The sequence below is a fragment of the Zophobas morio genome, unplaced genomic scaffold, assembly GCF_036711695.1.
Source record: "Zophobas morio isolate AGI-343-1 ecotype UQ-CSIRO unplaced genomic scaffold, CSIRO_AGI_Zmor_V1 ptg000049l, whole genome shotgun sequence".
Lineage (NCBI taxonomy): Eukaryota > Metazoa > Arthropoda > Insecta > Coleoptera > Tenebrionidae > Zophobas > Zophobas morio.
Window position 1 is genome coordinate 3,119,163 of NW_026972154.1, and position 70,120 is coordinate 3,189,282.

General features: G+C 35.1%; 5 protein-coding genes across 5 annotated transcripts in view; 2 read left to right on the top strand and 3 right to left on the bottom strand.

Moving 5' to 3' along the window:
* Positions 1–2,555, bottom strand: part of LOC135142576 (uncharacterized) — a 3,012-nt gene extending 457 nt beyond the window's left edge. Inside the window, exons 1-5 of the mRNA XM_064074297.1 lie at positions 2,467–2,555; positions 1,884–2,161; positions 1,008–1,385; positions 148–852; positions 1–99 (exon numbers count right to left, since the gene is read on the bottom strand). The exon at positions 1–99 is cut by the window's left edge and continues 108 nt beyond it. Coding sequence (XP_063930367.1) covers positions 1–99; positions 148–852; positions 1,008–1,385; positions 1,884–2,161; positions 2,467–2,555 — 1,549 coding nt within the window. The remainder of the gene's footprint in view (positions 100–147; positions 853–1,007; positions 1,386–1,883; positions 2,162–2,466) is intronic.
* Positions 2,556–4,214: 1,659 nt separating this feature from the next.
* LOC135142689 (uncharacterized) lies at positions 4,215–7,266 on the bottom strand. The gene is made up of 6 exons (XM_064074440.1): positions 7,123–7,266; positions 5,042–5,526; positions 4,890–4,986; positions 4,737–4,844; positions 4,440–4,595; positions 4,215–4,384 (listed from the first exon to the last, which is right to left on the bottom strand). Exons 1-6 carry the CDS (start codon positions 7,147–7,149, stop codon positions 4,313–4,315), a joined length of 945 nt encoding a protein of 314 aa, XP_063930510.1. The 5' UTR covers positions 7,150–7,266; the 3' UTR covers positions 4,215–4,312.
* A 2,600-nt stretch (positions 7,267–9,866) lies between these two features.
* Positions 9,867–11,058, bottom strand: LOC135142577 (ras guanine nucleotide exchange factor P-like). Its single transcript, XM_064074298.1, has 3 exons — positions 10,996–11,058; positions 10,455–10,903; positions 9,867–9,927 (listed from the first exon to the last, which is right to left on the bottom strand). Exons 1-3 carry the CDS (start codon positions 11,056–11,058, stop codon positions 9,867–9,869), a joined length of 573 nt encoding a protein of 190 aa, XP_063930368.1.
* Positions 11,059–18,013: 6,955 nt separating this feature from the next.
* Positions 18,014–19,206, top strand: LOC135142578 (ras guanine nucleotide exchange factor P-like). Its single transcript, XM_064074299.1, has 3 exons — positions 18,014–18,076; positions 18,169–18,617; positions 19,146–19,206. The coding sequence occupies exons 1-3, from the start codon at positions 18,014–18,016 to the stop codon at positions 19,204–19,206; spliced, it is 573 nt and encodes a 190-aa protein (XP_063930369.1).
* Positions 19,207–46,014: 26,808 nt separating this feature from the next.
* Positions 46,015–47,215, top strand: LOC135142579 (uncharacterized; the record flags this gene model as incomplete). The annotated part of the gene is made up of 1 exon (XM_064074300.1): positions 46,015–47,215. A coding segment is annotated over exon 1 (1,201 nt), but the record flags the coding sequence as incomplete, so codon positions are not given.
* Positions 47,216–70,120: the final 22,905 nt, after the last annotated feature.

Genomic DNA, 70,120 nt, shown 5'->3' on the forward strand with positions numbered 1-70,120 from the left:
AGGTCAGACTAATGGGCCGATAATTACAGAGATTGAACTTATCTCCCTTCTTAAAGATAGGTCTCACGATTGCTGTTTTCCAATCAAAAAGCAAGATGCCTGAAGTAAATGATTATTTCATTAAGAGACTCAGAGGTAGAGAAAGACATTCGGCATAGTGGGCCAAAACGGAAGCAGTAATTGCGTCCGGCCCAGGGGATTTAGAAGGTTTTAGTTTCTTCAACTTACTACAAATGACATCTTCAGGGAACTCAATACTATCGAGGGAGACTTTCGGCTTGGGTATTATTGCACTTGGTAATGTATTGTCAGTTTCAAGAGTGTAAGTTTTAGAAAATGTGTCTGCGAAAATATTTGCAACAGTAGCACAGTCATCGGTGATTTTGTCGTCGTCGTCTCTTAATTGAAGAGTCGACACGGGCCCAGAATGTTTGTTACGAATATGTCTGTAAAAACGCTTAGTGTCTGTTGAGTCGGCAAGTTGCTTTTCGTATGCGATACGAGCTTCTCTAATTATGACTGAAAGATTATTGGAAAAATTACGATGTGCTTTGTAGTCGTTTTGATTTCCTGATCTCTTAAATGCTCGCCATAGAGCTCGTTTAGTTCTTACCATTTTTAGAATTTTTTTACCAATCCATGGTTTAGTTGAGGATCTTTTGATGCTACTACTAGAGGAGTGTTTACACACGAGGTTGAGCACTGTGGTCTTAAATAATTCCCAGTTTTCTGCGACCGAGGAGGTAACGAACAACGACGGCCAGTGAACATCGGTTAAGGCCTTATTCACAGATCTGCAGTCAATAACAGCTGTGGTGTGGTGACTGTTCTTTCCTTCGAAAGCGTGCAAATCTGGAAATTAGCCTTGAGGGTGGAGTGATCTGACTTTCTGACAGGATCAAGGTATTCCAAATGGGCCAAAGAGTTGTCGTCACTAGTGATAATTAAGTCCAATGTCGAAGGGTTTTGATTTATCCTATACCGGGTGGGTTGCGTTACCAACTGACTTAAGTGACTATTCAATAGCAGGTCGACTAATAATTGAGAAGATGGAGAACAAGACTGAGAGGCTTTTAGGGGCCACTTTATATCAGGCATATCGAAGTCACCAAAAATAAAAAGATGTTGATAAATGTCAGTTATCTCTGAGATGCACTGGAAAAGGGAGTGGTCATCTTCGATGATGGACGTAGGTGGCCGGTAAATGCAACCTAACAGAAACGTCAACCTCGTGTTTGTTATCTTCAGAAATATGGAGTCAATGTTACCCGTGTCGTCTGTAATGGGAATAAGTGCAAAGTTCGCGCAGATGTGATCAAAGATATAAACACAAACACCTCCACCTTTGTTGTTGTGACGATCTTTTCTAAAAACTGCGTATCCATCTAAGGAAATCGGCGGGTCAGTCACTAAAGGGGTTAACCAGGTTTCTGAAATTAGTACAAATGATGGTTTACAGTTCACTGACTAGGGTGCATAATTCAAAGTAGTGACGCAAGGTTAGTGTAAATAATAGGATGAGTAAAATAGTGTGCATTAGCAGACGCCATTTTTATTAAAAAGATTATACAATAGTGGAAAGCCAGTACATTTACTTGGAGGAATGACTTAAGTCATCCTCCATGCCATGCTCACGAGTGACTGAAGTTAATTCAATTAAATTAAAGTTATCTGGGTTGCAAGCTTTCTTAATTTTTCTATGTATTTTTCGACATCTGTTTTTCATACTTTTTTGATTCACAATCGGGTAAACGTCATACAATAAATTCATAACTCCTTGAATATCATTTGTGTATTCACGTACAGCAAATCAAGAGTTGGAGTCAAACTGTCGCAGGATTCACTCGTTTTTTTTTTTTTTTTCTAAGGATTATTTACTATACTGGAGGTATCACCAGAGAGATCTAGAGGTGAAATTTTGGGAGAACTGACGTCGTCGTCAATCTGCCTTTTTCTAGGGGACTCTTCAATGCTTACTGCGGGATTAGGGTCCTGATTTGGTGAAGTAACATTAGGACATTCGTTAGCATAATGACCAGTCGCTTTGCATTTGTAGCAAACGTCATCATATGTCAAAAAAACACGGTAATTCGTATCATCATATTTTAACACTAGAGAATCAGGAAGAATAATGCTGTCGTCAGGTTGAACATACATGTATCTGCGAAAACTGAGCATATGCGCACATTGTTCGCTCTCGTAAAAGACATAGGTGACACAGGGACAAGTCCGAGGGATTTAATTCTGTTCTCAAAAATAATATGAGGAATAGATGGGTAGACGTGTGATAAAATTAATCGGCGAGCTGGGTTTAATAAACGACGTATACCGACGTCAACGTCTTTAACTTTAATAGAGGGACCGTGACAAGGTCATCAACCAAAGACTTCGAAGTAAGGTAAATACAAATACGATTTTTTGAGATGCTAGATGCAAGCAAGATATTTTTGGGTGTCACAACATTACCTATTGCAACAATGTAATCCTGCATATTCAAATTCATATTCAGCGGTGATAACTGCCGTTTGTTCTTTAGTAGGGAAATTATTAGCCATCATGAACAGTGGCTACAACTAAATAATGTGTACCCCCCAAAGGGCCACGCCAGCGCGTTGGTCGTTCGCCTCCTGCCTATCGAAAGAAAATTTTATCGCCAATGGACAAAAAGAGCACTGATAAGCAAATATTCGAATGTGACAAATAAATCAAATCGTAAATCCTTAGGAATATAGCAACCAGCGGACTATTCCTGGTAAAAACCGGAACAAACAATGCTCTCACAAACCGATCATTTGTATGTCTTCCGGATATCTCCGTTGTTGTTGAAAACTCTCCCACTGAGGTCTCCCCCGATTAAAATGTTTCCTATGCTTCTATTTATTCCGCTTTGTAGTAGTTGAAAGAATTAAATTTTTTCTTCTTTTTTTTTGCGTTGTCATTTGGTGCGTTATGCTATTATCATAGTGTTGGTGTTCTTTGCGTCCCAATTCGCTTATATAATAAATAGTTTTTCGTTATATTTCTCTTCGTTTTGCTGTTTTTCCTTTTATCTCGGTTTACTATTAACCCTACAGCCACTAACCTCCATTCTGTTGTTTCTACTCCTGACCACTACATCGATTATCCGTTTATCAGTTCCATTATGACTTTGCCTTTCTTTTTGGTTAGTCCCAGTTTATATTACATTATTTTCCATAATTTTCCCATTTCAGATTTTGAAACTTGAAGTGTTTTCCTTCTGTGCTTTCCCTGGCAGATCTTTGGTATACAGTTGTTTTTCTTCCATATGCTTCCGCATTCTACGTCCATCCACAGAGTTGTACCTTTGAGTATTTATTTGTTTGTTTTGGTATCTCTATTTTTTTATTTACCTCGTCTTAAGTTTTATACAGTGGAAAACGGTGAACAGAAATTACTGCGGGAAGAAATAATATCAAATAAGGCTGGTTTAAAAAATATTCGAAGCCTGAATCTCTCAGGTTCAAATTTTTCCAGATCAGGATAAGATTCTGGATCATGCTGAAATCCAACAACCGGAATTATTACAGAAAAAATTTTGTCAACAATTAACCCGATGTCTTCAAAATTGTAAATACCCTCACATCTTCTTTCCTTTTCTTTAATAAGAAAGAGATATCTTAAGAAACCAAAGCAAAGGTATATGAGGCGACACACATTTACGAAAGTGAATCAAACCTATGACGAACAGCTCAATCGTAATATTACAGTGTGCCAAATGAAGATCTTAACAAAAATTGCGGGAAAGACGAAAACGGATAAAGTGAAAGTGAAATGATTTGAAAAAAGATCTAAAAGTGGACAGTGTTATACAAACAATTTAGACAAATCAACTAATATGGTTCGGGCATGTAATAAGAATGATCGAAAACAAGAGAGTAAAAATGGTACGGGAAATGGTGACAAGAGAAAAGAGAAGAAGAGGAAGAGCGAGAAGAATCGTGGAATGATGAAATAAATGGCAAGAAGGAAAAAGAAATGAAGATAAATCATAAACTCTACACCCACGGTCAATGCTGTCAAATCAAATGTCAACTAACTGTCAACCCGACTGAATTTAAAATGATAGTGGTGAAACAATCCATGCTCTAAAGTATATTCCTACTTAGTCTTTGGAAATAATTACCAAATCCGCTTCAATTAAACTTTTATTGTACGCCCATTACGTATCGATAACTGCTCAGAAAAATAGTTACCGTAATACAAACAATTATTTAACAAAGTTTTAGACAACTATAACTACAAATAAGTTGAAAGTTAGTTAGTCTCAAAAATTCGAGATAAAAACGCCCATTCAAATAATGCCCGACTTTGATTTATGCAATCTCTCCATCACGGAAATCGTGGAGAAAAAAGTTTTTGCTATCTGTAATCAAATAATTTAGTTTTCGCCAGTATTTTCATTCACGTGATATACTCACCTGGACTCCCATTTCGTAATTAACGGAAATATTTTCAGAGAATTTAATCTTAATCGGTTTCGACAAAGATATCAGCAGCATCAAATACATTTTCTTGTTGGATTCGTCCCAGTCGTACCACTCCACTTCAACTAAAGCGTTGAAAATTTCAGTCTTCTACAAAAATTGTTAAATATCAAAAATCAAATTTTGACACTAGCCAGAGAAACGTTGCAGTGAATTAAAATGAAACAAATTAATCTGTTTTTAACGTCAAAAATGTTTAAACCTTCTGACTAATGTATTTTCTGTTCTTACATAATCTTCAATTGCTTGACCAACACCTGCCGTCCCCAAGAGTGCAGTAAACGACATAATCGTGATGGCGCAGATACGAAAGTACTGATCCCTTAGCGAACCCTCAAACTAATTTGGTTTTCACTTAAAAAATAAAAGACTCTGTGACTTTACCCAAAAGTAAAAGACGACGATGCTCATCATCAACGCAGAACCCACAATTTTCAGAGGCAAAATTATAAACTGCGTCAGTTTTGCTGCCTCCCAGATACTGTTGAAAATTGTTAGATTTTCATCAGAAAATGCTCATTTTTGACGCTACTTACATCTCGCTGGATAAAAACGAATTTAGCAAACGTTTCAGATTTCTAGTGATTTCCTTCTGGTTTGTTGCTATTGTAGCGTTAGTTTTTTTTATTTGTTGCAGACACTTCTGCACTTGAAGATTGATAACTTGAAATGAGTACAATATGTTGAAGCAAGCTATAGTCGCGCTCACGTACGTTAAGGGAATAGCTAAACACCTGTAAAGAAATTTAAAAAAATTGCTCCATTTTGGCAGGTACATGTTTGCTAGTTTGAAAAGAAAGAGAAAATCATCGTCGTCTTTGGTTGGAATCATTAACGAAATTGCCACTAGTACGGAAGTCATCGTAGTCCAGACCACATAAATGAAGGAGTAGAAGGCACTTTTTTTTGCTCTTTTTGGAACGGATTTCATGATGTTTTGCGAAGTGTTTTGCTCCACGCTTTCTGCTATCGATTCTACTGTCTCAGTTACCAAAGGTTGTGCTAATAGACAGGTTAGTACCTATAATCATATAAATCACGTTGTAAATAGGCAAAGTTTTGGACGTTTTACATATAGTCCGATGAAATAAGTAGTTATATAGTGGGGGTTCTAGACCAGGTCAAATGAGGTCAAACTGGTCCAGCTCCCCCATTACTTTTCATCGAGCGGTCATTGACCTTTCATTTGTTGTCGAGCTTGTCGGTGCACGTGACTGACCTTGCCAGCTGGTCCAGCTCCCCCATTACTTTTCATCGGGCGATCATTGACCTAGTCGTTGCTCGACCTTGGTCGTTTATTGCCCTCGTTCATCTCGAGATCTATCCCCTCTTTTCGTTTAGGTCGGGGAGGGATCTCGGACGCAATCTCGCATCCCCACTTCCGTTTTATACTTGTATAAAAGTCGATGGATTCGTGTGTAAGAATTAATTAGTTTTTTGAATTCAATTATTTAACACTTAGAAATGTCATCTTTCATTTCTACCTTGAATAAAGAGTCTCACTTGCAAGCTTTTGTGAGTGCGAAAACTTTAGAAGAAAATAAAAAATTTTTAACAAAAAATTTTAGTAAACTGTCTACAAAGTACGGTGACAAGATATTTGTGCAACTTGAAGAGTCTAGAACGATACTTCCACAGAGATTTACCGAAAAATTCACCGACTCAGTGATCAGCGATCTGAACCAGAAGATCGTGAACGGCTTGAAATTGTACTTGGTAAATAGAGGTCCGATCGGTCGAACCATCAATATCGAATTTATCGAAGAATGAAGAAGGCATTGGTTCATGTGGAAAACAAATCAAGTGCAGTTAGACTGCTTCGTCGTAGATTAGAATTACATTTAAAACGAATTAGTTATTTAAAAGAAGCAATTAAAATGTATGAAATAAGAACTAAATTGAATAATCTTAAGCTGTAATAGAAATTATAATAAATATTATTTAATTCGTTCGGTGTATTATTTTCCCCAGTCTCATGTAAAAAATATTTGATTGCAAACTGTCATGAATAACAGACGTGTTTGTTTCGACAAAGTTCCGGTTATTTTCTTAATAAATGATAAAGAAAGCCGAATTAATACTTGGTTATACGATGTTAAAAGATTTCAAATGAATGTGGAACGTTTCGAATTGCAAATAAAGCCCTTAATCGAAAAAATGATGGAGAAGAAGCGAAAATTTAGAGAAACAATCGAAAAATTGGATTCAGAATTGAAAATTATTCAGCAAAGAAAATCAGTTAAATAACTGTGCACATTGCGGTTAAACCACTGCGTCGTAAATTAGATTTAAATTTAAAACTTATTAGTTTCTTAAAATGTATAAAATACGAACTAGTTTGTATAATCTTAAGCTGTAATTGAAATTATAATAAATATTGTTTATTTCGTTTGGTGTATTATTTTCCCCAGTCTCATCTAAAATTATTTAATTGGGAATAACAGCAACGAATAAAAGCCGTGTTTGCTCCGACAAAACTCCTGTTATTTTCTTAATAAATAAATGTTCATCAGCAACTTTCTGCCGATTTAAGCTTATTTGTCAGTGATTATTAGAATAAAATCTCAAATGTCAGAAGGCGAGTGTGTTGTTAAAAATTAAAAAAATTGTTACTTACGACATTGAAAACAGGCAATAAAATCATCCGTTCTCCCTCGAAAACATTCAAATACACGCACACTTCACAGAAGCCACCATTTAGTTCAACAAAACCACCTTTTTCCCAAATCTTTTCACGGTAAAATTCATAAACCGAAACACGCCGCCCGTCATTATTACAACACAGAATGAAATAACGCGATGCTGTTTCAGCAAATTCTTACGGAACTGGACGCTCTTATCTTCAATAGACAGGGACGTATTCGGAAATATTAAAAAAAAAGAATTATCGCTTGAGGGTGCCAAAGGGCAGAAAGTTTGTTAAAAAAATAAAAATGCATCCCTATAAACTAATGACACATTTGTGTAAAAATAAATGTGGGTTGGAGGTGCAATAATTGTTTAAATATAAAAAAAAAATGTTTTACTCGAAGACGGTAAGAGATACGAGGTTCGTGCAAAGAACAAAAAAGTTCCTAAAATACGAAACACATGCACCTGTGTCGACGGTTTTTAGTTTGAGTTTAGCATTTCGGAGAAAAGGGCAAAAGTTTGTGGTGACCAAACGGAATTAGTTAAAAATTTGTTTTTTGTGTCAAAATATTTTTGGATGAATAATCAATAGGTCCATGTAATTAAATATGTGAAAATTTGAGTTTGGGGCGCAACAATTTTTGTCAAAAAAGGTTGTCAAAATTCGAAAAAAAGTTTTCCTTGAGCAGTAGGAAAGTAAATTAGAAGTTTTGGTGAAAAAAAAAATTTAAAAAATTCAAAGAATCCAAAGAAAAATTAAAACAAAAAAAATCTCAAAAAAAAAATCCAAATTTTGAAAAGTTTGTTTTTCCACAAAATCAAATGCATATTCATGAAGTACTATCTAATCGTGTGTAAAAATGATTATGACTCATAGGTGTATCTACCGTTTAAATAGAAAAAATTTTTGTTACTCGAAAATGGTAAGAGATAGGAGGTTCGTGTATAGAGCAAAAAAGATTGACAAAAACAAATAATATCGACAGCCGTCGACGGTTTTTCGCTAACTTTTGACATGACTGTGAAAAGGGCAAAAGTTTGTGGCGCCCAAACGGTAAAACTTAAAAAATATATTTTTGTACCAAAATATTTCTGAGTGAACAGTCTATAGGTCCACTTAGCAAAATAAATATTTTTTGCTACCGTTTAGTAGTAATAACGAAAAAACGTCATAGTTCGTAAGCGGTAAGAGGTAGCATGTCGGCTCAGGGGAACGGGGAAATGCTAAAAAAATTAAGGCATATGTTGAACAAAAAAAATTTTGAAAAAAGTTGAAAATAAGGGAGAAAAGGGCAAAAGTTTCTAGTGTCCAAATGGTAAGAAATAGAATATCGGTTGCATACAGCAAAACCTTCTTCTGGAACGAACGCATAAGTTTGTTCAAAAAAATCGATTCTGTCCACGTCAACCTTGATACAGGAGCCATTTTTAGTTTTTTCGAGGTCGCTACGTAAAACTTTTTTCAGGTCGAAAAAAAGACCATCGAAAAAGGATTCGAATAAGCCCAACATGCAACACTTAAAAAAAAAAAAAAAAAAAAAAAAAAAGCGAAATAGGTTATTCTTTATATTTATTGTTATATGACTACTACCATCACAACTAAATATACTAAGACAGTAAAAAAAAAAATTCCAGTTAACCGAAAACCGCTTTTTGTTGAATTTTATATGAAAACAACAAAAGATCATTAAAAAAAAAAAAACGAAAACCTATAAACAGCCATCAAAAATCAATAAAAAAAAGAAAAACATCAAAAACAAATAAAAAACCAAAAAACTATCAAAAACCAACAAAAAACCATCAAAAAGCACTATTAAAAAAAAGATATATATATATATATATATTGATACTTCTACTACTTCTAAATTTGTATATGTTAGCCTATGCTGTGGTGGTGGATCATGATGAGTCATATCGTGCTGCTGGACAAATAATTTAAAACGTATTAAATAACTTGTTGTTGTATTAAATCGTAGTTGCTAAATCTTTCTGAATTAGTGAAACTCTTGCATTTTCGATAAGAGAAAAACAACTGAATCGTCAACTTGAAATAAAAATTAGAGAGGGAAAAAGAGTAAAAGAAGGGATTAATTTCGTATATAAATTCAAGACTATATGAAAGATGTGATTATAACTGATTAACTAGTATCAAGAGAATTAACCAATAGATATCTAGGGACATGGGTAAGGTTATATTTTTATTACAGTATGTAAATTTCATATATTTTTTTTTGTTTTGTTTAGAGGATTTTATAGTTTGCCCATACGATAGGAGCCATCGAATGCTAGAGGGGAGACTCCAGAGGCATATATTTAGGTGTCATAGGGAGGCTTGGGAAAGGGAGCGACAGCTCCGCGAAGCTGCACTTCCCAAAGCATCACCACCGATACCATCTCAACCATCAAAATGGTTCAATTCTGAACCCCCAAAAGTAACATCACTCGAAAATTGGGACGACGACGCCAGTGGGACGTACGTTCCATCGTTGAAGGATGACTTGATGCTCGACAAGACATCAATAAATTTTTATAACGCTGTGTTCGGCAAAAATAAACAAAAATAATTTTTTGTTTTTGTCTGTCTCTACTCGTTAATTTGTACCACCCTACCAGAACTTACCATCTCTACAAGCTACCTCTCTAAATACTAACAGCGATACCATTCCCAAGGAGAACATGGACTTTTGTTTAAGAAATGCTCGTGTATGGTTTGTCACAATATTCCTGATATTATCGATACATCGATCCCACTACAGTATAAACAAGAATTTGTCTTAAGAAACAAAAGCCGCTGCAAGTCACCTAATTACACCATTATTGACGATTATAGTGGTTCCAAAAATTTTAGCGAAAATGCTACAGGATATTGTTTGGCAAAACCATTGATTTGGATATATACTGCCCAACATGCAACACTTAAAAAAAAAAAAAAACAAGCGAAATAAAATACTTATATTATTTATTGATATATAAATATTACTATTACAATACAAGCACCACTATCACTACTAATTCTACTACTAAAACATTTCAACACTTTTAACGCTACTAACACTACTACTGACACTATGAGATTATATACATTTTATTTTTACATATAGTTTCTTTAATTTGTCGGATTTTTGAATACTTTTTTTCATTTCGTTTTCTGCACCCCGCAATTCACTTTGTTCTTCCACTAACTGTCTTTGGAGAGTTGCAATTTGATTTGCTAATTTTTTAATGTTTTTTTTGCACTTTTTTTGTTTTTGCACTAGTTCCCTTTGTCGCGTATTATGTCTGTCCTGCGCTGCCCTACACTTCCACTTAAAATTATACAATAATGTAGATGCATTGTCTTCGTCTTCGAATTCATCACCCGAATCATCAGGTGCAGCAGGATGAGGTGTATCAGGGGCAGGTGTTGGTTGAGACGTCGGTGGTGATGGTGATTTGCGGACCGGTTGTTGCTGCTCCTCCTGCTGCTGTTGCTGCTGCTCCTGCTCCTGCTCCTGCTGCTCTTGCTGCTCTCTCTGCCTCTGTTCGTCTTCCTCCGTAACTCCGTAAACATTACGAAGGAAAGACAAGCTTTTTCCGTGCGCCTCTAACCCCTCAAACAGTGAGGGCGTCATAGAGACGCACGGCTCCTCCAGCCCTGATATATCTAGCTGGGAAGGTGTCTGGGAGTCTTCCACAGCGGAAGTGGAGGCGTCCTCACTTTTTGTTTTTAGTTTTTCAATTTCTTCCTCAGGTAGATCTGCAAGTCTACGCAGTTTGGGCAAAGGCGGCTGAAAATAAAATAAATACTTATAAACATTTCTACATTTTATGAATATAAAAACATTTTTTTTTTTAAATTAATCAAAAATAAAAAACCTACCTGTATCACTACATCCTGGAGGATGTTAATTTTTGGTTTCTTGAGACTCAAGGAATACTTCATTTTTTTTTTTTTTTTTTCAACAATTAGCACTTAACACTAACAGACACAGAATTAAGACAAACAATTACGAGTTCCTATGCAAAATATATAGGAAAAATAATGCAGAATATGCAGAAAATAAATGGCGAAGAAGGGTGAAATGTCAAATCAGCAGTTTTACATGTCCATATATGGTCATTTAAAGATTGATTGCAATGAAGTAGGAGGGTGAAATGTCAAATCAGCAGTTTTTTCATGTCCATATATGGTCATTTAATAATTTATTGCAATTCAGCAATTCTTCAAACTATTTCCGTGTGAATTGCAATTCAGCAATTTTTTGATATTTGGTATATAAAAGTAACTTTTGTAAGCATGTGAGTACAGTTCACACATCAGATATGTTCTCATTAAAAAACACAAGTTTCATTTCTCGCAATCTTGATATATCTTCACTGAATGAAGAAAAACGTCGTATCATTCAAACAGTTGAAAGTTTGTTACATCAAAAAATTTCGGTCGTCCAGAACTTTCATGGCTGGGGGATGTGCAGCGTTTCTCTTAGGTCGGACGTCTTCTTATACAGACATCGATATTTACGTCGAAGCAGATGAAAATACACAAAAATGGGCTAAGGATAACTGCGCAGACAATCACATGTCTAAATATGACTATCTTTATCAGTCCAAGTGGCCCTGCTGCTATTTGAAGTTTGATGGATTTATATTTAATATTATTTTTGTTGAACCTCGTCTTCAATTTTCGTTGGAAGCCAGAATTCTATGTATCCTTAAATCGTTCGACTTAACCGCGTGCAAAGTGGCAATACACTTTTCAAGTGGAATAAATCCTGTTCTTGTAGAATGGAAATTAACTGACCTGAACTTCGATAATGTCAAGAAAAAGGATCGCATCATTAAGTATAAGAAAAGAATTGAGAAAAATGAAAAGGAACAACGATTCGATCCCAACAGTTTGTCTATGTTGGCCTATACCGTCGTGGTAGATCATGATGACTCATATCGTGCTGCTGGACAAATACTTTGAAAGATATTTATATAACTTAATATTGTTATGCTGAATCATTGTAGTGTTGATTCCGTTAGATAAATATGTAAGAGGATATTAAATAAAACTCACAAACGTAACTAATTGTTTTATTGAACCAATATGTTTATACATTTTCAAACATTTATTGAACTATTGCATTTGCTACAGTGAGTGAAACAAATTAGTACTAAATAAAGAAACACACACACGCACAATTATTTTTGTGTGTCTTGACATGTTTCCGTTTGCCGCCTTCGAAACGATGATATATTTTTTTTAATATTTTCTGAATACGTCTCTGGCAGCGTGCGAGATCCAATGCATCGCAAGCTTTTTCGCTCTCCGTCATCTAACACCTTATTGTAATAATTTCGAAGGAATGCGGACATGTTTACGTTATTGTGGATTAATTCTGGGCGTAATTCAACGATTTCGAAACGAAATTGATATATGGCAACGATTTCATTATTTTGTACATTAATTACTGCATGTTTTTTTTTTATATATATATATATAAAATCTGGTGTGGATACAAAAGTTGAATATCCGAATTTAATTGGGTCGTATTTATTTATGTTAATTTTCAATCCCAAAATTTCATACAACGCCCAACCGGAATCCTTTTCTGCAAATTTCTCTAATTTTTTCATGATTTTATCAATGACGTTTTCTTCGTACCATTCTTTTAAATTTGTGTTTTGATCAATGTGTTATTTTTTGTTGAAAATGTTTTAATGTCTGTTTCACTAGAGTGCGGTTGAATAAAATTTGCCGAAAAAATTACATTTACCTTAAGCATTGAGTTTTTCACTTCTTTTTTAATTCTAAACATAAAGCATTTAAAAGATTGTTGAAAAAAAAACTGAAGAGGATCTTTAACATGGTGGTTACTTATAAATCCTGTACGAATTCGTTGTTGAAAGCAGGATTCGACATCTTGCCATGTTACATTAGTCACCGATTTAAATTTGTTGGTTTTAATATAGCCTTCACCAGTTTTTATAGATAATAATTGTTTTTTCTTATTTAAAAGCTTTAGGTGATAAAATTTCAAATACGTCAAGCTTGTTCCTAAGGAATTTGCGTTTTCCAATATATTTTCTCAGGGGATTTTACATTTGAGTGCTTTTCTAATTATTATTATACTGTTATAACTAAAAAAATGTTTAGTTTCTTTGATTGTTTTGATTTTACTTAAGTATTCATGAATTAGCTTAAGAGAGTTTTTACATATAACCCTCACTGATTCTTGTGATTTCATTTTTTGTCGTGAAACTTGCTCACCACAGCAGAAAAAAAAAAAAAAGAACACTACTATGACCCGTGGAGTATATTGTATTGAATTGTAGCGTTGATGCTCTTAGATTAACATGTTGAAGTAAGTATATTAAATAAAACAATCTAGTAGCTAGTTGTTTTATCGAATCATACATTTGTTGTAGATTAACATGGTGAAGGATATTAAATAAAACAATCAAAAGTAGCTAATTGTTTTATTGAATCATACATTTGTTGGAGTATTTTATTTGCTAAAATAACTGAAACAAATTAATCCTAAATAAAGGAACACACAAAATACGATTACAAAAATAATTGCTCCTATCGAAGTAAATATCCATAGGGGAAGTTCAGCCTCCCAGAGTTTTCGCTCCCTCTCCCAGGCATCCCGATGACAGTTGAAAATATGTTTTCTCAACCTCTTCTCTAACAGCCTGTGGCTAGGATCATAAGGACAAATGATAAATTTTTCTACACAGAAAAAAAAAAAGTTTTTAAAACTTTACATACTACAACAAAAATGTATAAGCTTACCCATTTCTGCTGTTAAGTATTAACTTATGTACTTGCAAGAAACTTATTAATTCGTTCTTGTGTGTGTGTGATCTTTAATTTATACACCATATTAATCCCCACCCTTGCTTTTTTCCTTCCATTTTTGTTAAGGCTTTCTTAAAAAAATCACAGTACATAATTTTTGCATTACAACAGGGAAGAAAAAATCAATTGAAGAAAAACTACAGTCAATATGATCATTGTAATCTGAGAGATGTAAAATTGTACCTTAATGATACCATGTATCCCTACAAAAACATGAATGTTGATTTCACAAATAATCGGTATGCAATTGTCTATGATATGTTTAAAGAATTCCAGACATCGTTCTTATCCAAACAAACCAGCGAACTTCGATAAGGATGAAATGAAAAATACATCCCTGCACAAGATGTCGTCAGAGTGATGTAAATAATTTCATCTGTTATTGTATTATGTTTGGGGGTAAATAAAACTACATATAACCCATTTTTGTGTATTTTATTCATGGTTACCAGAAATTACATGTAAAGTTTTCTTATAATCATCTAACTTAATCGAGGGCCATTTTGTTGAATCCGGTCCCTCTGTCCATCCTAATGGTATTTCAGGATTGGCTTCTCCTTTGACAATGTTCTTTTTGATCCAGTTGAAAATTCTTCGGTGCTCCTGATTTTGAGAAGGTTGAAATGCGAAAGAATCGTAATTTATTATTTCTAAAGACTCATAGAAAGTACTGAGCGCTTTATGGTTTGCCAAATACGCAGCCCGACACATAAATTCATCCACGCACTGGTCGATCCTTCGATAATTTTTCCGGATATTCTCAACAGGATAGAATATATCTCCAAGATTCTGCCAGCGATTATCACTCAATAATTTATAAATAAAACATTTATACGTTAGAGTATTGTCCAAATAGTTGGTGGTCATCAAAAACTCCAAAGCAGCATAATTTAAATTTTCAATTTGGTCTCTTTCGCATACACGTAGAAATGCATCAATGTAACCATCGACACATTGCTTTCTTTGTAGCAGAATACAAATGTCAAGTGTATAAAAGTCACTTTCACTTTCGGCAATCCATTTAAACACTTCGTCCGGTACAATAAAATCTTTTTTATCGATGAGATGAAGGAATAAATTTAATTTCGTTCGATCACTCGCAGCGGCTTTAAGATATGTTTTGTACACGCTTTCGGATGCACAAAATGCTTGTAAATCAACAAATTGTCTCAAGTCAGACATTGTTGTAATCATAAAATAACCAACATCAGTGAAATTTAATTGCTTATATATGACAATTCCCACTTTTTTTAAATTACGTGCGAAATATGATATCCCCAAGGTTTCGTATCCGTTGCGAATCTTATGACAATTCTTTTGTCATCATTGGGGCTGAGAACTACTTTTTCTTGTTTTACTGTGTAAACAGTATGATGTTTGGACTTGATGAGTCTTTGGGATTTTTCGTAACTTCGATTATTAAATAAACAATCTTTGTAATTTTCAAACGTTATTGTTTTAAGTGATGCTTTTGTACTACCTTTGGATTTCTTAACTAATTTTTTATTGAAATCATAACTTGCAGTTCTAGATGCGTACATTTTAGATCTGAGACCCACAAATTCTAGCATAATCTTACCGTTATTTTCATCTTTCTTATTTTTAAGTTCTATATCATAAATATTATATAAATCATAGTCAGAAGTATCAAATCTATGTGAATCATTCATTAATTCACATATAAACAAAAAACTAGTCAACGGGTCATAGTAGTGTTCTTTTTTTTTTTTTCTGCTGTGGTGAGCAAGTTTCACGACAAAAAATGAAATCACAAGAATCAGTGAGGGTTATATGTAAAAACTCTCTTAAGCTAATTCATGAATACTTAAGTAAAATCAAAACAATCAAAGAAACTAAACATTTTTTTAGTTATAACAGTATAATAATAATTAGAAAAGCACTCAAATGTAAAATCCCCTGAGAAAATATATTGGAAAACGCAAATTCCTTAGGAACAAGCTTGACGTATTTGAAATTTTATCACCTAAAGCTTTTAAATAAGAAAAAACAATTATTATCTATAAAAACTGGTGAAGGCTATATTAAAACCAACAAATTTAAATCGGTGACTAATGTAACATGGCAAGATGTCGAATCCTGCTTTCAACAACGAATTCGTACAGGATTTATAAGTAACCACCATGTTAAAGATCCTCTTCAGTTTTTTTTTCAACAATCTTTTAAATGCTTTATGTTTAGAATTAAAAAAGAAGTGAAAAACTCAATGCTTAAGGTAAATGTAATTTTTTCGGCAAATTTTATTCAACCGCACTCTAGTGAAACAGACATTAAAACATTTTCAACAAAAAATAACACATTGATCAAAACACAAATTTAAAAGAATGGTACGAAGAAAACGTCATTGATAAAATCATGAAAAAATTAGAGAAATTTGCAGAAAAGGATTCCGGTTGGGCGTTGTATGAAATTTTGGGATTGAAAATTAACATAAATAAATACGACCCAATTAAATTCGGATATTCAACTTTTGTATCCACACCAGATTTTATATATATATATATAAAAAAAAACATGCAGTAATTAATGTACAAAATAATGAAATCGTTGCCATATATCAATTTCGTTTCGAAATCGTTGAATTACGCCCAGAATTAATCCACAATAACGTAAACATGTCCGCATTCCTTCGAAATTATTACAATAAGGTGTTAGATGACGGAGAGCGAAAAAGCTTGCGATGCATTGGATCTCGCACGCTGCCAGAGACGTATTCAGAAAATATTAAAAAAAATATATCATCGTTTCGAAGGCGGCAAACGGAAACATGTCAAGACACACAAAAATAATTGTGCGTGTGTGTGTTTCTTTATTTAGTACTAATTTGTTTCACTCACTGTAGCAAATGCAATAGTTCAATAAATGTTTGAAAATGTATAAACATATTGGTTCAATAAAACAATTAGTTACGTTTGTGAGTTTTATTTAATATCCTCTTACATATTTATCTAACGGAATCAACACTACAATGATTCAGCATAACAATATTAAGTTATATAAATATCTTTCAAAGTATTTGTCCAGCAGCACGATATGAGTCATCATGATCTACCACGACGGTATAGGCCAACATAGACAAACTGTTGGGATCGAATCGTTGTTCCTTTTCATTTTTCTCAATTCTTTTCTTATACTTAATGATGCGATCCTTTTTCTTGACATTATCGAAGTTCAGGTCAGTTAATTTCCATTCTACAAGAACAGGATTTATTCCACTTGAAAAGTGTATTGCCACTTTGCACGCGGTTAAGTCGAACGATTTAAGGATACATAGAATTCTGGCTTCCAACGAAAATTGAAGACGAGGTTCAACAAAAATAATATTAAATATAAATCCATCAAACTTCAAATAGCAGCAGGGCCACTTGGACTGATAAAGATAGTCATATTTAGACATGTGATTGTCTGCGCAGTTATCCTTAGCCCATTTTTGTGTATTTTCATCTGCTTCGACGTAAATATCGATGTCTGTATAAGAAGACGTCCGACCTAAGAGAAACGCTGCACATCCCCCAGCCATGAAAGTTCTGGACGACCGAAATTTTTGATGTAACAAACTTTCAACTGTTTGAATGATACGACGTTTTTCTTCATTCAGTGAAGATATATCAAGATTGCGAGAAATGAAACTTGTGTTTTTTAATGAGAACATATCTGATGTGTGAACTGTACTCACATGCTTACAAAAGTTACTTTTATATACCAAATATCAAAAAATTGCTGAATTGCAATTCACACGGAAATAGTTTGAAGAATTGCTGAATTGCAATAAATTATTAAATGACCATATATGGACATGAAAAAACTGCTGATTTGACATTTCACCCTCCTACTTCATTGCAATCAATCTTTAAATGACCATATATGGACATGTAAAACTGCTGATTTGACATTTCACCCTTCTTCGCCATTTATTTTCTGCATATTCTGCATTATTTTTCCTATATATTTTGCATAGGAACTCGTAATTGTTTGTCTTAATTCTGTGTCTGTTAGTGTTAAGTGCTAATTGTTGAAAAAAAAAAAAAAAATGAAGTATTCCTTGAGTCTCAAGAAACCAAAAATTAACATCCTCCAGGATGTAGTGATACAGGTAGGTTTTTTATTTTTGATTAATTTAAAAAAAAAAATGTTTTTATATTCATAAAATGTAGAAATGTTTATAAGTATTTATTTTATTTTCAGCCGCCTTTGCCCAAACTGCGTAGACTTGCAGATCTACCTGAGGAAGAAATTGAAAAACTAAAAACAAAAAGTGAGGACGCCTCCACTTCCGCTGTGGAAGACTCCCAGACACCTTCCCAGCTAGATATATCAGGGCTGGAGGAGCCGTGCGTCTCTATGACGCCCTCACTGTTTGAGGGGTTAGAGGCGCACGGAAAAAGCTTGTCTTTCCTTCGTAATGTTTACGGAGTTACGGAGGAAGACGAACAGAGGCAGAGAGAGCAGCAAGAGCAGCAGGAGCAGGAGCAGGAGCAGCAGCAACAGCAGCAGGAGGAGCAGCAACAACCGGTCCGCAAATCACCATCACCACCGACGTCTCAACCAACACCTGCCCCTGATACACCTCATCCTGCTGCACCTGATGATTCGGGTGATGAATTCGAAGACGAAGACAATGCATCTACATTATTGTATAATTTTAAGTGGAAGTGTAGGGCAGCGCAGGACAGACATAATACGCGACAAAGGGAACTAGTGCAAAAACAAAAAAAGTGCAAAAAAAACATTAAAAAATTAGCAAATCAAATTGCAACTCTCCAAAGACAGTTAGTGGAAGAACAAAGTGAATTGCGAGGTGCAGAAAACGAAATGAAAAAAAGTATTCAAAAATCCGACAAATTAAAGAAACTATATGTAAAAATAAAATGTATATAATCTCATAGTGTCAGTAGTAGTGTTAGTAGCGTTAAAAGTGTTGAAATGTTTTAGTAGTAGAATTAGTAGTGATAGTGGTGCTTGTATTGTAATAGTAATATTTATATATCAATAAATAATATAAGTATTTTATTTCGCTTGTTTTTTTTTTTTTTTTAAGTGTTGCATGTTGGGCAGTATATATCCAAATCAATGGTTTTGCCAAACAATATCCTGTAGCATTTTCGCTAAAATTTTTGGAACCACTATAATCGTCAATAATGGTGTAATTAGGTGACTTGCAGCGGCTTTTGTTTCTTAAGACAAATTCTTGTTTATACTGTAGTGGGATCGATGTATCGATAATATCAGGAATATTGTGACAAACCATACACGAGCATTTCTTAAACAAAAGTCCATGTTCTCCTTGGGAATGGTATCGCTGTTAGTATTTAGAGAGGTAGCTTGTAGAGATGGTAAGTTCTGGTAGGGTGGTACAAATTAACGAGTAGAGACAGACAAAAACAAAAAATTATTTTTGTTTATTTTTGCCGAACACAGCGTTATAAAAATTTATTGATGTCTTGTCGAGCATCAAGTCATCCTTCAACGATGGAACGTACGTCCCACTGGCGTCGTCGTCCCAATTTTCGAGTGATGTTACTTTTGGGGGTTCAGAATTGAACCATTTTGATGGTTGAGATGGTATCGGTGGTGATGCTTTGGGAAGTGCAGCTTCGCGGAGCTGTCGCTCCCTTTCCCAAGCCTCCCTATGACACCTAAATATATGCCTCTGGAGTCTCCCCTCTAGCATTCGATGGCTCCTATCGTATGGGCAAACTATAAAATCCTCTAAACAAAACAAAAAAAAATATATGAAATTTACATACTGTAATAAAAATATAACCTTACCCATGTCCCTAGATATCTATTGGTTAATTCTCTTGATACTAGTTAATCAGTTATAATCACATCTTTCATATAGTCTTGAATTTATATACGAAATTAATCCCTTCTTTTACTCTTTTTCCCTCTCTAATTTTTATTTCAAGTTGACGATTCAGTTGTTTTTCTCTTATCGAAAATGCAAGAGTTTCACTAATTCAGAAAGATTTAGCAACTACGATTTAATACAACAACAAGTTATTTAATACGTTTTAAATTATTTGTCCAGCAGCACGATATGACTCATCATGATCCACCACCACAGCATAGGCTAACATATACAAATTTAGAAGTAGTAGAAGTATCAATATATATATATATATATATCTTTTTTTTAATAGTGCTTTTTGATGGTTTTTTGTTGGTTTTTGATAGTTTTTTGGTTTTTTATTTGTTTTTGATGTTTTTCTTTTTTTTATTGATTTTTGATGGCTGTTTATAGGTTTTCGTTTTTTTTTTTTTAATGATCTTTTGTTGTTTTCATATAAAATTCAACAAAAAGCGGTTTTCGGTTAACTGGAATTTTTTTTTTTACTGTCTTAGTATATTTAGTTGTGATGGTAGTAGTCATATAACAATAAATATAAAGAATAACCTATTTCGCTTTTTTTTTTTTTTTTTTTTTTTTTTTTAAGTGTTGCATGTTGGGCTTATTCGAATCCTTTTTCGATGGTCTTTTTTTCGACCTGAAAAAAGTTTTACGTAGCGACCTCGAAAAAACTAAAAATGGCTCCTGTATCAAGGTTGACGTGGACAGAATCGATTTTTTTGAACAAACTTATGCGTTCGTTCCAGAAGAAGGTTTTGCTGTATGCAACCGATATTCTATTTCTTACCATTTGGACACTAGAAACTTTTGCCCTTTTCTCCCTTATTTTCAACTTTTTTCAAAATTTTTTTTGTTCAACATATGCCTTAATTTTTTTAGCATTTCCCCGTTCCCCTGAGCCGACATGCTACCTCTTACCGCTTACGAACTATGACGTTTTTTCGTTATTACTACTAAACGGTAGCAAAAAATATTTATTTTGCTAAGTGGACCTATAGACTGTTCACTCAGAAATATTTTGGTACAAAAATATATTTTTTAAGTTTTACCGTTTGGGCGCCACAAACTTTTGCCCTTTTCACAGTCATGTCAAAAGTTAGCGAAAAACCGTCGACGGCTGTCGATATTATTTGTTTTTGTCAATCTTTTTTGCTCTATACACGAACCTCCTATCTCTTACCATTTTCGAGTAACAAAAATTTTTTCTATTTAAACGGTAGATACACCTATGAGTCATAATCATTTTTACACACGATTAGATAGTACTTCATGAATATGCATTTGATTTTGTGGAAAAACAAACTTTTCAAAATTTGGATTTTTTTTTGAGATTTTTTTTGTTTTAATTTTTCTTTGGATTCTTTGAATTTTTTAAATTTTTTTTTTCACCAAAACTTCTAATTTACTTTCCTACTGCTCAAGGAAAACTTTTTTTCGAATTTTGACAACCTTTTTTGACAAAAATTGTTGCGCCCCAAACTCAAATTTTCACATATTTAATTACATGGACCTATTGATTATTCATCCAAAAATATTTTGACACAAAAAACAAATTTTTAACTAATTCCGTTTGGTCACCACAAACTTTTGTCCTTTTCTCCGAAATGCTAAACTCAAACTAAAAACCGTCGACACAGGTGCATGTGTTTCGTATTTTAGGAACTTTTTTGTTCTTTGCACGAACCTCGTATCTCTTACCGTCTTCGAGTAAAACATTTTTTTTTTATATTTAAACAATTATTGCACCTCCAACCCACATTTATTTTTACACAAATGTGTCATTAGTTTATAGGGATGCATTTTTATTTTTTTAACAAACTTTCTGCCCTTTGGCACCCTCAAGCGATAATTCTTTTTTTTTAATATTTCCGAATACGTCCCTGTCTATTGAAGATAAGAGCGTCCAGTTCCGTAAGAATTTGCTGAAACAGCATCGCGTTATTTCATTCTGTGTTGTAATAATGACGGGCGGCGTGTTTCGGTTTATGAATTTTACCGTGAAAAGATTTGGGAAAAAGGTGGTTTTGTTGAACTAAATGGTGGCTTCTGTGAAGTGTGCGTGTATTTGAATGTTTTCGAGGGAGAACGGATGATTTTATTGCCTGTTTTCAATGTCGTAAGTAACAATTTTTTTAATTTTTAACAACACACTCGCCTTCTGACATTTGAGATTTTATTCTAATAATCACTGACAAATAAGCTTAAATCGGCAGAAAGTTGCTGATGAACATTTATTTATTAAGAAAATAACAGGAGTTTTGTCGGAGCAAACACGGCTTTTATTCGTTGCTGTTATTCCCAATTAAATAATTTTAGATGAGACTGGGGAAAATAATACACCAAACGAAATAAACAATATTTATTATAATTTCAATTACAGCTTAAGATTATACAAACTAGTTCGTATTTTATACATTTTAAGAAACTAATAAGTTTTAAATTTAAATCTAATTTACGACGCAGTGGTTTAACCGCAATGTGCACAGTTATTTAACTGATTTTCTTTGCTGAATAATTTTCAATTCTGAATCCAATTTTTCGATTGTTTCTCTAAATTTTCGCTTCTTCTCCATCATTTTTTCGATTAAGGGCTTTATTTGCAATTCGAAACGTTCCACATTCATTTGAAATCTTTTAACATCGTATAACCAAGTATTAATTCGGCTTTCTTTATCATTTATTAAGAAAATAACCGGAACTTTGTCGAAACAAACACGTCTGTTATTCATGACAGTTTGCAATCAAATATTTTTTACATGAGACTGGGGAAAATAATACACCGAACGAATTAAATAATATTTATTATAATTTCTATTACAGCTTAAGATTATTCAATTTAGTTCTTATTTCATACATTTTAATTGCTTCTTTTAAATAACTAATTCGTTTTAAATGTAATTCTAATCTACGACGAAGCAGTCTAACTGCACTTGATTTGTTTTCCACATGAACCAATGCCTTCTTCATTCTTCGATAAATTCGATATTGATGGTTCGACCGATCGGACCTCTATTTACCAAGTACAATTTCAAGCCGTTCACGATCTTCTGGTTCAGATCGCTGATCACTGAGTCGGTGAATTTTTCGGTAAATCTCTGTGGAAGTATCGTTCTAGACTCTTCAAGTTGCACAAATATCTTGTCACCGTACTTTGTAGACAGTTTACTAAAATTTTTTGTTAAAAATTTTTTATTTTCTTCTAAAGTTTTCGCACTCACAAAAGCTTGCAAGTGAGACTCTTTATTCAAGGTAGAAATGAAAGATGACATTTCTAAGTGTTAAATAATTGAATTCAAAAAACTAATTAATTCTTACACACGAATCCATCGACTTTTATACAAGTATAAAACGGAAGTGGGGATGCGAGATTGCGTCCGAGATCCCTCCCCGACCTAAACGAAAAGAGGGGATAGATCTCGAGATGAACGAGGGCAATAAACGACCAAGGTCGAGCAACGACTAGGTCAATGATCGCCCGATGAAAAGTAATGGGGGAGCTGGACCAGCTGGCAAGGTCAGTCACGTGCACCGACAAGCTCGACAACAAATGAAAGGTCAATGACCGCTCGATGAAAAGTAATGGGGGAGCTGGACCAGTTTGACCTCATTTGACCTGGTCTAGAACCCCCACTATATAACTACTATTCTGGCGTTCGTAGATACAAGAAAACTGTTAAAATTCTTCAGAAACGTCACTTTTGAAGTGTTTTCTTGTACTTTTAAGCCACTCAGATACCCTACGGGCTCGGAAAGTGCAACGAAACCATCAAATTTTAGCTAGAAACTGTATTTTTGTCGATTTTTATTGAATTTGAACTATATTTCAACGTTTTTTGATGGTTCTGAGCCACCAAACACACTTAAAGCATGCAGAATCGACTCAGAATAGAAAAAGGAGACGTTTAGGTCAATTTTATGCATTCTGGCGTTCGTAGATACAAGAAAACTCTTAAAATTCTTCAGAAACGTCATTTTTGAAGTGTTTTCTTGTACTTTTAAGCCACTCAGATACCCTACGGGCTCGGAAAGTGCAACGAAACCATCAAATTTTAGCTAGAAACTGTATTTTTGTCGATTTTTATTGAATTTGAACTATATTTCAACGTTTTTTGATGGTTCTGAGCCACCAAACACACTTAAAGCATGCAGAATCGACTCAGAATAGGAAAAGGAGACGTTTAGGTCAAGTTTATGCATTCTGGCGTTCGTAGATACAAGAAAACTGTTAAAATTCTTCAGAAACGTCAATTTTGAAGTGTTTTCTTGTACTTTTAGGCCACTCAGATACCCTACGGGCTCGGAAAGTGCAACGAAACCATCAAATTTTAGCTAGAAACTGTATTTTTGTCGATTTTTATTGAATTTGAACTATATTTCAACGTTTTTTGATGGTTCTGAGCCACCAAACACACTTAAAGCATGCAGAATCGACTCAGAATAGGAAAAGGAGACGTTTAGGTCAATTTTATGCATTCTGGCGTTCGTAGATACAAGAAAACTGTTAAAATTCTTCAGAAACGTCGCTTTTGAAGTGTTTTCTTGTACTTTTAAGCCACTCAGATACCCTACGGGCTCGGAAAGTGCAACGAAACCATCAAATTTTAGCTAGAAACTGTATTTTTGTCGATTTTTATTGAATTTGAACTATATTTCAACGTTTTTTGATGGTTCTGAGCCACCAAACACACTTAAAGCATGCAGAATCGACTCAGAATAGGAAAAGGAGACGTTTAGGTCAATTTTATGCATTCTGGCGTTCGTAGATACAAGAAAACTGTTAAAATTCTTCAGAAACGTCACTTTTGAAGTGTTTTCTTGTACTTTTAAGCCACTCAGATACCCTACGGGCTCGGAAAGTGCAACGAAACCATCAAATTTTAGCTAGAAACTGTATTTTTTCGACAAACTGTTAAAATTCTTCAGAAACGTCACTTTTGAAGTGTTTTCTTGTACTTTTAAGCCACTCAGATACCCAACGGGCTCGGAAAGTGCAACGAAACCATCAAATTTTAGCTAGCAACTGTATTTTTGTCGATTTTTAGTGAATTTGAACTATATTTCAACGTTTTTTGATGGTTCTGAGCCACCAAACACGCTTAAAGCATGCAGAATCGACTCAGAATAGGAAAAGGAGATGTTTAGGTCAATTTTATGCATTCTGGCGTTCGTAGATACAAGAAAACTGTTAAAATTCTTCAGAAACGTCACTTTTGAAGTGTTTTCTTGTACTTTTAAGCCACTCAGATACCCTACGGGCTCGGAAAGTGCAACGAAACCATCAAATTTTATCTAGAAACTGTATTTTTGTCGATTTTTATTAAATTTGAACTATATTTCAACGTTTTTTGATGGTTCTGAGCCATCAAACACACTTAAAGCATGCAGAATCGACTCAGAATAGGAAAAGGAGACGTTTAGGTCAATTTTATGCATTCTGGCGTTCGTAGATACAAGAAAACTGTTAAAATTCTTCAGAAACGTCACTTTTGAAGTGTTTTCTTGTACTTTTAAGCCACTCAGATACCCTACGGGCTCGGAAAGTGCAACGAAACCATCAAATTTTAGCTAGAAACTGTATTTTTGTCGATTTTTATTGAATTTGAACTATATTTCAACGTTTTTTGATGGTTCTGAGCCACCAAACACACTTAAAGCATGCAGAATCGACTCAGAATAGAAAAAGGAGACGTTTAGGTCAATTTTATGCATTCTGGCGTTCGTAGATACAAGAAAACTCTTAAAATTCTTCAGAAACGTCATTTTTGAAGTGTTTTCTTGTACTTTTAAGCCACTCAGATACCCTACGGGCTCGGAAAGTGCAACGAAACCATCAAATTTTAGCTAGAAACTGTATTTTTGTCGATTTTTATTGAATTTGAACTATATTTCAACGTTTTTTGATGGTTCTGAGCCACCAAACACACTTAAAGCATGCAGAATCGACTCAGAATAGGAAAAGGAGACGTTTAGGTCAAGTTTATGCATTCTGGCGTTCGTAGATACAAGAAAACTGTTAAAATTCTTCAGAAACGTCAATTTTGAAGTGTTTTCTTGTACTTTTAAGCCAATCAGATACCCTACGGGCTCGGAAAGTGCAACGAAACCATCAAATTTTAGCTAGAAACTGTATTTTTGTCGATTTTTATTGAATTTGAACTATATTTCAACGTTTTTTGATGGTTCTGAGCCACCAAACACACTTAAAGCATGCAGAATCGACTCAGAATAGGAAAAGGAGACGTTTAGGTCAATTTTATGCATTCTGGCGTTCGTAGATACAAGAAAACTGTTAAAATTCTTCAGAAACGTCGCTTTTGAAGTGTTTTCTTGTACTTTTAAGCCACTCAGATACCCTACGGGCTCGGAAAGTGCAACGAAACCATCAAATTTTAGCTAGAAACTGTATTTTTGTCGATTTTTATTGAATTTGAACTATATTTCAACGTTTTTTGATGGTTCTGAGCCACCAAACACACTTAAAGCATGCAGAATCGACTCAGAATAGGAAAAGGAGACGTTTAGGTTGATTTTATGCATTCTGGCGTTCGTAGATACAAGAAAACTGTTAAAATTCTTCAGAAACGTCACTTTTGAAGTGTTTTCTTGTACTTTTAAGCCACTCAGATACCCTACGGGCTCGGAAAGTGCAACGAAACCATCAAATTTTAGCTAGAAACTGTATTTTTGTCGATTTTTATTGAATTTGAACTATATTTCAACGTTTTTTGATGGTTCTGAGCCACCAAACACACTTAAAGCATGCAGAATCGACTCAGAATAGGAAAAGGAGACGTTTAGGTCAATTTTATGCATTCTGGCGTTCGTAGATACAAGAAAACTGTTAAAATTCTTCAGAAACGTCACTTTTGAAGTGTTTTCTTGTACTTTTAAGCCACTCAGATACCCTACGGGCTCGGAAAGTGCAACGAAACCATCAAATTTTAGCTAGAAACTGTATTTTTGTCGATTTTTATTGAATTTGAACTATATTTCAACGTTTTTTGATGGTTCTGAGCCACCAAACACACTTAAAGCATGCAGAATCGACTCAGAATAGGAAAAGGAGACGTTTAGGTCAATTTTATGCATTCTGGCGTTCGTAGATACAAGAAAACTGTTAAAATTCTTCAGAAACGTCACTTTTGAAGTGTTTTCTTGTACTTTTAAGCCACTCAGATACCCTACGGGCTCGGAAAGTGCAACGAAACCATCAAATTTTAGCTAGAAACTGTATTTTTGTCGATTTTTATTGAATTTGAACTATATTTCAACGTTTTTTGATGGTTCTGAGCCACCAAACACACTTAAAGCATGCAGAATCGACTCAGAATAGGAAAAGGAGACGTTTAGGTCAATTTTATGCATTCTGGCGTTCGTAGATACAAGAAAACTGTTAAAATTCTTCAGAAACGTCACTTTTGAAGTGTTTTCTTGTACTTTTAAGCCACTCAGATACCCTACGGGCTCGGAAAGTGCAACGAAACCATCAAATTTTAGCTAGAAACTGTATTTTTGTCGACAAACTGTTAAAATTCTTCAGAAACGTCACTTTTGAAGTGTTTTCTTGTACTTTTAAGCCACTCAGATACCCAACGGGCTCGGAAAGTGCAACGAAACCATCAAATTTTAGCTAGCAACTGTATTTTTGTCGATTTTTAGTGAATTTGAACTATATTTCAACGTTTTTTGATGGTTCTGAGCCACAAAACACGCTTAAAGCATGCAGAATCGACTCAGAATAGGAAAAGGAGATGTTTAGGTCAATTTTATGCATTCTGGCGTTCGTAGATACAAGAAAACTGTTAAAATTCTTCAGAAACGTCACTTTTGAAGTGTTTTCTTGTACTTTTAAGCCACTCAGATACCCTACGGGCTCGGAAAGTGCAACGAAACCATCAAATTTTAGCTAGAAACTGTATTTTTGTCGATTTTTATTAAATTTGAACTATATTTCAACGTTTTTTGATGGTTCTGAGCCATCAAACACACTTAAAGCATGCAGAATCGACTCAGAATAGGAAAAGGAGACGTTTAGGTCAATTTTATGCATTCTGGCGTTCGTAGATACAAGAAAACTGTTAAAATTCTTCAGAAACGTCACTTTTGAAGTGTTTTCTTGTACTTTTAAGCCACTCAGATACCCTACGGGCTCGGAAAGTGCAACGAAACCATCAAATTTTAGCTAGAAACTGTATTTTTGTCGATTTTTATTGAATTTGAACTATATTTCAACGTTTTTTGATGGTTCTGAGCCACCAAACACACTTAAAGCATGCAGAATCGACTCAGAATAGAAAAAGGAGACGTTTAGGTCAATTTTATGCATTCTGGCGTTCGTAGATACAAGAAAACTCTTAAAATTCTTCAGAAACGTCATTTTTGAAGTGTTTTCTTGTACTTTTAAGCCACTCAGATACCCTACGGGCTCGGAAAGTGCAACGAAACCATCAAATTTTAGCTAGAAACTGTATTTTTGTCGATTTTTATTGAATTTGAACTATATTTCAACGTTTTTTGATGGTTCTGAGCCACCAAACACACTTAAAGCATGCAGAATCGACTCAGAATAGGAAAAGGAGACGTTTAGGTCAAGTTTATGCATTCTGGCGTTCGTAGATACAAGAAAACTGTTAAAATTCTTCAGAAACGTCAATTTTGAAGTGTTTTCTTGTACTTTTAAGCCACTCAGATACCCTACGGGCTCGGAAAGTGCAACGAAACCATCAAATTTTAGCTAGAAACTGTATTTTTGTCGATTTTTATTGAATTTGAACTATATTTCAACGTTTTTTGATGGTTCTGAGCCACCAAACACACTTAAAGCATGCAGAATCGACTCAGAATAGGAAAAGGAGACGTTTAGGTCAATTTTATGCATTCTGGCGTTCGTAGATACAAGAAAACTGTTAAAATTCTTCAGAAACGTCTCTTTTGAAGTGTTTTCTTGTACTTTTAAGCCACTCAGATACCCTACGGGCTCGGAAAGTGCAACGAAACCATCAAATTTTAGCTAGAATCTGTATTTTTGTCGATTTTTATTGAATTTGAACTATATTTCAACGTTTTTTGATGGTTCTGAGCCACCAAACACACTTAAAGCATGCAGAATCGACTCAGAATAGGAAAAGGAGACGTTTAGGTCAATTTTATGCATTCTGGCGTTCGTAGATACAAGAAAACTGTTAAAATTCTTCAGAAACGTCACTTTTGAAGTGTTTTCTTGTACATTTAAGCCACTCAGATACCCTACGGGCTCGGAAAGTGCAACGAAACCATAAAATTTTAGCTAGAAACTGTATTTTTGTCGATTTTTATTGAATTTGAACTATATTTCAACGTTTTTTGATGGTTCTGAGCCACCAAACACACTTAAAGCATGCAGAATAGACTCAGAATAGGAAAAGGAGACGTTTAGGTCAATTTTATGCATTCTGGTGTTCGTAGATACAAGAAAACTGTTAAAATTCTTCAGAAACATCACTTTTGAAGTGTTTTCTTGTGCTTTTAAGCCACTCAGATACCCTACGGGCTCGGAAAGTGCAACGAAACCATCAAATTTTAGCTAGAAACTGTATTTTTGTCGATTTTTATTGAATTTGAACTATATTTCAACGTTTTTTGATGGTTCTGAGCCACCAAACACACTTAAAGCATGCAGAATCGACTCAGAATAGGAAAAGGAGACGTTTAGGTCAATTTTATGCATTCTGGCGTTCGTAGATACAAGAAAACTGTTAAAATTCTTCAGAAACGTCACTTTTGAAGTGTTTTCTTGTACTTTTAAGCCACTCAGATACCCTACGGGCTCGGAAAGTGCAACGAAACCATCAAATTTTAGCTAGAAACTGTATTTTTGTCGATTTTTATTGAATTTGAACTATATTTCAACGTTTTTTGATGGTTCTGAGCCACCAAACACACTTAAAGCATGCAGAATCGACTCAGAATAGGAAAAGGAGACGTTTAGGTCAATTTTATGCATTCTGGCGTTCGTAGATACAAGAAAACTGTTAAAATTCTTCAGAAACGTCACTTTTGAAGTGTTTTCTTGTACTTTTAAGCCACTCAGATACCCTACGGGCTCGGAAAGTGCAACGAAACCATCAAATTTTAGCTAGAAACTGTATTTTTGTCGATTTTTATTGAATTTGAACTATATTTCAACGTTTTTTGATGGTTCTGAGCCACCAAACACACTTAAAGCATGCAGAATCGACTCAGAATAGGAAAAGGAGACGTTTAGGTCAATTTTATGCATTCTGGCGTTCGTAGATACAAGAAAACTGTTAAAATTCTTCAGAAACGTCACTTTTGAAGTGTTTTCTTGTACTTTTAAGCCACTCAGATACCCTACGGGCTCGGAAAGTGCAACGAAACCATCAAATTTTAGCTAGAAACTGTATTTTTGTCGACAAACTGTTAAAATTCTTCAGAAACGTCACTTTTGAAGTGTTTTCTTGTACTTTTAAGCCACTCAGATACCCAACGGGCTCGGAAAGTGCAACGAAACCATCAAATTTTAGCTAGCAACTGTATTTTTGTCGATTTTTAGTGAATTTGAACTATATTTCAACGTTTTTTGATGGTTCTGAGCCACCAAACACGCTTAAAGCATGCAGAATCGACTCAGAATAGGAAAAGGAGATGTTTAGGTCAATTTTATGCATTCTGGCGTTCGTAGATACAAGAAAACTGTTAAAATTCTTCAGAAACGTCACTTTTGAAGTGTTTTCTTGTACTTTTAAGCCACTCAGATACCCTACGGGCTCGGAAAGTGCAACGAAACCATCAAATTTTAGCTAGAAACTGTATTTTTGTCGATTTTTATTAAATTTGAACTATATTTCAACGTTTTTTGATGGTTCTGAGCCATCAAACACACTTAAAGCATGCAGAATCGACTCAGAATAGGAAAAGGAGACGTTTAGGTCAATTTTATGCATTCTGGCGTTCGTAGATACAAGAAAACTGTTAAAATTCTTCAGAAACGTCACTTTTGAAGTGTTTTCTTGTACTTTTAAGCCACTCAGATACCCTACGGGCTCGGAAAGTGCAACGAAACCATCAAATTTTAGCTAGAAACTGTATTTTTGTCGATTTTTATTGAATTTGAACTATATTTCAACGTTTTTTGATGGTTCTGAGCCACCAAACACACTTAAAGCATGCAGAATCGACTCAGAATAGAAAAAGGAGACGTTTAGGTCAATTTTATGCATTCTGGCGTTCGTAGATACAAGAAAACTCTTAAAATTCTTCAGAAACGTCATTTTTGAAGTGTTTTCTTGTACTTTTAAGCCACTCAGATACCCTACGGGCTCGGAAAGTGCAACGAAACCATCAAATTTTAGCTAGAAACTGTATTTTTGTCGATTTTTATTGAATTTGAACTATATTTCAACGTTTTTTGATGGTTCTGAGCCACCAAACACACTTAAAGCATGCAGAATCGACTCAGAATAGGAAAAGGAGACGTTTAGGTCAAGTTTATGCATTCTGGCGTTCGTAGATACAAGAAAACTGTTAAAATTCTTCAGAAACGTCAATTTTGAAGTGTTTTCTTGTACTTTTAAGCCACTCAGATACCCTACGGGCTCGGAAAGTGCAACGAAACCATCAAATTTTAGCTAGAAACTGTATTTTTGTCGATTTTTATTGAATTTGAACTATATTTCAACGTTTTTTGATGGTTCTGAGCCACCAAACACACTTAAAGCATGCAGAATCGACTCAGAATAGGAAAAGGAGACGTTTAGGTCAATTTTATGCATTCTGGCGTTCGTAGATACAAGAAAACTGTTAAAATTCTTCAGAAACGTCTCTTTTGAAGTGTTTTCTTGTACTTTTAAGCCACTCAGATACCCTACGGGCTCGGAAAGTGCAACGAAACCATCAAATTTTAGCTAGAATCTGTATTTTTGTCGATTTTTATTGAATTTGAACTATATTTCAACGTTTTTTGATGGTTCTGAGCCACCAAACACACTTAAAGCATGCAGAATCGACTCAGAATAGGAAAAGGAGACGTTTAGGTCAATTTTATGCATTCTGGCGTTCGTAGATACAAGAAAACTGTTAAAATTCTTCAGAAACGTCACTTTTGAAGTGTTTTCTTGTACTTTTAAGCCACTCAGATACTCTACGGGCTCGGAAAGTGCAACGAAACCATAAAATTTTAGCTAGAAACTGTATTTTTGTCGATTTTTATTGAATTTGAACTATATTTCAACGTTTTTTGATGGTTCTGAGCCACCAAACACACTTAAAGCATGCAGAATAGACTCAGAATAGGAAAAGGAGACGTTTAGGTCAATTTTATGCATTCTGGTGTTCGTAGATACAAGAAAACTGTTAAAATTCTTCAGAAACATCACTTTTGAAGTGTTTTCTTGTGCTTTTAAGCCACTCAGATACCCTACGGGCTCGGAAAGTGCAACGAAACCATCAAATTTTAGCTAGAAACTGTATTTTTGTCGATTTTTATTGAATTTGAACTATATTTCAACGTTTTTTGATGGTTCTGAGCCACCAAACACACTTAAAGCATGCAGAATCGACTCAGAATAGGAAAAGGAGACGTTTAGGTCAATTTTATGCATTCTGGCGTTCGTAGATACAAGAAAACTGTTAAAATTCTTCAGAAACGTCACTTTTGAAGTGTTTTCTTGTACTTTTAAGCCACTCAGATACCCTACGGGCTCGGAAAGTGCAACGAAACCATCAAATTTTAGCTAGAAACTGTATTTTTGTCGATTTTTATTGAATTTGAACTATATTTCAACGTTTTTTGATGGTTCTGAGCCACCAAACACACTTAAAGCATGCAGAATCGACTCAGAATAGGAAAAGGAGACGTTTAGGTCAATTTTATGCATTCTGGCGTTCGTAGATACAAGAAAACTGTTAAAATTCTTCAGAAACGTCACTTTTGAAGTGTTTTCTTGTACTTTTAAGCCACTCAGATACCCTACGGGCTCGGAAAGTGCAACGAAACCATCAAATTTTAGCTAGAAACTGTATTTTTGTCGATTTTTATTGAATTTGAACTATATTTCAACGTTTTTTGATGGTTCTGAGCCACCAAACACACATAAAGCATGCAGAATCGACTCAGAATAGGAAAAGGAGACGTTTAGGTCAATTTTATGCATTCTGGCGTTCGTAGATACAAGAAAACTGTTAAAATTCTTCAGAAACGTCACTTTTGAAGTGTTTTCTTGTACTTTTAAGCCACTCAGATACCCTACGGGCTCGGAAAGTGCAACGAAACCATCAAATTTTAGCTAGAAACTGTATTTTTGTCGATTTTTATTGAATTTGAACTATATTTCAACGTTTTTTGATGGTTCTGAGCCACCAAACACACTTAAAGCATGCAGAATCGACTCAGAATAGGAAAAGGAGACGTTTAGGTCAATTTTATGCATTCTGGCGTTCGTAGATACAAGAAAACTGTTAAAATTCTTCAGAAACGTCGCTTTTGAAGTGTTTTCTTGTACTTTTAAGCCACTCAGATACCCTACGGGCTCGGAAAGTGCAACGAAACCATCAAATTTTAGCTAGAAACTGTATTTTTGTCGATTTTTATTGAATTTGAACTATATTTCAACGTTTTTTGATGGTTCTGAGCCACCAAACACACTTAAAGCATGCAGAATCGACTCAGAATAGGAAAAGGAGACGTTTAGGTCAATTTTATGCATTCTGGCGTCCGTAGATACAAGAAAACTGTTAAAATTCTTCAGAAACGTCACTTTTGAAGTGTTTTCTTGTACTTTTAAGCCACTCAGATACCCTACGGGCTCGGAAAGTGCAACGAAACCATCAAATTTTAGCTAGAAACTGTATTTTTGTCGATTTTTATTGAATTTGAACTATATTTCAACGTTTTTTGATGGTTCTGAGCCACCAAACACACTTAAAGCATGCAGAATCGACTCAGAATAGGAAAAGGAGACGTTTAGGTCAATTTTATGCATTCTGGCGTTCGTAGATACAAGAAAACTGTTAAAATTCTTCAGAAACGTCACTTTTGAAGTGTTTTCTTGTACTTTTAAGCCACTCAGATACCCTACGGGCTCGGAAAGTGCAACGAAACCATCAAATTTTAGCTAGAAACTGTATTTTTGTCGATTTTTATTGAATTTGAACTATATTTCAACGTTTTTTGATGGTTCTGAGCCACCAAACACACTTAAAGCATGCAGAATCGACTCAGAATAGGAAAAGGAGACGTTTAGGTCAATTTTATGCATTCTGGCGTTCGTAGATACAAGAAAACTGTTAAAATTCTTCAGAAACGTCACTTTTGAAGTGTTTTCTTGTACTTTTAAGCCACTCAGATACCCTACGGGCTCGGAAAGTGCAACGAAACCATCAAATTTTAGCTAGAAACTGTATTTTTGTCGACAAACTGTTAAAATTCTTCAGAAACGTCACTTTTGAAGTGTTTTCTTGTACTTTTAAGCCACTCAGATACCCAACGGGCTCGGAAAGTGCAACGAAACCATAAAATTTTAGCTAGCAACTGTATTTTTGTCGATTTTTAGTGAATTTGAACTATATTTCAACGTTTTTTGATGGTTCTGAGCCACCAAACACGCTTAAAGCATGCAGAATCGACTCAGAATAGGAAAAGGAGATGTTTAGGTCAATTTTATGCATTCTGGCGTTCGTAGATACAAGAAAACTGTTAAAATTCTTCAGAAACGTCACTTTTGAAGTGTTTTCTTGTACTTTTAAGCCACTCAGATACCCTACGGGCTCGGAAAGTGCAACGAAACCATCAAATTTTAGCTAGAAACTGTATTTTTGTCGATTTTTATTAAATTTGAACTATATTTCAACGTTTTTTGATGGTTCTGAGCCATCAAACACACTTAAAGCATGCAGAATCGACTCAGAATAGGAAAAGGAGACGTTTAGGTCAATTTTATGCATTCTGGCGTTCGTAGATACAAGAAAACTGTTAAAATTCTTCAGAAACGTCACTTTTGAAGTGTTTTCTTGTACTTTTAAGCCACTCAGATACCCTACGGGCTCGGAAAGTGCAACGAAACCATCAAATTTTAGCTAGAAACTGTATTTTTGTCGATTTTTATTGAATTTGAACTATATTTCAACGTTTTTTGATGGTTCTGAGCCACCAAACACACTTAAAGCATGCAGAATCGACTCAGAATAGAAAAAGGAGACGTTTAGGTCAATTTTATGCATTCTGGCGTTCGTAGATACAAGAAAACTCTTAAAATTCTTCAGAAACGTCATTTTTGAAGTGTTTTCTTGTACTTTTAAGCCACTCAGATACCCTACGGGCTCGGAAAGTGCAACGAAACCATCAAATTTTAGCTAGAAACTGTATTTTTGTCGATTTTTATTGAATTTGAACTATATTTCAACGTTTTTTGATGGTTCTGAGCCACCAAACACACTTAAAGCATGCAGAATCGACTCAGAATAGGAAAAGGAGACGTTTAGGTCAAGTTTATGCATTCTGGCGTTCGTAGATACAAGAAAACTGTTAAAATTCTTCAGAAACGTCAATTTTGAAGTGTTTTCTTGTACTTTTAAGCCACTCAGATACCCTACGGGCTCGGAAAGTGCAACGAAACCATCAAATTTTAGCTAGAAACTGTATTTTTGTCGATTTTTATTGAATTTGAACTATATTTCAACGTTTTTTGATGGTTCTGAGCCACCAAACACACTTAAAGCATGCAGAATCGACTCAGAATAGGAAAAGGAGACGTTTAGGTCAATTTTATGCATTCTGGCGTTCGTAGATACAAGAAAACTGTTAAAATTCTTCAGAAACGTCTCTTTTGAAGTGTTTTCTTGTACTTTTAAGCCACTCAGATACCCTACGGGCTCGGAAAGTGCAACGAAACCATCAAATTTTAGCTAGAATCTGTATTTTTGTCGATTTTTATTGAATTTGAACTATATTTCAACGTTTTTTGATGGTTCTGAGCCACCAAACACACTTAAAGCATGCAGAATCGACTCAGAATAGGAAAAGGAGACGTTTAGGTCAATTTTATGCATTCTGGCGTTCGTAGATACAAGAAAACTGTTAAAATTCTTCAGAAACGTCACTTTTGAAGTGTTTTCTTGTACTTTTAAGCCACTCAGATACCCTACGGGCTCGGAAAGTGCAACGAAACCATAAAATTTTAGCTAGAAACTGTATTTTTGTCGATTTTTATTGAATTTGAACTATATTTCAACGTTTTTTGATGGTTCTGAGCCACCAAACACACTTAAAGCATGCAGAATAGACTCAGAATAGGAAAAGGAGACGTTTAGGTCAATTTTATGCATTCTGGTGTTCGTAGATACAAGAAAACTGTTAAAATTCTTCAGAAACATCACTTTTGAAGTGTTTTCTTGTGCTTTTAAGCCACTCAGATACCCTACGGGCTCGGAAAGTGCAACGAAACCATCAAATTTTAGCTAGAAACTGTATTTTTGTCGATTTTTATTGAATTTGAACTATATTTCAACGTTTTTTGATGGTTCTGAGCCACCAAACACACTTAAAGCCTGCAGAATCGACTCAGAATAGGAAAAGGAGACGTTTAGGTCAATTTTATGCATTCTGGCGTTCGTAGATACAAGAAAACTGTTAAAATTCTTCAGAAACGTCACTTTTGAAGTGTTTTCTTGTACTTTTAAGCCACTCAGATACCCTACGGGCTCGGAAAGTGCAACGAAACCATCAAATTTTAGCTAGAAACTGTATTTTTGTCGATTTTTATTGAATTTGAACTATATTTCAACGTTTTTTGATGGTTCTGAGCCACCAAACACACTTAAAGCATGCAGAATCGACTCAGAATAGGAAAAGGAGACGTTTAGGTCAATTTTATGCATTCTGGCGTTCGTAGATACAAGAAAACTGTTAAAATTCTTCAGAAACGTCACTTTTGAAGTGTTTTCTTGTACTTTTAAGCCACTCAGATACCCTACGGGCTCGGAAAGTGCAACGAAACCATCAAATTTTAGCTAGAAACTGTATTTTTGTCGATTTTTATTGAATTTGAACTATATTTCAACGTTTTTTGATGGTTCTGAGCCACCAAACACACATAAAGCATGCAGAATCGACTCAGAATAGGAAAAGGAGACGTTTAGGTCAATTTTATGCATTCTGGCGTTCGTAGATACAAGAAAACTGTTAAAATTCTTCAGAAACGTCACTTTTGAAGTGTTTTCTTGTACTTTTAAGCCACTCAGATACCCTACGGGCTCGGAAAGTGCAACGAAACCATCAAATTTTAGCTAGAAACTGTATTTTTGTCGATTTTTATTGAATTTGAACTATATTTCAACGTTTTTTGATGGTTCTGAGCCACCAAACACACTTAAAGCATGCAGAATCGACTCAGAATAGGAAAAGGAGACGTTTAGGTCAATTTTATGCATTCTGGCGTTCGTAGATACAAGAAAACTGTTAAAATTCTTCAGAAACGTCGCTTTTGAAGTGTTTTCTTGTACTTTTAAGCCACTCAGATACCCTACGGGCTCGGAAAGTGCAACGAAACCATCAAATTTTAGCTAGAAACTGTATTTTTGTCGATTTTTATTGAATTTGAACTATATTTCAACGTTTTTTGATGGTTCTGAGCCACCAAACACACTTAAAGCATGCAGAATCGACTCAGAATAGGAAAAGGAGACGTTTAGGTCAATTTTATGCATTCTGGCGTCCGTAGATACAAGAAAACTGTTAAAATTCTTCAGAAACGTCACTTTTGAAGTGTTTTCTTGTACTTTTAAGCCACTCAGATACCCTACGGGCTCGGAAAGTGCAACGAAACCATCAAATTTTAGCTAGAAACTGTATTTTTGTCGATTTTTATTGAATTTGAACTATATTTCAACGTTTTTTGATGGTTCTGAGCCACCAAACACACTTAAAGCATGCAGAATCGACTCAGAATAGGAAAAGGAGACGTTTAGGTCAATTTTATGCATTCTGGCGTTCGTAGATACAAGAAAACTGTTAAAATTCTTCAGAAACGTCACTTTTGAAGTGTTTTCTTGTACTTTTAAGCCACTCAGATACCCTACGGGCTCGGAAAGTGCAACGAAACCATCAAATTTTAGCTAGAAACTGTATTTTTGTCGATTTTTATTGAATTTGAACTATATTTCAACGTTTTTTGATGGTTCTGAGCCACCAAACACACTTAAAGCATGCAGAATCGACTCAGAATAGGAAAAGGAGACGTTTAGGTCAATTTTATGCATTCTGGCGTTCGTAGATACAAGAAAACTGTTAAAATTCTTCAGAAACGTCACTTTTGAAGTGTTTTCTTGTACTTTTAAGCCACTCAGATACCCTACGGGCTCGGAAAGTGCAACGAAACCATCAAATTTTAGCTAGAAACTGTATTTTTGTCGACAAACTGTTAAAATTCTTCAGAAACGTCACTTTTGAAGTGTTTTCTTGTACTTTTAAGCCACTCAGATACCCAACGGGCTCGGAAAGTGCAACGAAACCATAAAATTTTAGCTAGCAACTGTATTTTTGTCGATTTTTAGTGAATTTGAACTATATTTCAACGTTTTTTGATGGTTCTGAGCCACCAAACACGCTTAAAGCATGCAGAATCGACTCAGAATAGGAAAAGGAGATGTTTAGGTCAATTTTATGCATTCTGGCGTTCGTAGATACAAGAAAACTGTTAAAATTCTTCAGAAACGTCACTTTTGAAGTGTTTTCTTGTACTTTTAAGCCACTCAGATACCCTACGGGCTCGGAAAGTGCAACGAAACCATCAAATTTTAGCTAGAAACTGTATTTTTGTCGATTTTTATTAAATTTGAACTATATTTCAACGTTTTTTGATGGTTCTGAGCCATCAAACACACTTAAAGCATGCAGAATCGACTCAGAATAGGAAAAGGAGACGTTTAGGTCAATTTTATGCATTCTGGCGTTCGTAGATACAAGAAAACTGTTAAAATTCTTCAGAAACGTCACTTTTGAAGTGTTTTCTTGTACTTTTAAGCCACTCAGATACCCTACGGGCTCGGAAAGTGCAACGAAACCATCAAATTTTAGCTAGAAACTGTATTTTTGTCGATTTTTATTGAATTTGAACTATATTTCAACGTTTTTTGATGGTTCTGAGCCACCAAACACACTTAAAGCATGCAGAATCGACTCAGAATAGAAAAAGGAGACGTTTAGGTCAATTTTATGCATTCTGGCGTTCGTAGATACAAGAAAACTCTTAAAATTCTTCAGAAACGTCATTTTTGAAGTGTTTTCTTGTACTTTTAAGCCACTCAGATACCCTACGGGCTCGGAAAGTGCAACGAAACCATCAAATTTTAGCTAGAAACTGTATTTTTGTCGATTTTTATTGAATTTGAACTATATTTCAACGTTTTTTGATGGTTCTGAGCCACCAAACACACTTAAAGCATGCAGAATCGACTCAGAATAGGAAAAGGAGACGTTTAGGTCAAGTTTATGCATTCTGGCGTTCGTAGATACAAGAAAACTGTTAAAATTCTTCAGAAACGTCAATTTTGAAGTGTTTTCTTGTACTTTTAAGCCACTCAGATACCCTACGGGCTCGGAAAGTGCAACGAAACCATCAAATTTTAGCTAGAAACTGTATTTTTGTCGATTTTTATTGAATTTGAACTATATTTCAACGTTTTTTGATGGTTCTGAGCCACCAAACACACTTAAAGCATGCAGAATCGACTCAGAATAGGAAAAGGAGACGTTTAGGTCAATTTTATGCATTCTGGCGTTCGTAGATACAAGAAAACTGTTAAAATTCTTCAGAAACGTCTCTTTTGAAGTGTTTTCTTGTACTTTTAAGCCACTCAGATACCCTACGGGCTCGGAAAGTGCAACGAAACCATCAAATTTTAGCTAGAATCTGTATTTTTGTCGATTTTTATTGAATTTGAACTATATTTCAACGTTTTTTGATGGTTCTGAGCCACCAAACACACTTAAAGCATGCAGAATCGACTCAGAATAGGAAAAGGAGACGTTTAGGTCAATTTTATGCATTCTGGCGTTCGTAGATACAAGAAAACTGTTAAAATTCTTCAGAAACGTCACTTTTGAAGTGTTTTCTTGTACTTTTAAGCCACTCAGATACCCTACGGGCTCGGAAAGTGCAACGAAACCATCAAATTTTAGCTAGAAACTGTATTTTTGTCGATTTTTATTAAATTTGAACTATATTTCAACGTTTTTTGATGGTTCTGAGCCATCAAACACACTTAAAGCATGCAGAATCGACTCAGAATAGGAAAAGGAGACGTTTAGGTCAATTTTATGCATTCTGGCGTTCGTAGATACAAGAAAACTGTTAAAATTCTTCAGAAACGTCTCTTTTGAAGTGTTTTCTTGTACTTTTAAGCCACTCAGATACCCTACGGGCTCGGAAAGTGCAACGAAACCATCAAATTTTAGCTAGAATCTGTATTTTTGTCGATTTTTATTGAATTTGAACTATATTTCAACGTTTTTTGATGGTTCTGAGCCACCAAACACACTTAAAGCATGCAGAATCGACTCAGAATAGGAAAAGGAGACGTTTAGGTCAATTTTATGCATTCTGGCGTTCGTAGATACAAGAAAACTGTTAAAATTCTTCAGAAACGTCACTTTTGAAGTGTTTTCTTGTACTTTTGAGCCACTCAGATACCCTACGGGCTCGGAAAGTGCAACGAAACGATCAAATTTTAGCTAGAAACTGTATTTTTGTCGATTTTTATTGAATTTGAACTATATTTCAACGTTTTTTGATGGTTCTGAGCCACCAAACACACTTAAAGCATGCAGAATCGACTCAGAATAGGAAAAGGAGACGTTTAGGTCAATTTTATGCATTCTGGCGTTCGTAGATACAAGAAAACTGTTAAAATTCTTCAGAAACGTCTCTTTTGAAGTGTTTTCTTGTACTTTTAAGCCACTCAGATACCCTACGGGCTCGGAAAGTGCAACGAAACCATCAAATTTTAGCTAGAAACTGTATTTTTGTCGATTTTTATTGAATTTGAACTATATTTCAACGTTTTTTTATGGTTCTGAGCCACCAAACACACTTAAAGCATGCAGAATCGACTCAGAATAAGAAAAGGAGACGTTTAGGTCAACTTTATGCATTCTGGCGTTCGTAGATACAAGAAAACTGTTAAAATTCTTCAGAAACGTCACTTTTGAAGTGTTTTCTTGTAATTTTAAGCCACTCAGATACCCTACGGGCTCGGAAAGTGCAACGAAACCATCAAATTTTAGCTAGAAACTGTATTTTTGTCGATTTTTATTGAATTTGAACTATATTTCAACGTTTTTTGATGGTTCTGAGCCAACAAACACACTTAAAGCATGCAGAATCGACTCAGAATAGGAAAAGGAGACGTTTAGGTCAATTTTATGCATTCTGGCGTTCGTAGATACAAGAAAACTGTTAAAATTCTTCAGAAACGTCTCTTTTGAAGTGTTTTCTTGTACTTTTAAGCCACTCAGATACCCTACGGGCTCGGAAAGTGCAACGAAACCATCAAATTTTAGCTAGAATCTGTATTTTTGTCGATTTTTATTGAATTTGAACTATATTTCAACGTGTTTTGATGGTTCTGAGCCACCAAACACACTTAAAGCATGCAGAATCGACTCAGAATAGGAAAAGGAGACGTTTAGGTCAATTTTATGCATTCTGGCGTTCGTAGATACAAGAAAACTGTTAAAATTCTTCAGAAACGTCACTTTTGAAGTGTTTTCTTGTACTTTTAAGCCACTCAGATACCCTACGGGCTCGGAAAGTGCAACGAAACCATCAAATTTTAGCTAGAAACTGTATTTTTGTCGATTTTTATTAAATTTGAACAATATTTCAACGTTTTTTGATGGTTCTGAGCCATCAAACACACTTAAAGCATGCAGAATCGACTCAGAATAGGAAAAGGAGACGTTTAGGTCAATTTTATGCATTCTGGCGTTCGTAGATACAAGAAAACTGTTAAAATTCTTCAGAAACGTCACTTTTGAAGTGTTTTCTTGTACTTTTAAGCCACTCAGATACACTACGGGCTCGGAAAGTGCAACGAAACCATCAAATTTTAGCTAGAAACTGTATTTTTGTCGATTTTTATTGAATTTGAACTATATTTCAACGTTTTTTGATGGTTCTGAGCCACCAAACACACTTAAAGCATGCAGAATCGACTCAGAATAGAAAAAGGAGACGTTTAGGTAAATTTTATGCATTCTGGCGTTCGTAGATACAAGAAAACTCTTAAAATTCTTCAGAAACGTCATTTTTGAAGTGTTTTCTTGTACTTTTAAGCCACTCAGATACCCTACGGGCTCGGAAAGTGCAACGAAACCATCAAATTTTAGCTAGAAACTGTATTTTTGTCGATTTTTATTGAATTTGAACTATATTTCAACGTTTTTTGATGGTTCTGAGCCACCAAACACACTTAAAGCATGAAGAATCGACTCAGAATAAGAAAAGGAGACGTTTAGGTCAAGTTTATGCATTCTGGCGTTCGTAGATACAAGAAAACTGTTAAAATTCTTCAGAAACGTCAATTTTGAAGTGTTTTCTTGTACTTTTAAGCCACTCAGATACCCAACGGGCTCGGAAAGTGCAACGAAACCATCAAATTTTAGCTAGAAACTGTATTTTTGTCGATTTTTATTGAATTTGAACTATATTTCAACGTTTTTTGATGGTTCTGAGCCACCAAACACACTTAAAGCATGCAGAATCGACTCAGAATAGGAAAAGGAGACGTTTAGGTCAATTTTATGCATTCTGGCGTTCGTAGATACAAGAAAACTGTTAAAATTCTTCAGAAACGTCTCTTTTGAAGTGTTTTCTTGTACTTTTAAGCCACTCAGATACCCTACGGGCTCGGAAAGTGCAACGAAACCATCAAATTTTAGCTAGAATCTGCATTTTTGTCGATTTTTATTGAATTTGAACTATATTTCAACGTTTTTTGATGGTTCTGAGCCACCAAACACACTTAAAGCATGCAGAATCGACTCAGAATAAAAAAAGGAGACGTTTAGGTCAATTTTATGCATTCTGGCGTTCGTAGATACAAGAAAACTGTTAAAATTCTTCAGAAACGTCACTTTTGAAGTGTTTTCTTGTACTTTTAAGCCACTCAGATACCCTACGGGCTCGGAAAGTGCAACGAAACCATCAAATTTTAGCTAGAAACTGTATTTTTGTCAATTTTTATTGAATTTGAACTATATTTCAACGTTTTTTGATGGTTCTGAGCCACCAAACACACTTGAAGCATGCAGAATCGACTCAGAATAGGAAAAGGAGACGTTTAGGTCAATTTTATGCATTCTGGCGTTCGTAGATACAAGAAAACTGTTAAAATTCTTCAGAAACGTCACTTTTGAAGTGTTTTCTTGTACTTTTGAGCCACTCAGATACCCTACGGGCTCGGAAAGTGCAACGAAACGATCAAATTTTAGCTAGAAACTGTATTTTTGTCGATTTTTATTGAATTTGAACTATATTTCAACGTTTTTTGATGGTTCTGAGCCACCAAACACACTTAAAGCATGCAGAATCGACTCAGAATAGGAAAAGGAGACGTTTAGGTCAATTTTATGCATTCTGGCGTTCGTAGATACAAGAAAACTGTTAAAATTCTTCAGAAACGTCTCTTTTGAAGTGTTTTCTTGTACTTTTAAGCCACTCAGATACCCTACGGGCTCGGAAAGTGCAACGAAACCATCAAATTTTAGCTAGAAACTGTATTTTTGTCGATTTTTATTGAATTTGAACTATATTTCAACGTTTTTTTATGGTTCTGAGCCACCAAACACACTTAAAGCATGCAGAATCGACTCAGAATAAGAAAAGGAGACGTTTAGGTCAACTTTATGCATTCTGGCGTTCGTAGATACAAGAAAACTGTTAAAATTCTTCAGAAACGTCACTTTTGAAGTGTTTTCTTGTAATTTTAAGCCACTCAGATACCCTACGGGCTCGGAAAGTGCAACGAAACCATCAAATTTTAGCTAGAAACTGTATTTTTGTCGATTTTTATTGAATTTGAACTATATTTCAACGTTTTTTGATGGTTCTGAGCCAACAAACACACTTAAAGCATGCAGAATCGACTCAGAATAGGAAAAGGAGACGTTTAGGTCAAATTTATGCATTCTGGCGTTCGTAGATACAAGAAAACTGTTAAAATTCTTCAGAAACGTCACTTTTGAAGTGTTTTCTTGTACTTTTAAGCCACTCAGATACCCTATGGGCTCGGAAAGTGCAACGAAACCATCAAATTTTAGCTAGAAACTGTATTTTTGTCGATTTTTATTGAATTTGAACTATATTTCAACGTTTTTTGATGGTTCTGAGCCACCAAACACACTTAAAGCATGCAGAATCGACTCAGAATAGGAAAAGGAGACGTTTAGGTCAATTTTATGCATTCTGGCGTTCGTAGATACAAGAAAACTGTTAAAATTCTTCAGAAATGTCACTTTTGAAGTGTTTTCTTGTACTTTTAAGCCACTCAGATACCCTACGGGCTCGGAAAGTGCAACGAAACCATCAAATTTTAGCTAGAAACTGTATTTTTGTCGATTTTTATTGAATTTGAACTATATTTCAACGTTTTTTGATGGTTCTGTGCCACCAAACAAACTTAAAGCATGCAGAATCGACTCAGAATAGGAAAAGGAGACGTTTAGGTCAATTTTATGCATTCTGGCGTTCGTAGATACAAGAAAACTGTTAAAATTCTTCAGAAACGTCACTTTTGAAGTGTTTTCTTGTACTTTTAAGCCACTCAGATACCCTACGGGCTCGGAAAGTGCAACGAAACCATCAAATTTTAGCTAGAAACTGTATTTTTGTCGATTTTTATTGAATTTGAACTATATTTCAACGTTTTTTGATGGTTCTGAGCCACCAAACACACTTAAAGCATGCAGAATCGACTCAGAATAAAAAAAGGAGACGTTTAGGTCAATTTTATGCATTCTGGCGTTCGTAGATACAAGAAAACTGTTAAAATTCTTCAGAAACGTCACTTTTGAAGTGTTTTCTTGTACTTTTAAGCCACTCAGATACCCTACGGGCTCGGAAAGTGCAACGAAACCATCAAATTTTAGCTAGAAACTGTATTTTTGTCAATTTTTATTGAATTTGAACTATATTTCAACGTTTTTTGATGGTTCTGAGCCACCAAACACACTTGAAGCATGCAGAATCGACTCAGAATAGGAAAAGGAGACGTTTAGGTCAATTTTATGCATTCTGGCGTTCGTAGATACAAGAAAACTGTTAAAATTCTTCAGAAACGTCACTTTTGAAGTGTTTTCTTGTACTTTTAAGCCACTCAGATACCCAACGGGCTCGGAAAGTGCAACGAAACCATCAAATTTTAGCTAGAAACTGTATTTTTGTCGATTTTTATTGAATTTGAACTATATTTCAACGTTTTTTGATGGTTCTGAGCCACCAAACACACTTAAAGCATGCAGAATCGACTCAGAATAGGAAAAGGAGACGTTTAGGTCAATTTTATGCATTCTGGCGTTCGTAGATACAAGAAAACTGTTAAAATTCTTTAGAAACGTCACTTTTGAAGTGTTTTCTTGTACTTTTAAGCCACTCAGATACCCTACGGGCTCGGAAAGTGCAACGAAACCATCAAATTTTAGCTAGAAACTGTATTTTTGTCGATTTTTATTGAATTTGAACTATATTTCAGCGTTTTTTGATGGTTCTGAGCAACCAAACACACTTAAAGCATGCAGAATCGACTCAGAATAGGAAAAGTTGTCGGCTACGTTAATTAATTTGAAAGGTCCTTTGTTTGTTTCGTTGACAGAGATAGATATTATTGCTGTCAAACTTTCTAATTTTAATATTCCCATCTACATATTTGTTTTGTATATACCTCCAGGTACTGCCTCAGGTACCTTTTACGATTTTGTGGATGCTATTTTCTCTTTAGAATTTATATTCCGTTCTAAGGTCATTTTAGTAGGAGATTTCAATGTCCCTGAATACCGTAATTCTTTAGAAACAGGTAATTCTTTAGGAAATACTGTTCCACTACTTCACCTTTTGGAAACACTTGAACTATCTCAACTCAATAATATTTTAAATGCTCATAATCGGCTACTGGATCTTGTTGCATCTAATATGTCCTGTACTGTTACAAGATCTGATGAGTATCTTGTACCCGAAGATCAGTATCATCCGACTCTGTTGATAAATGTTAATAACATCGCTGGACGTCAGAGTTATATAAAAGGTGTAGTCCCGACAGATAGTTACAATTTTCGTAATGTTAATATTGGTTTACTCACTGAAGGCATCTCTAACATTGATTGGTCCACACTCTACAATATCACAAATGCAAACTTAGCCTGCCAGGAGTTTTATGGGAATCTTTATGAAATATTTACTATGATGGTGCCAACAAATAAACCTCGTAAACATAAGTACCCTCCTTGGTTTTCTGTAGAGATAATAAAAGAAATAAAAATGAAAGCAAAATTTTGGAAAGCATACAAACGAGATGGTAACAACAAGGATTATGAGGAATTTAGGATATTGCGTAGGCGCATTAAACTGAAAGTAAAAACTCTTTACAAAGACTATATTGCCATGGTTGAAGAGCAGATTTCCAATGATCCAAAAAAATTTTGGCAGTTTGTTAAGATTAAGAAAAGCGGTACTGATATACCCCTTAATATGATCGTTAATGATATGAATATATCAGGTCCTACAAATATCGTGGAAGCATTTGCCAACGTTTTCAGAGCAGCGTATAACCTTTCCTCAGACAAAGTATCCACACAGGAGTATATTTCTGTAAGGCCCGATGTGTCATTATTTCCTGTTTCTGAGCAAGAGGTCTTCGAGGCGATTAATAAACTCAAGTCCAAATTTACGGCTGGTCCTGACAAAATTCCGTCCATAATAATTAGAGAATGTGCCTCTGTTCTAGTTGCTCCGCTTACGTTTTTAATTAATTTATGCCTGAAAAGTGCGACTTTCCCTGATGAGTGGAAAAAATCCAAAATTGTTCCTATTTTCAAAAGCGGTGACAAAAACATAGTTGAAAATTATCGTCCAGTGGCATTGATGAATAACTTCGCTAAGGTGTTCGAATTTATTATCTACAAACAAATGATATTCCAACTTAAGAATTCCTTAACGGAAGTGCAACATGGTTTTGTACCTGGTAGGTCGACGGTAACTAATTTGTGTGAGATTACGCAGTTTATCTCTAGCGCTACTGATTCTAATTGTCAAACTGATGTGATCTATCTAGACTGTTCAAAAGCTTTTGATAGACTGGATCACAGAATACTCTTGTCTAAGCTTGACGTCATTGGTTGTACACCTAAATTGTTAAAATTTTTCTCTTCCTATTTATCTGAACGTAAATGTTTCGTCCTTGTCCACGGATATATATCTGAAGAATTTGAGGCAGTTTCGGGAGTACCGCAAGGTTCAGTTCTTGGGCCGTTGCTTTTTAACGTTTTCATTAATGACATTGTCAATGGTCTGAATGTGCAATGTTCCTTATATGCTGATGACCTCAAAATATATTCCAAAATACACAGCGTGGAGGACTGTGAAAATTTACAAAAAAATCTTGAAGCAACTGTCAATTGGTGTCAGGCAAACAAGATGCCTATTAATAGAAAAAAGTGTGTGACAATGACTTTCGGACTGAAAAAGAATGAAATATTGTTCAATTATAAGATAGGGGAAGTATTATTGAGTAGGCCAGAAATCGTGAGTGACTTAGGAGTAATATTTGATAAAAAATTGTTATTCTCAAGGCATATTGAGACAACTGTTAGCAAATCCTTAAAGACCTATGGATATATAGTACGCAATTCTAAAGATTTCAAGAATAATTCGACATTACTGCGGATTTTTAACTCCTTGGTAAGAAGTCAGCTAGAGTATGCTTCTGTGGTATGGTTTCCGCATTATTCAAATTATCGTCAGAATCTGGAGCGAGTGGTGAGAAGATTTTTTAAATACCTTTGTTATCGGAATGACGGCGTCTATCCAGTTCAAGGATACTCCCATACGAGATTATTGGAAAGGTTCTCAGCACAGAGTCTGACTGATCGGAATAAAAGAGCTCGAGTGATATTTTTGCACAAATTAATAAACTCCATATTTGACTGTCCGAGAGTACTCGCACAATTAAATTTTCATATCAGTGCAAGACCATATCACACTAGGTGCAAAAATTTATTCTATGTTTATGTTTCCAGAACAGACGTGTTGAAATACTCCCCACTGTATACAATGTGCGAATTAGGTAACCATGTTCAAAATGAACTTGATTTATTTCACTGTACGATCAGAGAATTAAATAAGAGTGAATTTTCTGAGTAAATAATAAATTGAAGTTTGAATTACTAGGTGTATTCTAAGTTGCATGCTCAGTAATTGGAGCTTGACTCTGTTTGAGCATGCTATTCAATAATAATAATAATAATAATAATAATAAAAGGAGACGTTTAGGTCAAATTTATGCATTCTGGCGTTCGTAGATACAAGAAAACTGTTAAAATTCTTCAGAAACGTCACTTTTGAAGTGTTTTCTTGTACTTTTAAGCCACTCAGATACCCTACGGGCTCGGAAAGTGCAACGAAACCATCAAATTTTAGCTAGAAACTGTATTTTTGTCGATTTTTATTGAATTTGAACTATATTTCAACGTTTTTTGATGGTTCTGAGCCACCAAACACACTTAAAGCATGCAGAATCGACTCAGAATAGGAAAAGGAGACGTTTAGGTCAATTTTATGCATTCTGGCGTTCGTAGATACAAGAAAACTGTTAAAATTCTTCAGAAATGTCACTTTTGAAGTGTTTTCTTGTACTTTTAAGCCACTCAGATACCCTACGGGCTCGGAAAGTGCAACGAAACCATCAAATTTTAGCTAGAAACTGTATTTTTGTCGATTTTTATTGAATTTGAACTATATTTCAACGTTTTTTGATGGTTCTGTGCCACCAAACAAACTTAAAGCATGCAGAATCGACTCAGAATAGGAAAAGGAGACGTTTAGGTCAATTTTATGCATTCTGGCGTTCGTAGATACAAGAAAACTGTTAAAATTCTTCAGAAACGTCACTTTTGAAGTGTTTTCTTGTACTTTTAAGCCACTCAGATACCCTACGGGCTCGGAAAGTGCAACGAAACCATCAAATTTTAGCTAGAAACTGTATTTTTGTCGATTTTTATTGAATTTGAACTATATTTCAACGTTTTTTGATGGTTCTGAGCCACCAAACACACTTAAAGCATGCAGAATCGACTCAGAATAAAAAAAGGAGACGTTTAGGTCAATTTTATGCATTCTGGCGTTCGTAGATACAAGAAAACTGTTAAAATTCTTCAGAAACGTCACTTTTGAAGTGTTTTCTTGTACTTTTAAGCCACTCAGATACCCTACGGGCTCGGAAAGTGCAACGAAACCATCAAATTTTGGCTAGAAACTGTATTTTTGTCGATTTTTATTGAATTTGAACTATATTTCAACGTTTTTTGATGGTTCTGAGCCACCAAACACACTTGAAGCATGCAGAATCGACTCAGAATAGGAAAAGGAGACGTTTAGGTCAATTTTATGCATTCTGGCGTTCGTAGATACAAGAAAACTGTTAAAATTCTTCAGAAACGTCACTTTTGAAGTGTTTTCTTGTACTTTTAAGCCACTCAGATACCCAACGGGCTCGGAAAGTGCAACGAAAACATCAAATTTTAGCTAGAAACTGTATTTTTGTCGATTTTTATTGAATTTGAACTATATTTCAACGTTTTTTGATGGTTCTGAGCCACCAAACACACTTAAAGCATGCAGAATCGACTCAGAATAGGAAAAGGAGACGTTTAGGTCAATTTTATGCATTCTGGCGTTCGTAGATACAAGAAAACTGTTAAAATTCTTCAGAAACGTCACTTTTGAAGTGTTTTCTTGTACTTTTAAGCCACTCAGATACCCTACGGGCTCGGAAAGTGCAACGAAACCATCAAATTTTAGCTAGAAACTGTATTTTTGTCGATTTTTATTGAATTTGAACTATATTTCAGCGTTTTTTGATGGTTCTGAGCAACCAAACACACTTAAAGCATGCAGAATCGACTCAGAATAGGAAAAGGAGAGGTTTAGGTCAATTTTATGCATTCTGGCGTTCGTAGATACAAAAAAACTGTTAAAATTCTTCAGAAACGTCACTTTTGAAGTGTTTTCTTGTACTTTTAAGCCACTCAGATACCCTACGGGCTCGGAAAGTGCAACGAAACCATCAAATTTTAGCTAGAAACTGTATTTTTGTCGATTTTTATTGAATTTGAACTATATTTCAACGTTTTTTGATGGTTCTGAGCCACCAAACACACTTAAAGCATGCAGAATCGACTCAGAATAGGAAAAGGAGACGTTTAGGTCAATTTTATGCATTCTGGCGTTCGTAGATACAAGAAAACTGTTAAAATTCTTCAGAAACGTCACTTTTGAAGTGTTTTCTTGTACTTTTAAGCCACTCAGATACCCTACGGGCTCGGAAAGTGCAACGAAACCATCAAATTTTAGCTAGAAACTGTATTTTTGTCGATTTTTATTGAATTTGAACTATATTTCAACGTTTTTTGATGGTTCTGAGCCACCAAACACACTTAAAGCATGCGGAATCGACTCAGAATAGGAAAAGGAGACGTTTAGATCAATTTTATGCATTCTGGCGTTCGTAGATACAAGAAAACTGTTAAAATTCTTCAGAAACGTCACTTTTGAAGTGTTTTCTTGTACTTTTAAGCCACTCAGATACCCTACGGGCTCGGAAAGTGCAACGAAACCATCAAATTTTAGCTAGAAACTGTATTTTTGTCGATTTTTATTGAATTTGAACTATATTTCAACGTTTTTTGATGGTTCTGAGCCACCAAACACACTTAAAGCATGCAGAATCGACTCAGAATAGGAAAAGGAGACGTTTAGGTCAATTTTATGCATTCTGGCGTTCGTAGATACAAGAAAACTGTTAAAATTCTTCAGAAACGTCACTTTTGAAGTGTTTTCTTGTACTTTTAAGCCACTCAGATACCCTACGGGCTCGGAAAGTGCAACGAAACCATCAAATTTTAGCTAGAAACTGTATTTTTGTCGATTTTTATTGAATTTGAACTATATTTCAACGTTTTTTTATGGTTCTGAGCCACCAAACACACTTAAAGCATGCAGAATCGACTCAGAATAAGAAAAGGAGACGTTTAGGTCAATTTTACGCATTCTGGCGTTCGTAGATACAAGAAAACTGTTAAAATTCTTCAGAAACGTCACTTTTGAAGTGTTTTCTTGTAATTTTAAGCCACTCAGATACCCTACGGGCTCGGAAAGTGCAACGAAACCATCAAATTTTAGCTAGAAACTGTATTTTTGTCGATTTTTATTGAATTTGAACAATATTTCAACGTTTTTTTATGGTTCTGAGCCACCAAACACACTTAAAGCATGCAGAATCGACTCAGAATAAGAAAAGGAGACGTTTAGGTCAATTTTATGCATTCTGGCGTTCGTAGATACAAGAAAACTGTTAAAATTCTTCAGAAACGTCACTTTTGAAGTGTTTTCTTGTAATTTTAAGCCACTCAGATACCCTACGGGCTCGGAAAGTGCAACGAAACCATCAAATTTTAGCTAGAAACTGTATTTTTGTCGATTTTTATTGAATTTGAACTATATTTCAACGTTTTTTGATGGTTCTGAGCCACCAAACACACTTAAAGCATGCAGAATCGACTCAGAATAGGAAAAGGAGACGTTTAGGTCAATTTTATGCATTCTGGCGTTCGTAGATACAAGAAAACTGTTAAAATTCTTCAGAAATGTCACTTTTGAAGTGTTTTCTTGTACTTTTAAGCCACTCAGATACCCTACGGGCTCGGAAAGTGCAACGAAACCATCAAATTTTAGCTAGAAACTGTATTTTTGTCGATTTTTATTGAATTTGAACTATATTTCAACGTTTTTTGATGGTTCTGTGCCACCAAACAAACTTAAAGCATGCAGAATCGACTCAGAATAGGAAAAGGAGACGTTTAGGTCAATTTTATGCATTCTGGCGTTCGTAGATACAAGAAAACTGTTAAAATTCTTCAGAAACGTCACTTTTGAAGTGTTTTCTTGTACTTTTAAGCCACTCAGATACCCTACGGGCTCGGAAAGTGCAACGAAACCATCAAATTTTAGCTAGAAACTGTATTTTTGTCGATTTTTATTGAATTTGAACTATATTTCAACGTTTTTTGATGGTTCTGAGCCACCAAACACACTTAAAGCATGCAGAATCGACTCAGAATAAAAAAAGGAGACGTTTAGGTCAATTTTATGCATTCTGGCGTTCGTAGATACAAGAAAACTGTTAAAATTCTTCAGAAACGTCACTTTTGAAGTGTTTTCTTGTACTTTTAAGCCACTCAGATACCCTACGGGCTCGGAAAGTGCAACGAAACCATCAAATTTTGGCTAGAAACTGTATTTTTGTCGATTTTTATTGAATTTGAACTATATTTCAACGTTTTTTGATGGTTCTGAGCCACCAAACACACTTGAAGCATGCAGAATCGACTCAGAATAGGAAAAGGAGACGTTTAGGTCAATTTTATGCATTCTGGCGTTCGTAGATACAAGAAAACTGTTAAAATTCTTCAGAAACGTCACTTTTGAAGTGTTTTCTTGTACTTTTAAGCCACTCAGATACCCAACGGGCTCGGAAAGTGCAACGAAAACATCAAATTTTAGCTAGAAACTGTATTTTTGTCGATTTTTATTGAATTTGAACTATATTTCAACGTTTTTTGATGGTTCTGAGCCACCAAACACACTTAAAGCATGCAGAATCGACTCAGAATAGGAAAAGGAGACGTTTAGGTCAATTTTATGCATTCTGGCGTTCGTAGATACAAGAAAACTGTTAAAATTCTTCAGAAACGTCACTTTTGAAGTGTTTTCTTGTACTTTTAAGCCACTCAGATACCCTACGGGCTCGGAAAGTGCAACGAAACCATCAAATTTTAGCTAGAAACTGTATTTTTGTCGATTTTTATTGAATTTGAACTATATTTCAGCGTTTTTTGATGGTTCTGAGCAACCAAACACACTTAAAGCATGCAGAATCGACTCAGAATAGGAAAAGGAGAGGTTTAGGTCAATTTTATGCATTCTGGCGTTCGTAGATACAAAAAAACTGTTAAAATTCTTCAGAAACGTCACTTTTGAAGTGTTTTCTTGTACTTTTAAGCCACTCAGATACCCTACGGGCTCGGAAAGTGCAACGAAACCATCAAATTTTAGCTAGAAACTGTATTTTTGTCGATTTTTATTGAATTTGAACTATATTTCAACGTTTTTTGATGGTTCTGAGCCACCAAACACACTTAAAGCATGCAGAATCGACTCAGAATAGGAAAAGGAGACGTTTAGGTCAATTTTATGCATTCTGGCGTTCGTAGATACAAGAAAACTGTTAAAATTCTTCAGAAACGTCACTTTTGAAGTGTTTTCTTGTACTTTTAAGCCACTCAGATACCCTACGGGCTCGGAAAGTGCAACGAAACCATCAAATTTTAGCTAGAAACTGTATTTTTGTCGATTTTTATTGAATTTGAACTATATTTCAACGTTTTTTGATGGTTCTGAGCCACCAAACACACTTAAAGCATGCGGAATCGACTCAGAATAGGAAAAGGAGACGTTTAGATCAATTTTATGCATTCTGGCGTTCGTAGATACAAGAAAACTGTTAAAATTCTTCAGAAACGTCACTTTTGAAGTGTTTTCTTGTACTTTTAAGCCACTCAGATACCCTACGGGCTCGGAAAGTGCAACGAAACCATCAAATTTTAGCTAGAAACTGTATTTTTGTCGATTTTTATTGAATTTGAACTATATTTCAACGTTTTTTGATGGTTCTGAGCCACCAAACACACTTAAAGCATGCAGAATCGACTCAGAATAGGAAAAGGAGACGTTTAGGTCAATTTTATGCATTCTGGCGTTCGTAGATACAAGAAAACTGTTAAAATTCTTCAGAAACGTCACTTTTGAAGTGTTTTCTTGTACTTTTAAGCCACTCAGATACCCTACGGGCTCGGAAAGTGCAACGAAACCATCAAATTTTAGCTAGAAACTGTATTTTTGTCGATTTTTATTGAATTTGAACTATATTTCAACGTTTTTTTATGGTTCTGAGCCACCAAACACACTTAAAGCATGCAGAATCGACTCAGAATAAGAAAAGGACACGTTTAGGTCAATTTTACGCATTCTGGCGTTCGTAGATACAAGAAAACTGTTAAAATTCTTCAGAAACGTCACTTTTGAAGTGTTTTCTTGTAATTTTAAGCCACTCAGATACCCTACGGGCTCGGAAAGTGCAACGAAACCATCAAATTTTAGCTAGAAACTGTATTTTTGTCGATTTTTATTGAATTTGAACAATATTTCAACGTTTTTTTATGGTTCTGAGCCACCAAACACACTTAAAGCATGCAGAATCGACTCAGAATAAGAAAAGGAGACGTTTAGGTCAATTTTATGCATTCTGGCGTTCGTAGATACAAGAAAACTGTTAAAATTCTTCAGAAACGTCACTTTTGAAGTGTTTTCTTGTAATTTTAAGCCACTCAGATACCCTACGGGCTCGGAAAGTGCAACGAAACCATCAAATTTTAGCTAGAAACTGTATTTTTGTCGATTTTTATTGAATTTGAACTATATTTCAACGTTTTTTGATGGTTCTGAGCCAACAAACACACTTAAAGCATGCAGAATCGACTCAGAATAGGAAAAGGAGACGTTTAGGTCAAATTTATGCATTCTGGCGTTCGTAGATACAAGAAAACTGTTAAAATTCTTCAGAAACGTCACTTTTGAAGTGTTTTCTTGTACTTTTAAGCCACTCAGATACCCTACGGGCTCGGAAAGTGCAACGAAACCATCAAATTTTAGCTAGAAACTGTATTTTTGTCGATTTTTATTGAATTTGAACTATATTTCAACGTTTTTTGATGGTTCTGAGCCACCAAACACACTTAAAGCATGCAGAATCGACTCAGAATAGGAAAAGGAGACGTTTAGGTCAATTTTATGCATTCTGGCGTTCGTAGATACAAGAAAACTGTTAAAATTCTTCAGAAATGTCACTTTTGAAGTGTTTTCTTGTACTTTAAAGCCACTCAGATACCCTACGGGCTCGGAAAGTGCAACGAAACCATCAAATTTTAGCTAGAAACTGTATTTTTGTCGATTTTTATTGAATTTGAACTATATTTCAACGTTTTTTGATGGTTCTGTGCCACCAAACAAACTTAAAGCATGCAGAATCGACTCAGAATAGGAAAAGGAGACGTTTAGGTCAATTTTATGCATTCTGGCGTTCGTAGATACAAGAAAACTGTTAAAATTCTTCAGAAACGTCACTTTTGAAGTGTTTTCTTGTACTTTTAAGCCACTCAGATACCCTACGGGCTCGGAAAGTGCAACGAAACCATCAAATTTTAGCTAGAAACTGTATTTTTGTCGATTTTTATTGAATTTGAACTATATTTCAACGTTTTTTGATGGTTCTGAGCCACCAAACACACTTAAAGCATGCAGAATCGACTCAGAATAAAAAAAGGAGACGTTTAGGTCAATTTTATGCATTCTGGCGTTCGTAGATACAAGAAAACTGTTAAAATTCTTCAGAAACGTCACTTTTGAAGTGTTTTCTTGTACTTTTAAGCCACTCAGATACCCTACGGGCTCGGAAAGTGCAACGAAACCATCAAATTTTAGCTAGAAACTGTATTTTTGTCGATTTTTATTGAATTTGAACTATATTTCAACGTTTTTTGATGGTTCTGAGCCACCAAACACACTTGAAGCATGCAGAATCGACTCAGAATAGGAAAAGGAGACGTTTAGGTCAATTTTATGCATTCTGGCGTTCGTAGATACAAGAAAACTGTTAAAATTCTTCAGAAACGTCACTTTTGAAGTGTTTTCTTGTACTTTTAAGCCACTCAGATACCCAACGGGCTCGGAAAGTGCAACGAAACCATCAAATTTTAGCTAGAAACTGTATTTTTGTCGATTTTTATTGAATTTGAACTATATTTCAACGTTTTTTGATGGTTCTGAGCCACCAAACACACTTAAAGCATGCAGAATCGACTCAGAATAGGAAAAGGAGACGTTTAGGTCAATTTTATGCATTCTGGCGTTCGTAGATACAAGAAAACTGTTAAAATTCTTCAGAAACGTCACTTTTGAAGTGTTTTCTTGTACTTTTAAGCCACTCAGATACCCTACGGGCTCGGAAAGTGCAACGAAACCATCAAATTTTAGCTAGAAACTGTATTTTTGTCGATTTTTATTGAATTTGAACTATATTTCAGCGTTTTTTGATGGTTCTGAGCAACCAAACACACTTAAAGCATGCAGAATCGACTCAGAATAGGAAAAGGAGAGGTTTAGGTCAATTTTATGCATTCTGGCGTTCGTAGATACAAAAAAACTGTTAAAATTCTTCAGAAACGTCACTTTTGAAGTGTTTTCTTGTACTTTTAAGCCACTCAGATACCCAACGGGCTCGGAAAGTGCAACGAAACCATCAAATTTTAGCTAGAAACTGTATTTTTGTCGATTTTTATTGAATTTGAACTATATTTCAACGTTTTTTGATGGTTCTGAGCCACCAAACACACTTAAAGCATGCAGAATCGACTCAGAATAGGAAAAGGAGACGTTTAGGTCAATTATATGCATTCTGGCGTTCGTAGATACAAGAAAACTGTTAAAATTCTTCAGAAACGTCACTTTTGAAGTGTTTTCTTGTACTTTTAAGCCACTCAGATACCCTACGGGCTCGGAAAGTGCAACGAAACCATCAAATTTTAGCTAGAAACTGTATTTTTGTCGATTTTTATTGAATTTGAACTATATTTCAACGTTTTTTGATGGTTCTGAGCCACCAAACACACTTAAAGCATGCGGAATCGACTCAGAATAGGAAAAGGAGACGTTTAGATCAATTTTATGCATTCTGGCGTTCGTAGATACAAGAAAACTGTTAAAATTCTTCAGAAACGTCACTTTTGAAGTGTTTTCTTGTACTTTTAAGCCACTCAGATACCCTACGGGCTCGGAAAGTGCAACGAAACCATCAAATTTTAGCTAGAAACTGTATTTTTGTCGATTTTTATTGAATTTGAACTATATTTCAACGTTTTTTGATGGTTCTGAGCCACCAAACACACTTAAAGCATGCAGAATCGACTCAGAATAGGAAAAGGAGACGTTTAGGTCAATTTTATGCATTCTGGCGTTCGTAGATACAAGAAAACTGTTAAAATTCTTCAGAAACGTCACTTTTGAAGTGTTTTCTTGTACTTTTAAGCCACTCAGATACCCTACGGGCTCGGAAAGTGCAACGAAACCATCAAATTTTAGCTAGAAACTGTATTTTTGTCGATTTTTATTGAATTTGAACTATATTTCAACGTTTTTTGATGGTTCTGAGCCACCAAACACACTTAAAGCATGCAGAATCGACTCAGAATAGGAAAAGGACACGTTTAGGTCAATTTTATGCATTCTGGCGTTCGTAGATACAAGAAAACTGTTAAAATTCTTCAGAAACGTCACTTTTGAAGTGTTTTCTTGTACTTTTAAGCCACTCAGATACCCTACGGGCTCGGAAAGTGCAACGAAACCATCAAATTTTAGCTAGAAACTGTATTTTTGTCGATTTTTATTGAATTTGAACTATTTTTCAACGTTTTTTGATGGTTCTGAGCCACCAAACACACTTAAAGCATGCAGAATCGACTCAGAATAAGAAAAGGAGACGTTTAGGTCAATTTTATGCATTCTGGCGTTCGTAGATACAAGAAAACTGTTAAAATTCTTCAGAAACGTCACTTTTGAAGTGTTTTCTTGTACTTTTAAGCCACTCAGATACCCTACGGGCTCGGAAAGTGCAACGAAACCATCAAATTTTAGCTAGAAACTGTATTTTTGTCGATTTTTATTGAATTTGAACTATATTTCAACGTTTTTTGATGGTTCTGAGCCAACAAACACACTTAAAGCATGCAGAATCGACTCAGAATAGGAAAAGGAGACGTTTAGGTCAATTTTATGCATTCTGGCGTTCGTAGATACAAGAAAACTGTTAAAATTCTTCAGAAACTTCACCTTTGAAGTGTTTTCTTGTACTTTTAAGCCACTCAGATACCCTACGGGCTCGGAAAGTGCAACGAAACCATCAAATTTTAGCTAGAAACTGTATTTTTGTCGATTTTTATTGAATTTGAACTATATTTCAGCGTTTTTTGATGGTTCTGAGCAACCAAACACACTTAAAGCATGCAGAATCGACTCAGAATAGGAAAAGGAGAGGTTTAGGTCAATTTTATGCATTCTGGCGTTCGTAGATACAAAAAAACTGTTAAAATTCTTCAGAAACGTCACTTTTGAAGTGTTTTCTTGTACTTTTAAGCCACTCAGATACCCTACGGGCTCGGAAAGTGCAACGAAACCATCAAATTTTAGCTAGAAACTGTATTTTTGTCGATTTTTATTGAATTTGAACTATATTTCAACGTTTTTTGATGGTTCTGAGCCACCAAACACACTTAAAGCATGCAGAATCGACTCAGAATAGGAAAAGGAGACGTTTAGGTCAATTTCATGCATTCTGGCGTTCGTAGATACAAGAAAACTGTTAAAATTCTTCAGAAACGTCACTTTTGAAGTGTTTTCTTGTACTTTTAAGCCACTCAGATACCCTACGGGCTCGGAGAGTGCAACGAAACCATCAAATTTTAGCTAGAAACTGTATTTTTGTCGATTTTTATTGAATTTGAACTATATTTCAACGTTTTTTGATGGTTCTGAGCCACCAAACACACTTAAAGCATGCAGAATCGACTCAGGATAGGAAAAGGAGACGTTTAGGTCAATTTTATGCATTCTGGCGTTCGTAGATACAAGAAAACTGTTAAAATTCTTCAGAAACGTCACTTTTGAAATGTTTTCTTGTACTTTTAAGCCACTCAGATACCCTATGGGCTCGGAAAGTGCAACGAAACCATCAAATTTTAGCCAGAAACTGTATTTTCGTCGATTTTTATTGAATTTGAACTATATTTCAACGTTTTTTGATGGTTCTGGGCCACCAAACACACTTAAAGCATGCAGAATCGACTGAGAATAGGAAAAGGAGACGTTTAGGTCAATTTTATGCATTCTGGCGTTCGTAGATACAAGAAAACTGTTAAAATTCTTCAGAAACGTCACTTTTGAAGTGTTTTCTTGTACTTTTAAGCCACTCAGATACCCTACGGGCTCGGAAAGTGCAACGAAACCATCAAATTTTAGCTAGAAACTGTATTTTTGTCGATTTTTATTGAATTTGAACTATATTTCAACGTTTTTTGATGGTTCTGAGCCACCAAACACACTTAAAGCATGCAGAATCGACTCAGAATAGGAAAAGGAGACGTTTAGGTCAATTTTATGCATTCTGGCGTTCGTAGATACAAGAAAACTGTTAAAATTCTTCAGAAACGTCACTTTTGAAGTGTTTTCTTGTACTTTTAAGCCACTCAGATACCCTACGGGCTCGGAAAGTGCAACGAAACCATCAAATTTTAGCTAGAAACTGTATTTTTGTCGATTTTTATTGAATTTGAACTATATTTCAACGTTTTTTGATGGTTCTGAGCCACCAAACACACTTAAAGCATGCAGAATCGACTCAGAATAGGAAAAGGAGACGTTTAGGTCAATTTTATGCATTCTGGCGTTCGTAGATACAAGAAAACTGTTAAAATTCTTCAGAAACGTCACTTTTGAAGTGTTTTCTTGTACTTTTAAGCCACTCAGATACCCTACGGGCTCGGAAAGTGCAACGAAACCATCAAATTTTAGCTAGAAACTGTATTTTTGTCGATTTTTATTGAATTTGAACTATATTTCAACGTTTTTTGATGGTTCTGAGCCACCAAACACACTTAAAGCATGCAGAATCGACTCAGAATAGGAAAAGGAGACGCTTAGGTCAATTTTATGCATTCTGGCGTTCGTAGATACAAGAAAACTGTTAAAATTCTTCAGAAACGTCACTTTTGAAGTGTTTTCTTGTACTTTTAAGCCACTCAGATACCCTACGGGCTCGGAAAGTGCAACGAAACCATCAAATTTTAGCTAGAAACTGTATTTTTGTCGATTTTTATTGAATTTGAACTATATTTCAACGTTTTTTGATGGTTCTGAGCCACCAAACACACTTAAAGCATGCAGAATCGACTCAGAATAGGAAAAGGAGACGTTTAGGTCAATTTTATGCATTCTGGCGTTCGTAGATACAAGAAAACTGTTAAAATTCTTCAGAAACGTCACTTTTGAAGTGTTTTCTTGTACTTTTAAGCCACTCAGATACCCTACGGGCTCGGAAAGTGCAACGAAACCATCAAATTTTAGCTAGAAACTGTATTTTTGTCGATTTTTATTGAATTTGAACTATATTTCAACGTTTTTTGATGGTTCTGAGCCACCAAACACACTTAAAGCATGCAGAATCGACTCAGAATAGGAAAAGGAGACGTTTAGGCCAATTTTATGCATTCTGGCGTTCGTAGATACAAGAAAACTGCTAAAATTCTTCAGAAACGTCACTTTTGAAGTGTTTTCTTGTACTTTTAAGCCACTCAGATACCCTACGGGCTCGGAAAGTGCAACGAAACCATCAAATTTTAGCTAGAAACTGTATTTTTGTCGATTTTTATTGAATTTGAACTATATTTCAACGTTTTTTGATGGTTCTGAGCCACCAAACACACTTAAAGCATGCAGAATCGACTCAGAATAGGAAAAGGAGACGTTTAGGTCAATTTTATGCATTCTGGCGTTCGTAGATACAAGAAAACTGTTAAAATTCTTCAGAAACGTCACTTTTGAAGTGTTTTCTTGTACTTTTAAGCCACTCAGATACCCTACGGGCTCGGAAAGTGCAACGAAACCATCAAATTTTAGCTAGAAACTGTATTTTTGTCGATTTTTATTGAATTTGAACTATATTTCAACGTTTTTTGATGGTTCTGAGCCACCAAACACACTTAAAACATGCAGAATCGACTCAGAATAGGAAAAGGAGACGTTTAGGTCAATTTTATGCATTCTGGCGTTCGTAGATACAAGAAAACTGTTAAAATTCTTCAGAAACGTCACTTTTGAAGTGTTTTCTTGTACTTTTAGGCCACTCAGATACCCTACGGGCTCGGAAAGCGCAACGAAACCATCAAATTTTAGCTAGAAACTGTATTTTTGTCGATTTTTAATGAATTTGAACTATATTTCAACGTTTTTTGATGGTTCTGAGCCACCAAACACACTTAAAGCATGCAGAATCGACTCAGGATAGGAAAAGGAGACGTTTAGGTCAATTTTATGCATTCTGGCGTTCGTAGATACAAGAAAACTGTTAAAATTCTTCAGAAACGTCACTTTTGAAGTGTTTTCTTGTACTTTTAAGCCACTCAGATACCCTACGGGCTCGGAAAGTGCAACGAAACCATCAAATTTTAGCTAGAAACTGTATTTTTGTCGATTTTTATTGAATTTGAACTATATTTCAACGTTTTTTGATGGTTCTGAGCCACCAAACACACTTAAAGCATGCAGAATCGACTCAGAATAGGAAAAGGAGACGTTTAGGTCAATTTTATGCATTCTGGCGTTCGTAGATACAAGAAAACTGTTAAAATTCTTCAGAAACGTCACTTTTGAAGTGTTTTCTTGTACTTTTAAGCCACTCAGATACCCTACGGGCTCGGAAAGTGCAACGAAACCATCAAATTTTAGCTAGAAACTGTATTTTTGTCGATTTTTATTGAATTTGAACTATATTTCAACGTTTTTTGATGGTTCTGAGCCACCAAACACACTTAAAGCATGCAGAATCGACTCAGAATAGGAAAAGGAGACGTTTAGGTCAATTTTATGCATTCTGGCGTTCGTAGATACAAGAAAACTGTTAAAAATCTTCAGAAACGTCACTTTTGAAGTGTTTTCTTGTACTTTTAAGCCACTCAGATACCCTACGGGCTCGGAAAGTGCAACGAAACCATCAAATTTTAGCTAGAAACTGTATTTTTGTCGATTTTTATTGAATTTGAACTATATTTCAACGTTTTTTGATGGTTCTGAGCCACCAAACACACTTAAAGCATGCAGAATCGACTCAGAATAGGAAAAGGAGACGTCTAGGTCAATTTTATGCATTCTGGCGTTCGTAGATACAAGAAAACTGTTAAAATTCTTCAGAAACGTCACTTTTGAAGTGTTTTCTTGTCCTTTTAAGCCACTCAGATACCCTACGGGCTCGGAAAGTGCAACGAAACCATCAAATTTTAGCTAGAAACTGTATTTTTGTCGATTTTTATTGAATTTGAACTATATTTCAACGTTTTTTGATGGTTCTGAGCCACCAAACACACTTAAAGCATGCAGAATCGACTCAGAATAGGAAAAGGAGACGTTTAGGTCAATTTTATGCATTCTGGCGTTCGTAGATACAAGAAAACTGTTAAAATTCTTCAGAAACGTCACTTTTGAAGTGTTTTCTTGTACTTTTAAGCCACTCAGATACCCTACGGGCTCGGAAAGTGCAACGAAACCATCAAATTTTAGCTAGAAACTGTATTTTTGTCGATTTTTATTAAATTTGAACTATATTTCAACGTTTTTTGATGGTTCTGAGCCACCAAACACACTTAAAGCATGCAGAATCGACTCAGAATAGGAAAAGGAGACGTTTAGGTCAATTTTATGCATTCTGGCGTTCGTAGATACAAGAAAACTGTTAAAATTCTTCAGAAACGTCACTTTTGAAGTGTTTTCTTGTACTTTTAAGCCACTCAGATACCCTACGGGCTCGGAAAGTGCAACGAAACCATCAAATTTTAGCTAGAAACTGTATTTTTGTCGATTTTTATTGAATTTGAACTATATTTCAACGTTTTTTGATGGTTCTGAGCCACCAAACACACTTAAAGCATGCAGAATCGACTCAGAATAGGAAAAGGAGACGTTTAGGTCAATTTTATGCATTCTGGCGTTCGTAGATACAAGAAAACTGTTAAAATTCTTCAGAAACGTCACTTTTGAAGTGTTTTCTTGTACTTTTAAGCCACTCAGATACCCTACGGGCTCGGAAAGTGCAACGAAACCATCAAATTTTAGCTAGAAACTGTATTTTTGTCGATTTTTATTGAATTTGAACTATATTTCAACGTTTTTTGATGGTTCTGAGCCACCAAACACACTTAAAGCATGCAGAATCGACTCAGAATAGGAAAAGGAGACGTTTAGGTCAATTTTATGCATTCTGGCGTTCGTAGATACAAGAAAACTGTTAAAATTCTTCAGAAACGTCACTTTTGAAGTGTTTTCTTGTACTTTTAAGCCACTCAGATAACCTACGGGCTCGGAAAGTGCAACGAAACCATCAAATTTTAGCTAGAAACTGTATTTTTGTCGATTTTTATTGAATTTGAACTATATTTCAACGTTTTTTGATGGTTCTGAGCCACCAAACACACTTAAAGCATGCAGAATCGACTCAGAATAGGAAAAGGAGACGTTTAGGTCAATTTTATGCATTCTGGCGTTCGTTGATACAAGAAAACTGTTAAAATTCTTCAGAAACGTCACTTTTGAAGTGTTTTCTTGTACTTTTAAGCCACTCAGATACCCTACGGGCTCGGAAAGTGCAACGAAACCATCAAATTTTAGCTAGAAACTGTATTTTTGTCGATTTTTATTGAATTTGAACTATATTTCAACGTTTTTTGATGGTTCTGAGCCACCAAACACACTTAAAGCATGCAGAATCGACTCAGAATAGGAAAAGGAGACGTTTAGGTCAATTTTATGCATTCTGGCGTTCGTAGATACAAGAAAATTGTTAAAATTCTTCAGAAACGTCACTTTTGAAGTGTTTTCTTGTACTTTGAAGCCACTCAGATACCCTACAGGCTCGGAAAGTGCAACGAAACCATCAAATTTTAGCTAGAAACTGTATTTTTGTCGATTTTTATTGAATTTGAACTATATTTCAACGTTTTTTGATGGTTCTGAGCCACCAAACACACTTAAAGCATGCAGAATCGACTCAGAATAGGAAAAGGAGACGTTTAGGTCAATTTTATGCATTCTGGCGTTCGTAGATACAAGAAAACTGTTAAAATTCTTCAGAAACGTCACTTTTGAAGTGTTTTCTTGTACGTTTAAGCCACTCAGATACCCTACGGGCTCGGAAAGTGCAACGAAACCATCAAATTTTAGCTAGAAACATGCATTCTGGCGTTCGTAGATACAAGAAAACTGTTAAAAGTCTTCAGAAACGTCACTTTTGAAATGTTTTCTTGTACTTTTAAGCCACTCAGATACCCTACGGGCTCGGAAAGTGCAACGAAACCATCAAATTTTAGCTAGAAACTGTATTTTTGTCGATTTTTATTGAATTTGAACTATATTTCAACGTTTTTTGATGGTTCTGAGTCACCAAACACACTTAAAGCATGCAGAATCGACTAAGAATAGGAAAAGGAGACGTTTAGGTCAATTTTATGCATTCTGGCGTTCGTAGATACAAGAAAACTGTTAAAATTCTTCAGAAACGTCACTTTTGAAGTGTTTTCTTGTACTTTTAAGCCACCCAGATAACCTACGGGCTCGGAAAGTGCAACGAAACCATCAAATTTTAGCTAGAAACTGTATTTTTGTCGATTTTTATTGAATTTGAACTATATTTCAACGTTTTTTGATGGTTCTGAGCCACCAAACACACTTAAAGCATGCAGAATCGACTCAGAATAGGAAAAGGAGACGTTTAGGTCAATTTTATGCATTCTGGCGTTCGTAGATACAAGAAAACTGTTAAAATTCTTCAGAAACGTCACTTTTGAAGTGTTTTCTTGTACTTTTAAGCCACTCAGATACCCTACGGGCTCGGAAAGTGCAACGAAACCATCAAATTTTAGCTAGAAACTGTATTTTTGTCGATTTTTATTGAATTTGAACTATATTTCAACGTTTTTTGATGGTTCTGAGCCACCAAACACACTTAAAGCATGCAGAATCGACTCAGAATAGGAAAAGGAGACGTTTAGGTCAATTTTATGCATTCTGGTGTTCGTAGATACAAGAAAACTGTTAAAATTCTTCAGAAACGTCACTTTTGAAGTGTTTTCTTGTACTTTTAAGCCACTCAGATACCCTACGGGCTCGGAAAGTGCAACGAAACCATCAAATTTTAGCTAGAAACTGTATTTTTGTCGATTTTTATTGAATTTGAACTATATTTCAACGTTTTTTGATGGTTCTGAGCCACCAAACACACTTAAAGCATGCATAATCGACTCAGAATAGGAAAAGGAGACGTTTAGGTCAATTTTATGCATTCTGGCGTTCGTAGATACAAGAAAACTGTTAAAAATCTTCAGAAACGTCACTTTTGAAGTGTTTTCTTGTACTTTTAAGCCACTCAGATACCCTACGGGATCGGAAAGTGCAACGAAACCATCAAATTTTAGCTAGAAACTGTATTTTTGTCGATTTTTATTGAATTTGAACTATATTTCAACGTTTTTTGATGGTTCTGAGCCACCAAACACACTTAAAGCATGCAGAATCGACTCAGAATAGGAAAAGGAGACGTTTAGGTCAATTTTATGCATTCTGGCGTTCGTAGATACAAGAAAACTGTTAAAATTCTTCAGAAACGTCACTTTTGAAGTGTTTTCTTGTACGTTTAAGCCACTCAGATACCCTACGGGCTCGGAAAGTGCAACGAAACCATCAAATTTTAGCTAGAAACATGCATTCTGGCGTTCGTAGATACAAGAAAACTGTTAAAAGTCTTCAGAAACGTCACTTTTGAAATGTTTTCTTGTACTTTTAAGCCACTCAGATACCCTACGGGCTCGGAAAGTGCAACGAAACCATCAAATTTTAGCTAGAAACTGTATTTTTGTCGATTTTTATTGAATTTGAACTATATTTCAACGTTTTTTGATGGTTCTGAGCCACCAAACACACTTAAAGCATGCAGAATCGACTAAGAATAGGAAAAGGAGACGTTTAGGTCAATTTTATGCATTCTGGCGTTCGTAGATACAAGAAAACTGTTAAAATTCTTCAGAAACGTCACTTTTGAAGTGTTTTCTTGTACTTTTAAGCCACCCAGATAACCTACGGGCTCGGAAAGTGCAACGAAACCATCAAATTTTAGCTAGAAACTGTATTTTTGTCGATTTTTATTGAATTTGAACTATATTTCAACGTTTTTTGATGGTTCTGAGCCACCAAACACACTTAAAGCATGCAGAATCGACTCAGAATAGGAAAAGGAGACGTTTAGGTCAATTTTATGCATTCTGGCGTTCGTAGATACAAGAAAACTGTTAAAATTCTTCAGAAACGTCACTTTTGAAGTGTTTTCTTGTACTTTTAAGCCACTCTGATACCCTACGGGCTCGGAAAGTGCAACGAAACCATCAAATTTTAGCTAGAAACTGTATTTTTGTCGATTTTTATTGAATTTGAACTATATTTCAACGTTTTTTGATGGTTCTGAGCCACCAAACACACTTAAAGCATGCAGAATCGACTCAGAATAGGAAAAGGAGACGTTTAGGTCAATTTTATGCATTCTGGTGTTCGTAGATACAAGAAAACTGTTAAAATTCTTCAGAAACGTCACTTTTGAAGTGTTTTCTTGTACTTTTAAGCCACTCAGATACCCTACGGGCTCGGAAAGTGCAACGAAACCATCAAATTTTAGCTAGAAACTGTATTTTTGTCGATTTTTATTGAATTTGAACTATATTTCAACGTTTTTTGATGGTTCTGAGCCACCAAACACACTTAAAGCATGCATAATCGACTCAGAATAGGAAAAGGAGACGTTTAGGTCAATTTTATGCATTCTGGCGTTCGTAGATACAAGAAAACTGTTAAAAATCTTCAGAAACGTCACTTTTGAAGTGTTTTCTTGTACTTTTAAGCCACTCAGATACCCTACGGGATCGGAAAGTGCAACGAAACCATCAAATTTTAGCTAGAAACTGTATTTTTGTCGATTTTTATTGAATTTGAACTATATTTCAACGTTTTTTGATGGTTCTGAGCCACCAAACACACTTAAAGCATGCAGAATCGACTCAAAATAGGAAAAGGAGACGTTTAGGTCAATTTTATGCATTCTGGCGTTCGTAGATACAAGAAAACTGTTAAAATTCTTCAGAAACGTCACTTTTGAAGTGTTTTCTTGTACTTTTAAGCCACTCAGATACCCTACGGGCTCGGAAAGTGCAACGAAACCATCAAATTTTAGCTAGAAACTGTATTTTTGTCGATTTTTATTGAATTTGAACTATATTTCAACGTTTTTTGATGGTTCTGAGCCACCAAACACACTTAAAGCATGCAGAATCGACTCAGAATAGGAAAAGGAGACGTTTAGGTCAATTTTATGCATTCTGGCGTTCGTAGATACAAGAAAACTGTTAAAATTCTTCAGAAACGTCACTTTTGAAGTGTTTTCTTGTACTTTTAAGCCACTCAGATACCCTACGGGCTCGGAAAGTGCAACGAAACCATCAAATTTTAGCTAGAAACTGTATTTTTGTCGATTTTTATTGAATTTGAACTATATTTCACCGTTTTTTGATGGTTCTGAGCCACCAAACACACTTAAAGCATGCAGAATCGACTCAGAATAGGAAAAGGAGACGTTTAGGTCAATTTTATGCATTCTGGCGTTCGTAGATACAAGAAAACTGTTAAAATTCTTCAGAAACGTCACTTTTGAAGTGTTTTCTTGTACTTTTAAGCCACTCAGATACCCTACGGGCTCGGAAAGTGCAACGAAACCATCAAATTTTAGCTAGAAACTGTATTTTTGTCGATTTTTATTGAATTTGAACTATATTTCAACGTTTTTTGATGGTTCTGAGCCACCAAACACACTTAAAGCATGCAGAATCGACTCAAAATAGGAAAAGGAGACGTTTAGGTCAATTTTATGCATTCTGGCGTTCGTAGATACAAGAAAACTGTTAAAATTCTTCAGAAACGTCACTTTTGAAGTGTTTTCTTGTACTTTTAAGCCACTCAGATACCCTACGGGCTCGGAAAGTGCAACGAAACCATCAAATTTTAGCTAGAAACTGTATTTTTGTCGATTTTTATTGAATTTGAACTATATTTCAACGTTTTTTGATGGTTCTGAGCCACCAAACACACTTAAAGCATGCAGAATCGACTCAGAATAGGAAAAGGAGACGTTTAGGTCAACTTTATGCATTCTGGCGTTCGTAGATACAAGAAAACTGTTAAAATTCTTCAGAAACGTCACTTTTGAAGTGTTTTCTTGTACTTTTAAGCCACTCAGATACCCTACAGGGCTCGGAAAGTGCAACGAAACCATCAAATTTTAGCTAGAAACTGTATTTTTGTCGATTTTTATTGAATTTGAACTATATTTCAACGTTTTTTGATGGTTCTGAGCCACCAAACACACTTAAAGCATGCAGAATCGACTCAGAATAGGAAAAGGAGACGTTTAGGTCAATTTTATGCATTCTGGCGTTCGTAGATACAAGAAAACTGTTAAAAATCTTCAGAAACGTCACTTTTGAAGTGTTTTCTTGTACTTTTAAGCCACTCAGATACCCTACGGGCTCGGAAAGTGCAACGAAACCATCAAATTTTAGCTAGAAACTGTATTTTTGTCGATTTTTATTGAATTTGAACTATATTTCAACGTTTTTTGATGGTTCTGAGCCACCAAACACACTTAAAGCATGCAGAATCGACTCAGAATAGGAAAAGGAGACGTTTAGGTCAATTTTATGCATTCTGGCGTTCGTAGATACAAGAAAACTGTTAAAATTCTTCAGAAACGTCACTTTTGAAGTGTTTTCTTGTACTTTTAAGCCACTCAGATACCCTACGGGCTCGGAAAGTGCAACGAAACCATCAAATTTTAGCTAGAAACTGTATTTTTGTCGATTTTTATTGAATTTGAACTATATTTCAACGTTTTTTGATGGTTCTGAGCCACCAAACACACTTAAAGCATGCAGAATCGACTCAGAATAGGAAAAGGAGACGTTTAGGTCAATTTTATGCATTCTGGCGTTCGTAGATACAAGAAAACTGTTAAAATTCTTCAGAAACGTCACTTTTGAAGTGTTTTCTTGTACTTTTAAGCCACTCAGATACCCTACGGGCTCGGAAAGTGCAACGAAACCATAAAATTTTAGCTAGAAACTGTATTTTTGTCGATTTTTATTGAATTTGAACTATATTTCAACGTTTTTTGATGGTTCTGAGCCACCAAACACACTTAAAGCATGCAGAATCGACTCAGAATAGGAAAAGGAGACGTTTAGGTCAATTTTATGCATTCTGGCGTTCGTAGATACAAGAAAACTGTTAAAATTCTTCAGAAACGTCACTTTTGAAGTGTTTTCTTGTACTTTTAAGCCACTCAGATACCCTACAGGCTCGGAAAGTGCAACGAAACCATCAAATTTTAGCTAGAAACTGTATTTTTGTCGATTTTTATTGAATTTGAACTATATTTCAACGTTTTTTGATGGTTCTGAGCCACCAAACACACTTAAAGCATGCAGAATCGACTCAGAATAGGAAAAGGAGACGTTTAGGTCAATTTTATGCATTCTGGCGTTCGTAGATACAAGAAAACTGTTAAAATTCTTCAGAAACGTCACTTTTGAAGTGTTTTCTTGTACTTTTAAGCCACTCAGATACCCTACGGGCTCGGAAAGTGCAACGAAACCATCAAATTTTAGCTAGAAACTGTATTTTTGTCGATTTTTATTGAATTTGAACTATATTTCAACGTTTTTTGATGGTTCTGAGCCACCAAACACACTTAAAGCATGCAGAATCGACTCAGAATAGGAAAAGGAGACGTTTAGGTCAATTTTATGCATTCTGGCGTTCGTAGATACAAGAAAACTGTTAAAATTCTTCAGAAACGTCACTTTTGAAGTGTTTTCTTGTACTTTTAAGCCACTCAGATACCCTACGGGCTCGGAAAGTGCAACGAAACCATCAAATTTTAGCTAGAAACTGTATTTTTGTCGATTTTTATTGAATTTGAACTATATTTCAACGTTTTTTG

Coding starts and splice junctions, on each gene's coding strand:
- LOC135142689 (XM_064074440.1), bottom strand. CDS start 7,149: ATGATTTTATTGCCTGTTTTCAATGTC. Junction 4,845..4,889: donor TCGTCGTCTTTTACTTTTGG/GTAAAGTCACAG, acceptor AAACCAAATTAG/TTTGAGGGTTCGCTAAGGGA. Junction 4,385..4,439: donor ATTACGAAATGGGAGTCCAG/GTGAGTATATCA, acceptor ATTTGATTACAG/ATAGCAAAAACTTTTTTCTC.
- LOC135142577 (XM_064074298.1), bottom strand. CDS start 11,058: ATGAAGTATTCCTTGAGTCTCAAGAAACCAAAAATTAACATCCTCCAG. Junction 10,904..10,995: donor TCCAGGATGTAGTGATACAG/GTAGGTTTTTTA, acceptor TTTTATTTTCAG/CCGCCTTTGCCCAAACTGCG. Junction 9,928..10,454: donor GACAATGCATCTACATTATT/GTATAATTTTAA, acceptor GGTGACTTGCAG/CGGCTTTTGTTTCTTAAGAC.
- LOC135142578 (XM_064074299.1), top strand. CDS start 18,014: ATGAAGTATTCCTTGAGTCTCAAGAAACCAAAAATTAACATCCTCCAG. Junction 18,077..18,168: donor TCCAGGATGTAGTGATACAG/GTAGGTTTTTTA, acceptor TTTTATTTTCAG/CCGCCTTTGCCCAAACTGCG. Junction 18,618..19,145: donor GACAATGCATCTACATTATT/GTATAATTTTAA, acceptor GGTGACTTGCAG/CGGCTTTTGTTTCTTAAGAC.